Source organism: Pelobates fuscus, chromosome 13 (assembly GCF_036172605.1).
Source record: "Pelobates fuscus isolate aPelFus1 chromosome 13, aPelFus1.pri, whole genome shotgun sequence".
NCBI lineage: Eukaryota > Metazoa > Chordata > Amphibia > Anura > Pelobatidae > Pelobates > Pelobates fuscus.
The window spans coordinates 105,529,437-105,601,525 of NC_086329.1; the positions used below are offsets into that span (position 1 = coordinate 105,529,437).

Sequence of the window (72,089 nt, forward strand, 5' to 3'; positions counted from 1 at the left end):
CCTGGCATTTGCGCTATATGTCTGTTCAACCGCAATTCACCTCTTTCATATTAAATGCACCCCCCTTTATTATATATCATTTTATTCAGGGGAAACAGGGCTTTCATTTAAAGGACCACTCTAGGCACCCAGACCACTTCAGCTTAATGAAGTGGTCTGGGTGCCAGGTCCAGCTAGGGTTAACCCGTTTTTTTTTTATAAACATAGCAGTTTCAGAGAAACTACTATGTTTATAAATTGGTTAAGCCTTCCCCCTAATCCTCTAGTGGCTGTCTCATTGACAGCCGCTAGAGGCGCTTGCGTGATTCTCACTGTGAAAATCACAGTGAGAGCACGCAAGCGTCCATAGGAAAGCATTGTAAACGCTTTCCTATGCGACAGGCTGAATGCGCGTGCAGCTCTTGCCGCGTGTGTGCATTCAGCCGACGGGGCGGAGAGGAGGAGAGCTCCCCGCCCAGCGCTGGAAAAAGGTAAGTTTTACCCCTTTTCCCCTTCCCTGAGCCGGGCGGGAGGGGGTCCCTGAAGGTGGGGGTACCCTCAGGGCACTCTAGTGCCAGGAAAAGGAGTATGTTTTCCTGGCACTAGAGTGGTCCTTTAATATCAAATATTTAGCTATGAAACATAATTTAATATGAAAAGAATGGGAGAAAATAATTATTTTTTTTTTTTTTTAGTTCTACATGACATTTTAACTGTCAATGTCATAATACTGTTTGCTTTTACTGCAATAAAATACACATATTTGTATTAAGCAAAGTCTCATATGTAAAACAGTACCCCCTATGTACAGGTTTTATGGTGTTTTGGGAAGTTACAGGGTCAAATATAGCACATTACATTTGAAATTGAAATTTGCCAGATTGGTTACGTTGCCTTTGAGACTTTATAGTAGCCCAGGAATTAAATTTACACCCATAATGGCATACCATTTGCAATAGTAGACAACCCAAGGTATTGCAAACGGGGTATGTCCAGTCTTTTTTAGTAGCCATTTGGTCACAAACACTGGCCAAAATTGGCGTTTTTTGCATTTTTCACAACCCAGCCCTCCATGCTGATCCTATTCACAGCCCAGCCCTCCATGCTGATCCCAGTCACAGCCCAGCCCTCCATGCTGATCCTAGTCACAGCCCAGCCCTCCATGCTGATCCTAGTCACAGCCCAGCCCTCCATGCTGATCCTATTCACAGCCCAGCCCTCCATGCTGATCCTATTCACAGCCCAGCCCTCCATGCTGATCCCAGTCACAGCCCAGCCCTCCATGCTGATCCTAGTCACAGCCCAGCCCTCCATGATGGTCCTATTCACAGCCCAGCCCTCCATGCTGATCCTATTCACAGCCCAGCCCTCCATGCTGATCCTATTCACAGCCCAGCCCTCCATGCAGATCCCAGTCACAGCCCAGCCCTCCATGCTGATCCTATTCACAGCCCAGCCCTCCATGCTGATCCTATTCACAGCCCAGCCCTCCATGATGGTCCTATTCACAGCCCAGCCCTCCATGCTGATCCCAGTCACAGCCCAGCCCTCCATGCTGATCCTAGTCACAGCCCAGCCCTCCATGCTGATCCTAGTCACAGCCCAGCCCTCCATGCTGATCCTAGTCACAGCCCAGCCCTCCATGCTGATCCTAGTCACAGCCCAGCCCTCCATGCTGATCCTAGTCACAGCCCAGCCCTCCATGCTGATCCCAGTCACAGCCCAGCCCTCCATGCTGATCCCAGTCACAGCCCAGCCCTCCATGCTGATCCCATTCACAGCCCTGCCCTCCATGCTGATCCTAGTCACAGCCCAGCCCTCCATGCTGATCCCAGTCACAGCCCAGCCCTCCATGCTGATCCCAGTCACAGCCCAGCCCTCCATGCTGATCCTAGTCACAGCCCAGCCCTCCATGCTGATCCTATTCACAGCCCAGCCCTCCATGCTGATCCCAGTCACAGCCCAGCCCTCCATGCTGATAGCAGTCACAGCCCAGCCCTCCATGCTGATCCTATTCACAGCCCAGCCCTCCATGCTGATCCTATTCACAGCCCAGCCCTCCATGCTGATCCTATTCACAGCCCAGCCCTCCATGCTGATCCTATTCACAGCCCAGCCCTCCATGCTGATCCTATTCACAGCCCAGCCCTCCATACTGATCCCAGTCACAGCCCAGCCCTCCATGCTGATCCTAGTCCCAGCCCAGCCCTCCATGCTGATCCTAGTCACAGCCCAGCCCTCCATGCTGATCCCAGTCACAGCCCAGCCCTCCATGCTGATCCTATTCACAGCCCAGCCCTCCATGCTGATCCCAGTCACAGCCCAGCCCTCCATGCTGATCCTATTCACAGCCCAGCCCTCCATGCTGATCCCAGTCACAGCCCAGCCCTCCATGCTGATCCCAGTCACAGCCCAGCCCTCCATGCTGATCCTAGTCACAGCCCAGCCCTCCATGCTGATCCTAGTCACAGCCCAGCCCTCCATGCTGATCCCAGTCACAGCCCAGCCCTCCATGCTGATCCCAGTCACAGCCCAGCCCTCCATGCTGATCCTAGTCACAGCCCAGCCCTCCATGCTGATCCTAGTCACAGCCCAGCCCTCCATGCAGATCCCAGTCACAGCCCAGCCCTCCATGCTGATCCCAGTCACAGCCCAGCCCTCCATGCTGATCCTATTCACAGCCCAGCCCTCCATGCTGATCCCAGTCACAGCCCAGCCCTCCATGCTGATCCTATTCACAGCCCAGCCCTCCATGCTGATCCTATTCACAGCCCAGCCCTCCATGCTGATCCTATTCACAGCCCAGCCCTCCATGCTGATCCTATTCACAGCCCAGCCCTCCATGCTGATCCCAGTCACAGCCCAGCCCTCCATGCTGATCCTAGTCACAGCCCAGCCCTCCATGCTGATCCTAGTCACAGCCCAGCCCTCCATGCTGATCCCAGTCACAGCCCAGCCCTCCATGCTGATCCTATTCACAGCCCAGCCCTCCATGCTGATCCTATTCACAGCCCAGCCCTCCATGCTGATCCCAGTCACAGCCCAGCCCTCCATGCTGATCCTAGTCACAGCCCAGCCCTCCATGCTGATCCTAGTCACAGCCCAGCCCTCCATGCTGATCCCAGTCACAGCCCAGCCCTCCATGCTGATCCTAGTCACAGCCCAGCCCTCCATGCTGATCCTAGTCACAGCCCAGCCCTCCATGCTGATCCCAGTCACAGCCCAGCCCTCCATGCTGATCCTAGTCACAGCCCAGCCCTCCATGCTGATCCCAGTCACAGCCCAGCCCTCCATGCTGATCCTAGTCACAGCCCAGCCCTCCATGCTGATCCCAGTCACAGCCCAGCCCTCCATGCTGATCCTATTCACAGCCCAGCCCTCCATGCTGATCCTATTCACAGCCCAGCCCTCCATGCTGATCCCAGTCACAGCCCAGCCCTCCATGCTGATCCTAGTCACAGCCCAGCCCTCCATGCTGATCCTAGTCACAGCCCAGCCCTCCATGCTGATCCCAGTCACAGCCCAGCCCTCCATGCTGATCCTAGTCACAGCCCAGCCCTCCATGCTGATCCTAGTCACAGCCCAGCCCTCCATGCTGATCCCAGTCACAGCCCAGCCCTCCATGCTGATCCTAGTCACAGCCCAGCCCTCCATGCTGATCCTAGTCACAGCCCAGCCCTCCATGCAGATCCCAGTCACAGCCCAGCCCTCCATGCTGATCCCAGTCACAGCCCAGCCCTCCATGCTGATCCTATTCACAGCCCAGCCCTCCATGCTGATCCCAGTCACAGCCCAGCCCTCCATGCTGATCCCAGTCACAGCCCAGCCCTCCATGCTGATCCCAGTCACAGCCCAGCCCTCCATGCTGATCCTATTCACAGCCCAGCCCTCCATGCTGATCCTATTCACAGCCCAGCCCTCCATGCTGATCCTATTCACAGCCCAGCCCTCCATGCTGATCCCAGTCACAGCCCAGCCCTCCATGATGGTCCTATTCACAGCCCAGCCCTCCATGCTGATCCTATTCACAGCCCAGCCCTCCATGCTGATCCTAGTCACAGCCCAGCCCTCCATGCTGATCCTATTCACAGTCCAGCCCTCCATGCTGATCCCAGTCACAGCCCAGCCCTCCATGCTGATCCTATTCACAGCCCAGCCCTCCATGCTGATCCCAGTCACAGCCCAGCCCTCCATGCTGATCCCAGTCACAGCCCAGCCCTCCATGCTGATCCCAGTCACAGCCCAGCCCTCCATGCTGATCCTATTCACAGCCCAGCCCTCCATGCTGATCCCAGTCACAGCCCAGCCCTCCATGCTGATCCTATTCACAGCCCAGCCCTCCATGCTGATCCTATTCACAGCCCAGCCCTCCATGCTGATCCTATTCACAGCCCAGCCCTCCATGCTGATCCTATTCACAGCCCAGCCCTCCATGCTGATCCCAGTCACAGCCCAGCCCTCCATGCTGATCCTAGTCACAGCCCAGCCCTCCATGCTGATCCTAGTCACAGCCCAGCCCTCCATGCGGATCCCAGTCACAGCCCAGCCCTCCATGCTGATCCTATTCACAGCCCAGCCCTCCATGCTGATCCTATTCACAGCCCAGCCCTCCATGCTGATCCCAGTCACAGCCCAGCCCTCCATGCTGATCCTAGTCACAGCCCAGCCCTCCATGCTGATCCTAGTCACAGCCCAGCCCTCCATGCTGATCCCAGTCACAGCCCAGCCCTCCATGCTGATCCTAGTCACAGCCCAGCCCTCCATGCTGATCCTAGTCACAGCCCAGCCCTCCATGCTGATCCCAGTCACAGCCCAGCCCTCCATGCTGATCCTAGTCACAGCCCAGCCCTCCATGCTGATCCCAGTCACAGCCCAGCCCTCCATGCTGATCCTAGTCACAGCCCAGCCCTCCATGCTGATCCCAGTCACAGCCCAGCCCTCCATGCTGATCCTATTCACAGCCCAGCCCTCCATGCTGATCCTATTCACAGCCCAGCCCTCCATGCTGATCCCAGTCACAGCCCAGCCCTCCATGCTGATCCTAGTCACAGCCCAGCCCTCCATGCTGATCCTAGTCACAGCCCAGCCCTCCATGCTGATCCCAGTCACAGCCCAGCCCTCCATGCTGATCCTAGTCACAGCCCAGCCCTCCATGCTGATCCTAGTCACAGCCCAGCCCTCCATGCTGATCCCAGTCACAGCCCAGCCCTCCATGCTGATCCTAGTCACAGCCCAGCCCTCCATGCTGATCCTAGTCACAGCCCAGCCCTCCATGCAGATCCCAGTCACAGCCCAGCCCTCCATGCTGATCCCAGTCACAGCCCAGCCCTCCATGCTGATCCTATTCACAGCCCAGCCCTCCATGCTGATCCCAGTCACAGCCCAGCCCTCCATGCTGATCCCAGTCACAGCCCAGCCCTCCATGCTGATCCCAGTCACAGCCCAGCCCTCCATGCTGATCCTATTCACAGCCCAGCCCTCCATGCTGATCCTATTCACAGCCCAGCCCTCCATGCTGATCCTATTCACAGCCCAGCCCTCCATGCTGATCCCAGTCACAGCCCAGCCCTCCATGATGGTCCTATTCACAGCCCAGCCCTCCATGCTGATCCTATTCACAGCCCAGCCCTCCATGCTGATCCTAGTCACAGCCCAGCCCTCCATGCTGATCCTATTCACAGTCCAGCCCTCCATGCTGATCCCAGTCACAGCCCAGCCCTCCATGCTGATCCTATTCACAGCCCAGCCCTCCATGCTGATCCAAGTCACAGCCCAGCCCTCCATGCTGATCCCAGTCACAGCCCAGCCCTCCATGCTGATCCCAGTCACAGCCCAGCCCTCCATGCTGATCCTATTCACAGCCCAGCCCTCCATGCTGATCCCAGTCACAGCCCAGCCCTCCATGCTGATCCTAGTCACAGCCCAGCCCTCCATGATGGTCCTAGTCACAGCCCTGCCCTCCATGCTGATCCTATTCACAGCCCAGCCCTCCATGCTGATCCCAGTCACAGCCCAGCCCTCCATGCTGATCCTAGTCACAGCCCAGCCCTCCATGCTGATCCTATTCACAGCCCAGCCCTCCATGCTGATCCCAGTCACAGCCCAGCCCTCCATGCTGATCCCAGTCACAGCCCAGCCCTCCATGCTGATCCCAGTCACAGCCCAGCCCTCCATGCTGATCCTATTCACAGCCCAGCCCTCCATGCTGATCCCAGTCACAGCCCAGCCCTCCATGCTGATCCTAGTCACAGCCCAGCCCTCCATGATGGTCCTAGTCACAGCCCTGCCCTCCATGCTGATCCTATTCACAGCCCAGCCCTCCATGCTGATCCCAGTCACAGCCCAGCCCTCCATGCTGATCCCAGTCACAGCCCAGCCCTCCATGCTGATCCTATTCACAGCCCAGCCCTCCATGCTGATCCTAGTCACAGCCCAGCCCTCCATGCTGATCCTATTCACAGCCCAGCCCTCCATGCTGATCCCAGTCACAGCCCAGCCCTCCATGCTGATCCCAGTCACAGCCCAGCCCTCCATGCTGATCCTATTCACAGCCCAGCCCTCCATGCTGATCCCAGTCACAGCCCAGCCCTCCATGCTGATCCTAGTCACAGCCCAGCCCTCCATGCTGATCCCAGTCACAGCCCAGCCCTCCATGCTGATCCCAGTCACAGCCCAGCCCTCCATGCTGATCCTAGTCACAGCCCAGCCCTCCATGCTGATCCTATTCACAGCCCAGCCCTCCATGCTGATCCTATTCACAGCCCAGCCCTCCATGCTGATCCCAGTCACAGCCCAGCCCTCCATGCTGATCCTAGTCACAGCCCAGCCCTCCATGCTGATCCCAGTCACAGCCCAGCCCTCCATGCTGATCCTATTCACAGCCCAGCCCTCCATGCTGATCCTATTCACAGCCCAGCCCTCCATGCTGATCCCAGTCACAGCCCAGCCCTCCATGCTGATCCTAGTCACAGCCCAGCCCTCCATGCTGATCCTATTCACAGCCCAGCCCTCCATGCTGATCCTATTCACAGCCCAGCCCTCCATGCTGATCCCAGTCACAGCCCAGCCCTCCATGCTGATCCCATTCACAGCCCAGCCATCCATGCTGATCCCAGTCACAGCCCAGCCCTCCATGCTGATCCTATTCACAGCCCAGCCCTCCATGCTGATCCCAGTCACAGCCCAGCCCTCCATGCTGATCCCAGTCACAGCCCAGCCCTCCATGCTGATCCTATTCACAGCCCAGCCCTCCATGCTGATCCCAGTCACAGCCCAGCCCTCCATGCTGATCCCAGTCACAGCCCAGCCCTCCATGCTGATCCCAGTCACAGCCCAGCCCTCCATGCTGATCCCAGTCACAGCCCAGCCCTCCATGCTGATCCCAGTCACAGCCCAGCCCTCCATGCTGATCCTAGTCACAGCCCAGCCCTCCATGCTGATCCCAGTCACAGCCCAGCCCTCCATGCTGATCCTAGTCACAGCCCAGCCCTCCATGCTGATCCTAGTCACAGCCCAGCCCTCCATGCTGATCCCAGTCACAGCCCAGCCCTCCATGCTGATCCTAGTCACAGCCCAGCCCTCCATGCTGATCCTATTCACAGCCCAGCCCTCCATGCTGATCCTATTCACAGCCCAGCCCTCCATGCTGATCCCAGTCACAGCCCAGCCCTCCATGCTGATCCCATTCACAGCCCAGCCATCCATGCTGATCCCAGTCACAGCCCAGCCCTCCATGCTGATCCTATTCACAGCCCAGCCCTCCATGCTGATCCCAGTCACAGCCCAGCCCTCCATGCTGATCCTAGTCACAGCCCAGCCCTCCATGCTGATCCCAGTCACAGCCCAGCCCTCCATGCTGATCCTAGTCACAGCCCAGCCCTCCATGCTGATCCTAGTCACAGCCCAGCCCTCCATGCTGATCCCAGTCACAGCCCAGCCCTCCATGCTGATCCTAGTCACAGCCCAGCCCTCCATGCTGATCCTAGTCACAGCCCAGCCCTCCATGCAGATCCCAGTCACAGCCCAGCCCTCCATGCTGATCCCAGTCACAGCCCAGCCCTCCATGCTGATCCTATTCACAGCCCAGCCCTCCATGCTGATCCCAGTCACAGCCCAGCCCTCCATGCTGATCCCAGTCACAGCCCAGCCCTCCATGCTGATCCCAGTCACAGCCCAGCCCTCCATGCTGATCCTATTCACAGCCCAGCCCTCCATGCTGATCCTATTCACAGCCCAGCCCTCCATGCTGATCCTATTCACAGCCCAGCCCTCCATGCTGATCCTATTCACAGCCCAGCCCTCCATGCTGATCCCAGTCACAGCCCAGCCCTCCATGATGGTCCTATTCACAGCCCAGCCCTCCATGCTGATCCTATTCACAGCCCAGCCCTCCATGCTGATCCTAGTCACAGCCCAGCCCTCCATGCTGATCCTATTCACAGTCCAGCCCTCCATGCTGATCCCAGTCACAGCCCAGCCCTCCATGCTGATCCTATTCACAGCCCAGCCCTCCATGCTGATCCCAGTCACAGCCCAGCCCTCCATGCTGATCCCAGTCACAGCCCAGCCCTCCATGCTGATCCCAGTCACAGCCCAGCCCTCCATGCTGATCCTATTCACAGCCCAGCCCTCCATGCTGATCCCAGTCACAGCCCAGCCCTCCATGCTGATCCTAGTCACAGCCCAGCCCTCCATGATGGTCCTAGTCACAGCCCTGCCCTCCATGCTGATCCTATTCACAGCCCAGCCCTCCATGCTGATCCCAGTCACAGCCCAGCCCTCCATGCTGATCCTAGTCACAGCCCAGCCCTCCATGCTGATCCTATTCACAGCCCAGCCCTCCATGCTGATCCCAGTCACAGCCCAGCCCTCCATGCTGATCCCAGTCACAGCCCAGCCCTCCATGCTGATCCCAGTCACAGCCCAGCCCTCCATGCTGATCCTATTCACAGCCCAGCCCTCCATGCTGATCCCAGTCACAGCCCAGCCCTCCATGCTGATCCTAGTCACAGCCCAGCCCTCCATGATGGTCCTAGTCACAGCCCTGCCCTCCATGCTGATCCTATTCACAGCCCAGCCCTCCATGCTGATCCCAGTCACAGCCCAGCCCTCCATGCTGATCCCAGTCACAGCCCAGCCCTCCATGCTGATCCTATTCACAGCCCAGCCCTCCATGCTGATCCTAGTCACAGCCCAGCCCTCCATGCTGATCCTATTCACAGCCCAGCCCTCCATGCTGATCCCAGTCACAGCCCAGCCCTCCATGCTGATCCCAGTCACAGCCCAGCCCTCCATGCTGATCCTATTCACAGCCCAGCCCTCCATGCTGATCCCAGTCACAGCCCAGCCCTCCATGCTGATCCCAGTCACAGCCCAGCCCTCCATGCTGATCCTATTCACAGCCCAGCCCTCCATGCTGATCCCAGTCACAGCCCAGCCCTCCATGCTGATCCCAGTCACAGCCCAGCCCTCCATGCTGATCCCAGTCACAGCCCAGCCCTCCATGCTGATCCCAGTCACAGCCCAGCCCTCCATGCTGATCCTAGTCACAGCCCAGCCCTCCATGCTGATCCCAGTCACAGCCCAGCCCTCCATGCTGATCCCAGTCACAGCCCAGCCCTCCATGCTGATCCTATTCACAGCCCAGCCCTCCATGCTGATCCCAGTCACAGCCCTGCCCTCCATGCTGATCCTATTCACAGCCCAGCCCTCCATGCTGATCCCAGTCACAGCCCAGCCCTCCATGCTGATCCCAGTCACAGCCCAGCCCTCCATGCTGATCCTATTCACAGCCCAGCCCTCCATGCTGATCCTAGTCACAGCCCAGCCCTCCATGCTGATCCTATTCACAGCCCAGCCCTCCATGCTGATCCCAGTCACAGCCCAGCCCTCCATGCTGATCCCAGTCACAGCCCAGCCCTCCATGCTGATCCTATTCACAGCCCAGCCCTCCATGCTGATCCCAGTCACAGCCCAGCCCTCCATGCTGATCCTAGTCACAGCCCAGCCCTCCATGCTGATCCCAGTCACAGCCCAGCCCTCCATGCTGATCCCAGTCACAGCCCAGCCCTCCATGCTGATCCTAGTCACAGCCCAGCCCTCCATGCTGATCCTATTCACAGCCCAGCCCTCCATGCTGATCCTATTCACAGCCCAGCCCTCCATGCTGATCCCAGTCACAGCCCAGCCCTCCATGCTGATCCTAGTCACAGCCCAGCCCTCCATGCTGATCCCAGTCACAGCCCAGCCCTCCATGCTGATCCTATTCACAGCCCAGCCCTCCATGCTGATCCTATTCACAGCCCAGCCCTCCATGCTGATCCCAGTCACAGCCCAGCCCTCCATGCTGATCCTAGTCACAGCCCAGCCCTCCATGCTGATCCTATTCACAGCCCAGCCCTCCATGCTGATCCTATTCACAGCCCAGCCCTCCATGCTGATCCCAGTCACAGCCCAGCCCTCCATGCTGATCCCATTCACAGCCCAGCCATCCATGCTGATCCCAGTCACAGCCCAGCCCTCCATGCTGATCCTATTCACAGCCCAGCCCTCCATGCTGATCCCAGTCACAGCCCAGCCCTCCATGCTGATCCCAGTCACAGCCCAGCCCTCCATGCTGATCCTATTCACAGCCCAGCCCTCCATGCTGATCCCAGTCACAGCCCAGCCCTCCATGCTGATCCCAGTCACAGCCCAGCCCTCCATGCTGATCCCAGTCACAGCCCAGCCCTCCATGCTGATCCCAGTCACAGCCCAGCCCTCCATGCTGATCCCAGTCACAGCCCAGCCCTCCATGCTGATCCTAGTCACAGCCCAGCCCTCCATGCTGATCCCAGTCACAGCCCAGCCCTCCATGCTGATCCTAGTCACAGCCCAGCCCTCCATGCTGGTCCTATTCACAGCCCAGCCCTCCATGCTGATCCTAGTCACAGCCCAGCCCTCCATGCTGATCCCAGTCACAGCCCAGCCCTCCATGCTGATCCCAGTCACAGCCCAGCCCTCCATGCTGATCCCAGTCACAGCCCAGCCCTCCATGCTGATCCTAGTCACAGCCCAGCCCTCCATGCTGATCCCAGTCACAGCCCAGCCCTCCATGCTGATCCCAGTCACAGCCCAGCCCTCCATGCTGATCCCAGTCACAGCCCAGCCCTCCATGCTGATCCTAGTCACAGCCCAGCCCTCCATGCTGATCCCAGTCACAGCCCAGCCCTCCATGCTGATCCTAGTCACAGCCCAGCCCTCCATGCTGGTCCTATTCACAGCCCAGCCCTCCATGCTGATCCTAGTCACAGCCCAGCCCTCCATGCTGATCCCAGTCACAGCCCAGCCCTCCATGCTGATCCCAGTCACAGCCCAGCCCTCCATGCTGATCCCAGTCACAGCCCAGCCCTCCATGCTGATCCTAGTCACAGCCCAGCCCTCCATGCTGATCCCAGTCACAGCCCAGCCCTCCATGCTGATCCTAGTCACAGCCCAGCCCTCCATGCTGATCCTATTCACAGCCCAGCCCTCCATGCTGATCCTATTCACAGCCCAGCCCTCCATGCTGATCCCAGTCACAGCCCAGCCCTCCATGCTGATCCCATTCACAGCCCAGCCATCCATGCTGATCCCAGTCACAGCCCAGCCCTCCATGCTGATCCTATTCACAGCCCAGCCCTCCATGCTGATCCCAGTCACAGCCCAGCCCTCCATGCTGATCCCAGTCACAGCCCAGCCCTCCATGCTGATCCTATTCACAGCCCAGCCCTCCATGCTGATCCTAGTCACAGCCCAGCCCTCCATGCTGATCCCAGTCACAGCCCAGCCCTCCATGCTGATCCCAGTCACAGCCCAGCCCTCCATGCTGATCCTATTCACAGCCCAGCCCTCCATGCTGATCCTATTCACAGCCCAGCCCTCCATGCTGATCCCAGTCACAGCCCAGCCCTCCATGCTGATCCCAGTCACAGCCCAGCCCTCCATGCTGATCCTAGTCACAGCCCAGCCCTCCATGCTGATCCCAGTCACAGCCCAGCCCTCCATGCTGATCCTATTCACAGCCCAGCCCTCCATGCTGATCCTATTCACAGCCCAGCCCTCCATGCTGATCCCAGTCACAGCCCAGCCCTCCATGCTGATCCTATTCACAGCCCAGCCCTCCATGCTGATCCTATTCACAGCCCAGCCCTCCATGCTGATCCCAGTCACAGCCCAGCCCAGAAGTAGTAGACATGCTTTACCCTCCCATCCTTACCAGCTCTCTGTACCATGTGACCCTAACGGGAGCTGCTGATAGGCTGATAGCTCTCTCTAACCAGCCAATGGGAAGCTCCCTCCTTCACAGCCCAGAGACACAGTGAGAAGAGAGCCCAGCAACAGGTGGGAAAGCAACAGGGGGACATCTTAATATTATTATATAACATTAATCTAAATCACCTCAATAATAATAATAATAATATCCCCCCATCTCTGTCACATTATCCTGCCCAGTCTGCCACCATCCCTCCCAGTGTTACCTGAAGGCAGGAAATGGCTGTATTATTTGTAAAAGGCCTTTTTCATTGTTACCCGAATATCCTTAAAGGGACACTGTTGGCACCCAGACCACTTCTGCCTATTGGAGTGGTCTTGGTGCCAACTCCCACTACTCTTAACCCTGCAAGTGTAATTATTGCAGTTTTTTTAAAACTGCAATAATTACCTTGCAGGGTTAAGTCCTCCCCTAGTGGCTGTCTACTAGACAGCCCCTAGAGGGAACTTCCTGCTCTATAGCACATGTTTTCTGTGTGAGGACCTCCAGCGTCGCTCTATTCCCCATAGGGAAGCATTGAAATTCATTTTCAATGCTTTCCTATGGGGTGCGCTAATGCGCATGCACGGCATTGCCGCGCATGCGCATTAGTTCTCCTCGGCTGGCGGGCGAGATCAGTCTCGCCCACCGGCCAACGTAAGCAGAAGGCGGAGCGGCGGGGGAGGAGGAAGCAGCGGCGTGGGACCTGTCGCTGCCTCTGGTAAGTGACTGAAGGGGTTTTCACCCCTTCAGCAACTGGGGATTGGGGGGTGGGAGGGAGAGGGACCCTCCAGTGCCAGGAAAACGGATCGTTTTCCTGGCTCTGGAGTTTCCCTTTAATTGTAACATGCCTCCAGTCTATGTACAGGATTGTGCCAGTCTCTTCCCCTGTCACCTGAAGGTGGGAAAAGCCCTTATTATTGGTAAAAGCCTTTATTCTATGTCCCAGGTTACAGCCACCTGAAGGGGGGAAAAGCCCTTATTATTGGTAAAAGCCTTTATTCTATGTCCCAGGTTACAGCCACCTGAAGGTGGGAAAAGCCCTTATTATTGATAAAAGCCTTTATTCTATGTCCCAGGTTACAGCCACCTGAAGGTGGGAAAAGCCCTTATTATTGGTAAAAGCCTTTATTCTATGTCACAGGTTACAGCCACCTGAAGGTGGGAAAAGCCCTTATTAGTGGTAAAAGCCTTTATTCTATGTCCCAGGTTACAGCCACCTGAAGGTGGGAAAAGCCCTTATTATTGATAAAAGCCTTTATTCTATGTCCCAGGTTACAGTCACCTGAAGGTGGGGAAAGCCCTTATTATTGATAAAAGCCTTTATTCTATGCCCCAGGTTACAGCCACCTGAAGGTGGGAAAAGCCCTTATTATTGGTAAAAGCCTTTATTCTATGTCACAGGTTACAGTCACCCGAAGGGGGGAAAAGCCCTTATTATTGGTAAAAGCCTTTATTCTATGTCCCAGGTTACAGCCACCTGAAGGTGGGAAAAGCCCTTATTATTGGTAAAAGCCTTTATTCTATGTCCCAGGTTACAGTCACCTGAAGGGGGGAAAAGCCCTTATTATTGGTAAAAGCCTTTATTCTATGTCACGGGTTACAGTCACCCGAAGGGGGGAAAAGCCCTTATTATTGGTAAAAGCCTTTATTCTATGTCCCAGGTTACAGTCACCTGAAGGGGGGAAAAGCCCTTATTATTGGTAAAAGCCTTTATTCTATGTCACGGGTTACAGTCACCCGAAGGGGGGAAAAGCCCTTATTATTGGTAAAAGCCTTTATTCTATGTCCCAGGTTACAGTCACCTGAAGGGGGGAAAAGCCCTTATTATTGGTAAAAGCCTTTATTCTATGTCACAGGTTACAGTCACCTGAAGGTGGGAAAAGCCCTTATTATTGGTAAAAGCCTTTATTCTATGTCACGGGTTACAGTCACCTGAAGGTGGGAAAAGCCCTTATTATTGGTAAAAGCCTTTATTCTATGTCACAGGTTACAGTCACCTGAAGGGGGGAAAAGCCCTTATTATTGATAAAAGCCTTTATTCTATGCCCCAGGTTACAGCCACCTGAAGGTGGGGAAAGCCCTTATTATTGGTAAAAGCCTTTATTCTATGTCCCAGGTTACAGCCACCTGAAGGTGGGAAAAGCCCTTATTATTGGTAAAAGCCTTTATTCTATGTCCCAGGTTACAGCCACCTGAAGGTGGGGAAAACCCTTATTATTGGTAAAAGCCTTTATTCTATGTCCCAGGTTACCGTCACCTGAAGGTGGGGAAAAGCCCTTATTATTGGTAAAAGCCTTTATTCTATGTCCCAGGTTACAGCCACCTGAAGGTGGGAAAAGCCCTTATTATTGGTAAAAACCTTTATTCTATGTCACGGTTACAGTCACCTGAAGGTGGGAAAAGCCCTTATTATTGGTAAAAGCCTTTATTCTATGTCCCAGGTTACAGCCACCTGAAGGTGGGAAAAGCCCTTATTATTGGTAAAAGCCTTTATTCTATGTCCCAGGTTACCGTCACCTGAAGGTGGGAAAAGCCCTTATTATTGGTAAAAGCCTTTATTCTATGTCCCAGGTTACCGTCACCTGAAGGTGGGGAAAAGCCCTTATTATTGGTAAAAGCCTTTATTCTATGTCCCAGGTTACAGCCACCTGAAGGTGGGAAAAGCCCTTATTATTGGTAAAAGCCTTTATTCTATGTCCCAGGTTACAGCCACCTGAAGGTGGGAAAAGCCCTTATTATTGGTAAAAGCCTTTATTCTATGTCCCAGGTTACAGCCACCTGAAGGTGGGAAAAGCCCTTATTATTGGTAAAAACCTTTATTCTATGTCACGGTTACAGCCACCTGAAGGTGGGAAAAGCCCTTATTATTGGTAAAAGCCTTTATTCTATGTCCCAGGTTACAGCCACCTGAAGGTGGGAAAAGCCCTTATTATTGGTAAAAACCTTTATTCTATGTCACGGTTACAGCCACCTGAAGGGGGGAAAAGCCCTTATTATTGGTAAAAGCCTTTATTCTATGTCCCAGGTTACAGCCACCTGAAGGGGGGAAAAGCCCTTATTATTGGTAAAAGCCTTTATTCTATGTCCCAGGTTACCGTCACCTGAAGGTGGGGAAAAGCCCTTATTATTGGTAAAAGCCTTTATTCTATGTCCCAGGTTACAGCCACCTGAAGGGGGGAAAAGCCCTTATTATTGGTAAAAGCCTTTATTCTATGTCACGGGTTACAGCCACCTGAAGGTGGGAAAAGCCCTTATTATTGGTAAAAGCCTTTATTCTATGTCCCAGGTTACCGTCACCTGAAGGTGGGAAAAGCCCTTATTATTGGTAAAAGCCTTTATTCTATGTCCCAGGTTACAGTCACCTGAAGGTGGGAAAAGCCCTTATTATTGGTAAAAGCTTTTATTCTATGTCCCAGGTTACAGCCACCTGAAGGGGGGAAAAGCCCTTATTATTGGTAAAAGCCTTTATTCTATGTCCCAGGTTACAGTCACCTGAAGGTGGGAAAAGCCCTTATTATTGGTAAAAGCCTTTATTCTATGTCCCAGGTTACCGTCACCTGAAGGTGGGAAAAGCCCTTATTATTGGTAAAAGCCTTTATTCTATGTCCCAGGTTACAGTCACCTGAAGGTGGGAAAAGCCCTTATTATTGGTAAAAGCCTTTATTCTATGTCCCAGGTTACAGCCACCTGAAGGTGGGAAAAGCCCTTATTATTGGTAAAAGCCTTTATTCTATGTCCCAGGTTACAGTCACCTGAAGGTGGGAAAAGCCCTTATTATTGGTAAAAGCCTTTATTCTATGTCCCAGGTTACAGCCACCTGAAGGGGGGAAAGCCCTTATTATTGGTAAAAGCCTTTATTCTATGTCCCAGGTTACAGCCACCTGAAGGTGGGAAAGCCCTTATTATTGGTAAAAGCCTTTATTCTATGTCCCAGGTTACAGCCACCTGAAGGTGGGAAAAGCCCTTATTATTGGTAAAAGCCTTTATTCTATGTCACAGGTTACAGTCACCTGAAGGTGGGGAAAGCCCTTATTATTGGTAAAAGCCTTTATTCTATGTCCCAGGTTACAGCCACCTGAAGGTGGGAAAAGCCCTTTTTATTGGTAAAAGCCTTTATTCTATGTCCCAGGTTACAGCCACCTGAAGGTGGGAAAAGCCCTTATTATTGGTAAAAGCCTTTATTCTATGTCCCAGGTTACAGCCACCTGAAGGGGGGAAAAGCCCTTATTATTGGTAAAAGCCTTTATTCTATGTCCCAGGTTACCGTCACCTGAAGGTGGGGAAAAGCCCTTATTATTGGTAAAAGCCTTTATTCTATGTCCCAGGTTACAGCCACCTGAAGGTGGGGAAAGCCCTTATTATTGGTAAAAGCCTTTATTCTATGTCCCAGGTTACAGCCACCTGAAGGTGGGAAAAGCCCTTATTATTGGTAAAAGCCTTTATTCTATGTCACGGGTTACAGCCACCTGAAGGGGGGAAAGCCCTTATTATTGGTAAAAGCCTTTATTCTATGTCCCAGGTTACAGTCACCTGAAGGTGGGGAAAGCCCTTATTATTGGTAAAAGCCTTTATTCTATGTCCCAGGTTACAGTCACCTGAAGGTGGGGAAAGCCCTTATTATTGGTAAAAGCCTTTATTCTATGTCCCAGGTTACCGTCACCTGAAGGTGGGAAAAGCCCTTATTATTGGTAAAAGCCTTTATTCTATGTCCCAGGTTACAGCCACCTGAAGGTGGGAAAAGCCCTTATTATTGGTAAAAGCCTTCATTCTATGTCCCAGGTTACAGCCACCTGAAGGTGGGGAAAGCCCTTATTATTGGTAAAAGCCTTTATTCTATGTCCCAGGTTACAGTCACCTGAAGGTGGGGAAAGCCCTTATTATTGGTAAAAGCCTTTATTCTATGTCCCAGGTTACAGCCACCTGAAGGTGGGGAAAGCCCTTATTATTGGTAAAAGCCTTTATTCTATGTCCCAGGTTACAGTCACCTGAAGGTGGGGAAAGCCCTTATTATTGATAAAAGCCTTTATTCTATGTCACGGGTTACCGTCACCTGAAGGTGGGAAAAGCCCTTATTATTGATAAAAGCCTTTATTCTATGTCCCAGGTTACAGCCACCTGAAGGTGGGAAAAGCCCTTATTATTGGTAAAAGCCTTTATTCTATGTCCCAGGTTACAGTCACCTGAAGGTGGGGAAAGCCCTTATTATTGGTAAAAGCCTTTATTCTATGTCCCAGGTTACAGCCACCTGAAGGTGGGAAAAGCCCTTATTATTGGTAAAAGCCTTTATTCTATGTCACGGGTTACCGTCACCTGAAGGTGGGAAAAGCCCTTATTATTGATAAAAGCCTTTATTCTATGTCCCAGGTTACAGTCACCTGAAGGTGGGGAAAGCCCTTATTATTGGTAAAAGCCTTTATTCTATGCCCCAGGTTACAGCCACCTGAAGGTGGGAAAAGCCCTTATTATTGGTAAAAGCCTTTATTCTATGTCACAGGTTACAGCCACCTGAAGGTGGGGAAAGCCCTTATTATTGGTAAAAGCCTTTATTCTATGTCCCAGGTTACAGTCACCTGAAGGTGGGGAAAGCCCTTATTATTGGTAAAAGCCTTTATTCTATGCCCCAGGTTACAGCCACCTGAAGGTGGGAAAAGCCCTTATTATTGGTAAAAGCCTTTATTCTATGTCCCAGGTTACAGTCACCTGAAGGTGGGGAAAGCCCTTATTATTGGTAAAAGCCTTTATTCTATGTCCCAGGTTACAGTCACCTGAAGGTGGGGAAAGCCCTTATTATTGGTAAAAGCCTTTATTCTATGCCCCAGGTTACAGCCACCTGAAGGTGGGAAAAACCCTTATTATTGGTAAAAGCCTTTATTCTATGTCCCAGGTTACAGCCACCTGAAGGTGGGAAAAGCCCTTATTATTGGTAAAAGCCTTTATTCTATGTCCCAGGTTACAGCCACCTGAAGGTGGGAAAAGCCCTTATTATTGGTAAAAGCCTTTATTCTATGTCCCAGGTTACAGTCACCTGAAGGTGGGGAAAGCCCTTATTATTGGTAAAAGCCTTTATTCTATGTCCCAGGTTACAGCCACCTGAAGGTGGGAAAGCCCTTATTATTGGTAAAAGCCTTTATTCTATGTCACGGGTTACAGCCACCTGAAGGTGGGGAAAACCCTTATTATTGGTAAAAGCCTTTATTCTATGCCCCAGGTTACAGCCACCTGAAGGTGGGAAAAGCCCTTATTATTGGTAAAAGCCTTTATTCTTTGTCCCAGGTTACAGTCACCTGAAGGTGGGGAAAGCCCTTATTATTGATAAAAGCCTTTATTCTATGTCACGGGTTACCGTCACCTGAAGGTGGGGAAAGCCCTTATTATTGGTAAAAGCCTTTATTCTATGTCCCAGGTTACAGTCACCTGAAGGTGGGGAAAGCCCTTATTATTGATAAAAGCCTTTATTCTATGTCACGGGTTACCGTCACCTGAAGGTGGGAAAAGCCCTTATTATTGGTAAAAGCCTTTATTCTATGCCCCAGGTTACCGTCACCTGAAGGGGGGAAAAGCCCTTATTATTGGTAAAAGCCTTTATTCTATGTCCCAGGTTACAGCCACCTGAAGGTGGGGAAAGCCCTTATTATTGATAAAAGCCTTTATTCTATGTCCCAGGTTACAGTCACCTGAAGGTGGGAAAAGCCCTTATTATTGGTAAAAGCCTTTATTCTATGTCACGGTTACAGTCACCTGAAGGTGGGGAAAGCCCTTATTATTGATAAAAGCCTTTATTCTATGTCACGGGTTACCGTCACCTGAAGGTGGGGAAAGCCCTTATTATTGGTAAAAGCCTTTTTTCTATGTCCCAGGTTACAGTCACCTGAAGGTGGGGAAAGCCCTTATTATTGATAAAAGCCTTTATTCTATGTCACGGGTTACCGTCACCTGAAGGTGGGAAAAGCCCTTATTATTGGTAAAAGCCTTTATTCTATGCCCCAGGTTACCGTCACCTGAAGGGGGGAAAAGCCCTTATTATTGGTAAAAGCCTTTATTCTATGTCCCAGGTTACAGCCACCTGAAGGTGGGGAAAGCCCTTATTATTGATAAAAGCCTTTATTCTATGTCCCAGGTTACAGTCACCTGAAGGTGGGAAAAGCCCTTATTATTGGTAAAAGCCTTTATTCTATGTCCCAGGTTACAGCCACCTGAAGGTGGGAAAAGCCCTTATTATTGGTAAAAGCCTTTATTCTATGTCACGGGTTACAGTCACCTGAAGGGGGGAAAAGCCCTTATTATTGGTAAAAGCCTTTATTCTATGTCCCAGGTTACCGTCACCTGAAGGGGGGAAAAGCCCTTATTATTGGTAAAAGCCTTTATTCTATGTCCCAGGTTACAGCCACCTGAAGGTGGGAAAAGCCCTTATTATTGGTAAAAGCCTTTATTCTATGTCCCAGGTTACAGTCACCTGAAGGTGGGGAAAGCCCTTATTATTGGTAAAAGCCTTTATTCTATGCCCCAGGTTACAGCCACCTGAAGGTGGGAAAAGCCCTTATTATTGGTAAAAGCCTTTATTCTATGTCACAGGTTACAGTCACCTGAAGGGGGGAAAAGCCCTTATTATTGATAAAAGCCTTTATTCTATGCCCCAGGTTACAGCCACCTGAAGGTGGGAAAAGCCCTTATTATTGGTAAAAGCCTTTATTCTATGTCACAGGTTACAGTCACCTGAAGGGGGGAAAAGCCCTTATTATTGGTAAAAGCCTTTATTCTATGTCCCAGGTTACAGCCACCTGAAGGTGGGGAAAGCCCTTATTATTGGTAAAAGCCTTTATTCTATGTCCCAGGTTACAGCCACCTGAAGGTGGGGAAAGCCCTTATTATTGGTAAAAGCCTTTATTCTATGTCCCAGGTTACAGCCACCTGAAGGTGGGAAAAGCCCTTATTATTGGTAAAAGCCTTTATTCTATGTCCCAGGTTACAGCCACCTGAAGGTGGGGAAAGCCCTTATTATTGGTAAAAGCCTTTATTCTATGTCCCAGGTTACCGTCACCTGAAGGTGGGAAAAGCCCTTATTATTGGTAAAAGCCTTTATTCTATGTCCCAGGTTACAGTCACCTGAAGGTGGGGAAAGCCCTTATTATTGGTAAAAGCCTTTATTCTATGTCCCAGGTTACCGTCACCTGAAGGTGGGAAAAGCCCTTATTATTGGTAAAAGCCTTTATTCTATGTCACAGGTTAGTCACCTGATGGGGGGAAAAGCCCTTATTATTGGTAAAAGCCTTTATTCTATGTCCCAGGTTACAGCCACCTGAAGGTGGGGAAAGCCCTTATTATTGGTAAAAGCCTTTATTCTATGTCCCGGGTTACAGTCACCTGAAGGTGGGAAAAGCCCTTATTATTGGTAAAAGCCTTTATTCTATGTCACAGGTTACAGTCACCTGAAGGTGGGAAAAGCCCTTATTATTGGTAAAAGCCTTTATTCTATGTCCCAGGTTACAGTCACCTGAAGGTGGGGAAAGCCCTTATTATTGGTAAAAGCCTTTATTCTATGTCACAGGTTACAGTCACCTGAAGGTGGGGAAAGCCCTTATTATTGATAAAAGCCTTTATTCTATGTCCCAGGTTACAGTCACCTGAAGGTGGGGAAAGCCCTTATTATTGGTAAAAGCCTTTATTCTATGTCCCAGGTTACAGTCACCTGAAGGTGGGAAAAGCCCTTATTATTGGTAAAAGCCTTTATTCTATGTCACAGGTTAGTCACCTGATGGGGGGAAAAGCCCTTATTATTGGTAAAAGCCTTTATTCTATGTCCCAGGTTACCGTCACCTGAAGGTGGGAAAGCCCTTATTATTGGTAAAAGCCTTTATTCTATGTCCCAGGTTACAGCCACCTGAAGGTGGGAAAAGCCCTTATTATTGGTAAAAGCCTTTATTCTATGTCCCAGGTTACAGCCACCTGAAGGTGGGAAAAGCCCTTATTATTGGTAAAAGCCTTTATTCTATGTCACAGGTTACAGCCACCTGAAGGTGGGAAAAGCCCTTATTATTGGTAAAAGCCTTTATTCTATGTCCCAGGTTACCGTCACCTGAAGGTGGGGAAAGCCCTTATTATTGGTAAAAGCCTTTATTCTATGTCCCAGGTTACAGCCACCTGAAGGTGGGAAAGCCCTTATTATTGGTAAAAGCCTTTATTCTATGTCACGGGTTACAGCCACCTGAAGGTGGGGAAAACCCTTATTATTGGTAAAAGCCTTTATTCTATGTCCCAGGTTACAGTCACCCGAAGGGGGGAAAAGCCCTTATTATTGGTAAAAGCCTTTATTCTATGTCCCAGGTTACAGCCACCTGAAGGTGGGAAAAGCCCTTATTATTGGTAAAAGCCTTTATTCTATGTCCCAGGTTACAGTCACCTGAAGGTGGGAAAAGCCCTTATTATTGGTAAAAGCCTTTATTCTATGTCCCAGGTTACAGCCACCTGAAGGTGGGAAAAGCCCTTATTATTGGTAAAAGCCTTTATTCTATGTCCCAGGTTACAGTCACCTGAAGGTGGGAAAAGCCCTTATTATTGGTAAAAGCCTTTATTCTATGTCCCAGGTTACAGCCACCTGAAGGTGGGGAAAGCCCTTATTATTGGTAAAAGCCTTTATTCTATGTCCCAGGTTACAGTCACCTGAAGGTGGGAAAAGCCCTTATTATTGGTAAAAGCCTTTATTCTATGTCCCAGGTTACAGCCACCTGAAGGTGGGGAAAGCCCTTATTATTGGTAAAAGCCTTTATTCTATGTCACGGGTTACAGCCACCTGAAGGTGGGAAAAGCCCTTATTATTGGTAAAAGCCTTTATTCTATGTCCCAGGTTACAGCCACCTGAAGGTGGGAAAAGCCCTTATTATTGGTAAAAGCCTTTATTCTATGTCCCAGGTTACAGCCACCTGAAGGTGGGAAAAGCCCTTATTATTGGTAAAAGCCTTTATTCTATGTCCCAGGTTACAGCCACCTGAAGGGGGGAAAAGCCCTTATTATTGGTAAAAGCCTTTATTCTATGTCCCAGGTTACCGTCACCTGAAGGTGGGGAAAAGCCCTTATTATTGGTAAAAGCCTTTATTCTATGTCCCAGGTTACAGCCACCTGAAGGTGGGAAAAGCCCTTATTATTGGTAAAAGCCTTTATTCTATGTCCCAGGTTACAGCCACCTGAAGGTGGGGAAAGCCCTTATTATTGGTAAAAGCCTTTATTCTATGTCACAGGTTACAGTCACCTGAAGGTGGGGAAAGCCCTTATTATTGGTAAAAGCCTTTATTCTATGTCCCAGGTTACCGTCACCTGAAGGGGGGAAAAGCCCTTATTATTGGTAAAAGCCTTTATTCTATGTCACGGGTTACAGCCACCTGAAGGTGGGGAAAGCCCTTATTATTGGTAAAAGCCTTTATTCTATGTCCCAGGTTACAGCCACCTGAAGGTGGGGAAAACCCTTATTATTGGTAAAAGCCTTTATTCTATGTCCCAGGTTACAGCCACCTGAAGGTGGGGAAAACCCTTATTATTGGTAAAAGCCTTTATTCTATGTCCCAGGTTACAGCCACCTGAAGGTGGGAAAAGCCCTTATTATTGGTAAAAGCCTTTATTCTATGTCCCAGGTTAGTCACCTGAAGGTGGGGAAAGCCCTTATTATTGGTAAAAGCCTTTATTCTATGTCCCAGGTTACAGTCACCTGATGGGGGGAAAAGCCCTTATTATTGGTAAAAGCCTTTATTCTATGTCCCAGGTTACAGTCACCTGAAGGTGGGGAAAGCCCTTATTATTGGTAAAAGCCTTTATTCTATGTCCCAGGTTACAGTCACCTGAAGGTGGGGAAAGCCCTTATTATTGGTAAAAGCCTTTATTCTATGTCCCGGGTTACAGCCACCTGAAGGTGGGAAAAGCCCTTATTATTGGTAAAAGCCTTTATTCTATGTCCCAGGTTACAGCCACCTGAAGGTGGGGAAAACCCTTATTATTGGTAAAAGCCTTTATTCTATGTCCCAGGTTACAGTCACCTGAAGGGGGGAAAAGCCCTTATTATTGGTAAAAGCCTTTATTCTATGTCCCAGGTTACAGTCACCTGAAGGTGGGAAAAGCCCTTATTATTGATAAAAGCCTTTATTCTATGTCCCAGGTTACAGCCACCTGAAGGTGGGGAAAGCCCTTATTATTGGTAAAAGCCTTTATTCTATGTCCCAGGTTACAGTCACCTGAAGGTGGGGAAAGCCCTTATTATTGGTAAAAGCCTTTATTCTATGTCCCAGGTTACAGTCACCTGAAGGTGGGGAAAGCCCTTATTATTGGTAAAAGCCTTTATTCTATGTCCCAGGTTACAGTCACCTGAAGGTGGGGAAAGCCCTTATTATTGGTAAAAGCCTTTATTCTATGTCCCAGGTTACAGCCACCTGAAGGTGGGAAAAGCCCTTATTATTGGTAAAAGCCTTTATTCTATGTCCCAGGTTACAGCCACCTGAAGGTGGGGAAAGCCCTTATTATTGGTAAAAGCCTTTATTCTATGTCCCAGGTTACAGTCACCTGAAGGGGGGAAAAGCCCTTATTATTGGTAAAAGCCTTTATTCTATGTCCCAGGTTACAGTCACCTGAAGGTGGGAAAAGCCCTTATTATTGGTAAAAGCCTTTATTCTATGTCCCAGGTTACAGCCACCTGAAGGTGGGAAAAGCCCTTATTATTGATAAAAGCCTTTATTCTATGTCCCAGGTTACAGCCACCTGAAGGTGGGGAAAGCCCTTATTATTGGTAAAAGCCTTTATTCTATGTCCCAGGTTACAGTCACCTGAAGGTGGGGAAAGCCCTTATTATTGGTAAAAGCCTTTATTCTATGTCCCAGGTTACAGTCACCTGAAGGTGGGGAAAGCCCTTATTATTGGTAAAAGCCTTTATTCTATGTCCCAGGTTACAGCCACCTGAAGGTGGGAAAAGCCCTTATTATTGGTAAAAGCCTTTATTCTATGTCCCAGGTTACAGCCACCTGAAGGGGGGAAAAGCCCTTATTATTGGTAAAAGCCTTTATTCTATGTCCCAGGTTACAGTCACCTGAAGGGGGGAAAAGCCCTTATTATTGGTAAAAGCCTTTATTCTATGTCCCAGGTTACAGTCACCTGAAGGTGGGAAAAGCCCTTATTATTGGTAAAAGCCTTTATTCTATGTCCCAGGTTACAGCCACCTGAAGGTGGGAAAAGCCCTTATTATTGGTAAAAGCCTTTATTCTATGTCCCAGGTTACAGCCACCTGAAGGTGGGGAAAGCCCTTATTATTGGTAAAAGCCTTTATTCTATGTCCCAGGTTACAGCCACCTGAAGGTGGGAAAAGCCCTTATTATTGGTAAAAGCCTTTATTCTATGTCCCAGGTTACAGCCACCTGAAGGTGGGAAAAGCCCTTATTATTGGTAAAAGCCTTTATTCTATGTCACAGGTTAGTCACCTGATGGGGGAAAAGCCCTTATTATTGGTAAAAGCCTTTATTCTATGTCCCAGGTTACAGCCACCTGAAGGTGGGGAAAGCCCTTATTATTGGTAAAAGCCTTTATTCTATGTCCCAGGTTACAGTCACCTGATGGGGGGAAAAGCCCTTATTATTGGTAAAAGCCTTTATTCTATGTCCCAGGTTACAGCCACCTGAAGGTGGGGAAATCCCTTATTATTGGTAAAAGCCTTTATTCTATGTCCCAGGTTACAGTCACCTGAAGGGGGGAAAAGCCCTTATTATTGGTAAAAGCCTTTATTCTATGTCCCAGGTTACAGTCACCTGAAGGTGGGAAAAGCCCTTATTATTGGTAAAAGCCTTTATTCTATGTCCCAGGTTACAGCCACCTGAAGGTGGGGAAAGCCCTTATTATTGGTAAAAGCCTTTATTCTATGTCCCAGGTTACAGTCACCTGAAGGGGGGAAAAGCCCTTATTATTGGTAAAAGCCTTTATTCTATGTCCCAGGTTACAGCCACCTGAAGGTGGGAAAGCCCTTATTATTGGTAAAAGCCTTTATTCTATGTCCCAGGTTACAGCCACCTGAAGGTGGGAAAGCCCTTATTATTGGTAAAAGCCTTTATTCTATGTCACGGGTTACAGCCACCTGAAGGTGGGGAAAACCCTTATTATTGGTAAAAGCCTTTATTCTATGTCCCAGGTTACAGCCACCTGAAGGTGGGAAAAGCCCTTATTATTGGTAAAAGCCTTTATTCTATGTCCCAGGTTAGTCACCTGAAGGTGGGAAAAGCCCTTATTATTGGTAAAAGCCTTTATTCTATGCCCCAGGTAACAGCCACCTGAAGGTGGGAAAGCCCTTATTATTGGTAAAAGCCTTTATTCTATGTCACGGGTTACAGCCACCTGAAGGTGGGAAAGCCCTTATTATTGATAAAAGCCTTTATTCTATGTCCCAGGTTACAGTCACCTGAAGGTGGGAAAAGCCCTTATTATTGGTAAAAGCCTTTATTCTATGTCCCAGGTTACAGTCACCTGAAGGTGGGGAAAGCCCGTATTATTGGTAAAAGCCTTTATTCTATGTCCCAGGTTACAGCCACCTGAAGGTGGGAAAAGCCCTTATTATTGATAAAAGCCTTTATTCTATGTCACGGGTTACAGTCACCTGAAGGGGGGAAAAGCCCTTATTTTTGGTAAAAGCCTTTATTCTATGTCACAGGTTACAGTCACCTGAAGGCGGACAATGTCCTTATTTTTGGTAAAAGCCTTTATTCTATGTCACGGCTTACAGTCACCTGAAGGCGGACAATGTCCTTATTTTTGGTAAAAGCCTTTATTCTATGTCACGGGTTGTGGCCATCCCTCTCATTGTTAACTGAAGTCACAAAACGTCCTTATTATTGGTAAGAGCTATTTATTATTTACCCCAGACTGCGTCAAACCCTCTAATTGTTACCTGAAGGCGGGAAATGCGTGTCTCTTCAAGATCCCTGCCACCATGCCAGATACGTTATATTTACATTCGTTTATCCCATATAGTGGGATCTAGTCATAGTTTTGGGTTGATTTGCTATCAATATTATCTCCAGTTAAACTATACAATTTACTACCAATATGGTAATGCTTAATATCAATAATGCTTTACATTTATATTCACTTTAAATCAAAATGAGGCTGATTTCCCACTCTCTCTCGTACAGGTAATCCAGGTATCTGAGTTGCCTCCCAGGAGCCTTGATATCATAAAGGAACTGGCTGAGCTCTCCTGCCTAATCTGTAGCTTCCCATACTCTTCCTTGCGAGGGTTAATAGGTAAGCTCTCACGTATGATGTCACATGCGTAAATGTTCACTCATTTCTAGTGCTAGCGTTTTGAGAATTAAAGAACGTGTGTAGCGGGGACACCACAGCTTTTCCACTCACCGTCAATAAAGATAAACTGCTGTCAGTTATTTTTATAATTGCTAGTGAATGATGAAGGTGAAGCGGTGCCATGGATAGATTTTAAAGCCTTGGCTTTTGGGGGACATTTTTTTAGTTTGTCTCATCCTCTTTTAAGAGTGGGACAAGAGTGGTGCAACCGAGTTATGCAGTGTCCACAAAAATCACTAAATTTTGCATCATGCTTTCAATAATGATATAATAAAAAATAGTTAGCTGGTCACTAATAGACGTTAACATGCTGCCACTAGAGCATTTAACTCCTTAAGGACACATGACATGTGTGACATGTCATGATTCCCTTTTATTCCAGAAGTTTGGTCCTTAAGGGGTTAAGGCCTAGTTCACTTTTCAAATAAATGGATGATTATTATTGGATTTTAGTTAGTTACGATGAGGGCCAGGGATCTAGTGAAAATGTCTGTATAAACCTATATGTACTGATTTAGAATACCGCTGCTCTAAAATCTTTAAATTGATATCTGTATTTAAAATAATATTACTTTGCCTTGAAATATATAGGTTGAGAAGATACTGAAAATGGCTACTGCCCAGGTGCAAAGGAACATAGTGGTATGATATCTCTATATATAACTCATCGATATCTAGTTTGCTGGGTAATATTGTCTACAGTATAGCTGTCAGTGTGGGTCATTTCAATGTATTTTTTCTAGATAGATAGAAATATAACTATAGATATAGATAGACATAAAGATATAGATTTATTATTATTTTATTATTTATGTAGCGCCAGCAAATTCCATGGCGCTGTACAATGGGATAGATATATATATAGATATATCTAATTAACTGCCATAACTACTCTACCAAGCCAGTGATCTTTCTAATTAACCCTTTCAGTGCCAGTGTGCACTGCTCCACCCTGCGACAGTGAATGGCACATTAAAATCCAATAAAATTGGACGAGTGCCCTGTGGACCCCTGGTTTTGGTCAAATCACTTGAAAGCCACACCCGCAGCCTGATTACGACAAAACCACCACAACAGCATGTAGTGGTTTTGGTGCCTAAACTGCCTCTCTAAGGCTTTATCTAACACATAATCATAATGAGGCATTTGAAATGTTTGGCGATAGTGTACCTTTGCATCTTTCCCATGCATAAAGTAATTGAGATTTATTTTGATCCAGAAGTACTTTTCCCATGTATAGAACAGTTTAAATGTAATCACAATTATTCTGTGGATTTACAGAGCTCAGTGCAGATTCCCACTCGTGTAACTACAGAACAGCAGTCCCTGGCTCTCATTAAAAGGCTCCTTGCTGTCTCAATCTCCTGCATCACTTACCTGAGAGGACTGTTTCCTGAGTATGCGTATGGGACCAGATATATAGAAGGTAACCGTGTTTGGATTGTGTTAAAGCAATGTGTTCTGAAGCACCCCCAATGCATATTTTAAAGTTTGGAATGTGAAAAATGTGAAATTACAGTGTTGCTGAAACACACCTAGTGGAATTATAAGAATTTTCCATTTCAGAGAATGTGTGTTAAAATGTCGCTGTCATTGAAATGTTCAGGGAGCTTCCTTATAACGTGTGTTCTGAACATTAACTCTTAAAACAGATATTGGTGACGACCAGATCTACACCATCTGTGAAAATACCAGTTACATTCAAACCACTTGTGCAAAAATTTGTTTTGCCTGGTTCATCCGAATCAAATTCCTTTTAATCCACACCGAACTAATCGATCTTTCCAGAATTTACCTGTGGAGTTTTACTCATTGAATAAGACTCCACAGGTAAATAAACTCATCCAGGTATGGATTGTTCAAAATACATTTTTGGACAAGTTTAGTTCAAACTACCCTTTAGGTAGTGTGTGTTTTTGTGGTCTGATTCAAGAATTAGTTATATAAAGGAGACTAATCTTTCTTGTAATTACCATTGCCTAAAGCATTGTAAATCACCTAGGACTCGTGTTAAGCTTTTTTTCTTTGTGTGATGCTTCATTTTCCTTTTAAATGTACACTTGTAATCAGTATTATTGATTACCACTTAGAGCATTCGTTGTGTTGAGTTATTTCAATTGCTTTTGTTTGATTTGTTCATTGCAAACAGTTGAAAGTCTGTAAGTTTTGACAATAAACCTGATTTCAATGGGGGTTGAATAATTTTGATTACAGCTGTATATTAAAGATATAATTACTGACGTCACAATCAAGTCTAGTTTAGGGGATGTCCAGGACACACTTTGCATCGAAAGAAGGAGGAACAGAAATATTGGAAGTTTTTGGAGCAATTATAAAATACACTGCTCAAAAATATAAAGGGAACACTTAAACAACACAATGTAACTCCAAGTCAATCACACTTCTGTGAAATCAAACTGCCCACTTAGGAAGCAACACTGAGTGACAATCAATTTCACATGCTGTTGTGCAAATGGGATAGTCAACAGGTGGAAATTATAGGCAATTAGCAAGACACCCCCAATAAAGGAGTGGTTCTGCAGGTGGAGACCACAGACCACTTCTCAGTTCCTATGCTTCCTGGCTGATGGTTTGGTCACTTTTGAATGCTGGTGGTGCTTTTTTTTTTTTTTTTTTTTTTATTCTTTATTTTTGTTGTGCATATTATGACAAAAGAGCTTGCACAGCCACGACAGCATGGGCAAGTACAATAATGACATTAAGGAGAGACATCATCATGGCATACGTAAAAACAGCACAATTTTTAAAGTTAAAGAAATCTAGATGTTAACAATGTATGTTCACGTTTAGTTGAAGTAAGTTACACTTAAGAGGAAAACAGGCTTATGGCTCAGGTATATGATAAGACAGGTTTAAAGATCACGCTTATAAAGCCGGCTCAAAGAGCAGGCGTAGAGAATGTGTCTCATAGCAGTTTAACAGTTTAAACAATAATGCCGAAATGGTTATACATGCTTATAGCAAGAAAAAGAGAAAAGAAACAATAAGAGTGAATAACGAGAATGTTTCGCCAGCTTGTTGGGTGCTTTATATCAGACATGCCAGGGGATTGTAAGTCACAGCATAGTGAATCAGGATGGGCTTTACTGCAGGTGACCCTTGGTGGTGAGGGCCGCAGGAATGCCTGGCAGAGTGGTTGCGACCAGGTAAGGGGCTGATAATGCTTTCCTGATAGAGGTAGTACCTGGGTCAGTCCGTGCCCTTCAAGCCTTTATCCCTTGTGGCTGGGTCGTTCCGCCGTGGGTGAAGGCTATTAGGGGCTGGAGCAGTATGCTCTGGTGTCGTACGTCCGCCGCTCCCTTCTGTGTGCCGGTGCTTGACATTTAGGGGAGTGAGTGAGGGTTCTTGATGTAGGGCATTCTCCCCTGATTGCTTTTGTGGTTTGGTTGCCACCAGCCTCTGCAGTTTCAGCTGCTCGGACGCTGCCCAGCTCATGGAAGCCGCTTGCTGCACTGATATTTGAGTCAGCTTTGTCTGTGTGGGATTTCACGGTGAGGGCTGCCGCCATCTTAGACGTGTGGCCTGCGGTTGTGTTTAGGCTTTCCACTCGCATAAATAAATTTTTCCGACCCCACACATACGCCACTAACCTCGCTTTGTGTAGCGCAGTGTAGTGAGCTGATCTATCCCTGCAGCAGGTTACTGTGGTGCTCCGATGGCGCTGGATGGTTCCTTCTGTATGCAAGCTCCAGTCCGTGGGTACTTCGCTCATGTGGCTGGCGTGCGGCGGCCATCTTGGGAGGGTGCTGCCGTTGAGTTTTCCCCCGCAGGGTTATTGTGTGCCGCCAGGCTTGGCATGATAGGAGTTGCTGGAGGAGATGTAGACCGGGATGACCCCCCCGGTCCAGAGGGGGGGGGGAGGAGGCCGGCCCCCAGCTGGAGACCCGGGAGAGCGGCCGTCTCTTCCCGGCTCAAGCTCCAACACGCTTCGGGCCTACTTCGGGTTACTGTAGGTCCCAGGTAGGGTCTTGAGGGGTATCTCCTCGTACCCCAGGGTCTGGGGCTCCGCTTGATCCCCGTTGCCGGTTGATAGGGAGAGTTTGTCTCCAGTTTGCGCCGGTTTTCGGTCTCCCAAAGCGGGAGCTCAGACAGAGCACGTCTGATCCCGCTGGCGGTGCTTTCACTCTAGTGGTAGCATGAGACGGAGTCTACAACCCACACAAGTGGCTCAGGTAGTACAGCTCATCCAGGATGGCACATCAATGCGAGCTGTGTCTGTCAGCGTAGTGTCCAGAGCATGGAGGCACTACCAGGAGACAGGCCAGTACATCAGGAGACGTGGAGGAGGCCGTAGGAGAGCAACAACCCAGCAGCAGGACCGCTACCTCCGCCTTTGTGCAAGGATCAACAGGAGGAGCACTGCCAGAGCCCTGTAAAATGACCTCCAGCAGGCCACAAATGTGCATGTGTCTGCTCAAACTGTCAGAAACAGACTCCATGAGGGTGGTATGAGGGCCCAACGTCCACAGGTGGGGGTTGTGCTTACAGCCCAACACCGTGCAGGACGTTTGGCATTTCCCAGAGAACACCAATATTGGCAAATTCGCCACTGGCGCCCTGTGCTCTTCACAGATGAAAGCAGGTTCACACTGAGCACATGTGACAGATGTAACAGAGTCTGGAGACGCCGTGGAGAATGTTCTGCTGACTGCAAATCCTCCAGCTTGACCGGTTTGGCAGTGGGTCAGTAATGGTGTGGGGTGGCATTTCTTTGGGGGGCCGCACAGCCCTCCATATGCTCGCCAGAGGTAGCCTGACTGCCATTAGGTACCGAGATGAGATCCTCAGACCCCTTGTGAGACCAAATGCTGGTGCGGTTGGCCCTGGGTTCCTCCTAATGCAAGACAATGCTAGACCTCATGTGGCTGGAGTGTGTCAGGAGTTCCTGCAAGACGAAGGCATTGATGCTATGGACTGGCCCGCCCGTTCCCCAGACCTGAATCCAATTGAGTACATCTGGGACATCATGTCTCGCTCCATCCACCAACGTCACGTTGCACCACAGTCTATCCAGGAGTTGGCAGATGCGTTAGTCCAGGTCTGGGAGGAGATCCCTCAGGAGACCATCCGCCACCTCATCAGGAGCATGCACAGGCGTTGTAGGGAGGTCATACAGGCACGTGAAGGCCACACACACACTACGGAGCCTCATTTTGACTTGTTTTAAGGACATTACATCAAAGTTGGATCAGCCTGTAGTGTGTTTTTCCACTTTAATTTTGAGTGTGACTCCAAATCCAGACCTCCATGGGTTGAAAAATTTGATTTCCATTTTTAAATTTGTGTGTGATTTTGTTGTCAGCACATTCAACTATGTAAAGAACAAAGTATTTCAGAAGAATATTTAATTCATTCAGATCTAGGATGTGTTATTTTTGTGTTCCCTTTATTTTTTTTAAACTGGAATATCCCACTTCTTTCTTATCTTCTGCACACAAAAACTATCAGAACTTATGGGAATTTAACCCCTTCCTGACCTCGGATGTATCAGGTACGTCCGAGAAAAAACTGTCCTTAAGGACCCTGGACGTACCTGATACTTCCACGGCGAATTAGAGCGCTGGAATTGATCATGATCACATCCAGACGCCTCGATGTCGAGGCTTCGTGCAATACCGCCCTCACTGCCGGGCCGCCGGGTGATCGCTCCCCTGGAGCGATCACTTCTGGGTTGCCGCATGTAGCACCCGGCAGTGAGCATAGCATCGTAAGCCATCAGGCAGGTTTCCGATGCTCTGCCTGTGCTGAGTGCCTCGAGGGGTCGAGGCACTCAGTGAAGATAAAATAAATAAATAATAATTAATTAAGAAAAATTAACCCCTTTCCTCCCTCTCCCTTCATTCCCATGTACTTACCCAATCGCCGATGTTTCCCCGCGATCGGTGTTTTTCTTCACTGGAGTGTTCTTCTTCACAGCCCAGACAGCCCCCCCTTGACAATTTAGGACCCCCAGGGGCCATGTGATCACTCTGAAAGAGCTTTCACATGTCCGCAATTGGCGCCTATAGTGCTGCCAGCAGGGGGACAACCTGAACTGACAGGCAGCCCCCCTGCTGGTAAAAAAAAAAAAAAATATATATATATATATATATATATATATATATATATATATCTATCTCTCTTGTATACAACGTCATACTGAGTGTATTTTTTTATTTAATACATACATTGATATAAAAATACACAGAGTAAAATTACACACGTGTGTGTATATGTATATATATATAACTATATATTGTTTATATATTATTAATAATAAATAATTAATAAAAAAAATAAAATTTGTGTAATATATATGTAATTTTATTCTAACTGTATTTTGATATTAATATATATATATATAATATCAAAATACACTTAGAATGACATTATATATATATATATATATATATATATATATATATATGTATATGTATGTGTGTGTGTATATATATATAAATAAATAAAAATAATACGAAATATACATTTGTCCATATACATAATTACATAATTTCATAAATATACACGCAGACTTCAAATATATAAATATGTATATATTTAAATTCTACGTGCATATTTATGTAATAATTTTACATAATTAAGTAATTTTATTGATTGCAATTTGGGGGACCTGCCTGACAACCCAGGCCAAAAGTCCAGAGAATTTAATTTGCTAGCACTATACTTAACTATATTAATAAACGATATTTATTTGGTAAATACAGACAATCCTGCATTGCCACGACAGCAGATGCAAGCATTTCAAGATGCATAGTAGAACTGCATGGCAAACAATTTTCCGGCTCATTTTTGTATTATTAATAGTAAATGAGAATAGTTAACCCCTTAAGGGCCAAACTTCTGGAATAAAAGGGAATCATGACATGTCACACATGTCATGTGTCCTTAAGCTGCACTCTGTTTAAGAGAACATTAAAACACAATATCTCAGACAGATCTAAAAGTAGCTCACAGACCAGATCATATAAACTGTAGGGTATGTACCATCAAGAATGTAAAACTAGTTTAGACTTATGTGACAGGAAGCTTAAAGGACCACTATAGGCACCCAAACCACTTCAGCTCAATAAAGGGGTCTGGGTGCCAGGTCCCTCTAGTTTTAACCCTGCAGCTGAAAACAGTGTCAAAGAAACTGCTAAGTTTCACTGAGGGTTAATCCAGCATCTAGTGGCTGTCTCACTGACATCTGCTGTAGGCGCTTCCGTGATTCTCACTGTGAAAATCACAGTGAGAAGACGCTGGATGTCCATAGGAAAGCATTGAGTAATGTTTTCCTATGGGCGGTTTGTAAGTGCGCAGTCGCGCGGAGGAGAGTTCCCCGGCGCTGGAGAAAGGTAAGTGGCTGAAAGGGTTTTAACCCATTCAGCCCAGCAGGAGGGGGGCCCTGAGGGTGAGGGGGACCTACTGACCCCATAGTGCCAGGAAATCTATAGTGGTCCTTTAACCCTGTATAGAAAAGGTGTAGATAGTGGAGCGCTGATTGAGAATAAAGGTAGATGAGAATAGGGTGCAAAAATAGGAAACCTAACAACCTATACAATACTAGACAAAATAATTGATAAACCCTTCTCTTCTAATAGGTATTACGTTACTGGCTTAAATTAAAAACCTTACACACACAAAATACACCAAACGCCAATAAATTAAATATGTAGAATTAATGAATAAAAGTCCAGTTTAGTTTCCCCAAATAAATTCCTTAAGTTGTCCACTCCATGACATAGGTTTCACATATATGGAAAAAGACAGGGAAAAAAAGGGGCGGGTATCAATATACCTTGAAATCCTTATTTAACACACTGAAATGTAATATTAAAAATCCATTTTATTCCATCAATATAAAAGATAGATATATATATATAAATATAAAATTATAAAAATAAACTTTCCATATACATTATAGAATTTGTCTGTATAGAAATCACAGCTTAAGCCATAAAAAGTCCAGACCTTGTTTGAAATGCTCGGCGTCCCGAGTCAGCAGAATGGTGGTGCTGCAAGTTATCAAACAATGATCTTCTCTGAAGTGTGGCTGATGGCTAATGGTGATGAGAGTCAGACCCCTCCAGACAAGTTTCTCCGCTTCAGCGGCTTTATCAGTGGATGCGGTCTGTTTCCTGGTGCTCATTTATATAGTGTCTGCCGGCTGAGTTAGCGTATAGATTTTAAACAGTCCTAATAGGGTAACATATTCAAAACTAGAGTGCAAGATTTAGTATATCATGAACAAAATTTTTTTGTTCATGATCTACTACACAGCAAGTAACCCTTAGTGATAAGAACAAAAGGGGTATGTGGCAGGGAGGCTGCAACAGAATAATAAGCAATTAGTACTCTTCAGGGTAAGTTTAGTCCAGTATCTGTTCATGCTTTTCACCCCATGTCATCTCTTGTGGCTTGATTATCCAGTCCCGGGTTGAGGCCAGGAAAAGGCCTAAGCAGGGTTTCGCCAAGCTGTGCCGCAGCATTCTGTTTGCCGGCACTTTGAACTTGAGTGATGCCTATCTCCGCTGGTCATGGGGTGCTCCACACTCTCCTGTCGCCGTTGGGGAGTTTGCAGCTGTGGTATTATTGCCACCCTAGCGCTTTCCACTGACCTCTCTGGCTCCCGCCACTCAGATGCTGCCCAGAGCTTATCCAGGCGTATTAGCAGCCTGCTACCGTAGTGTGTGGGGTCAGGTCAGCTTCTTTTGTCGGAGCGGTCGTGGTGCTTGCAGTCGCCATCTAAGGTAAGCAGAGTTTCACTGCTTTCTCCCACCTGTGCCCATCCAGCAGGGTTTGTGTGTAGGTCTAGGCTTGTAGAAATGCTGTGGTGGACCGGAACGACCCCCACTGGTCCAAAGGGGATAGCGGAAAGGATCAGCTATGCCCAACAGGACTTCGGGGCTGGGAGACCGGCCGTGTCTCACGTTCTGCATCAACTGCTAGGCCTCAAGACGGACCTGCCTCGGCGAGTGCATCTGGAGAGTCCCTGATGCCCCAACCTCGTTCCTGCTGAGAGCTTCGAGGGGTGGGTAAGTGAGGTACCCGTTTAGCTCGGCTGTATTGCATCAAAGGCTTAAAGTTGGCCACTCGTTCAGAGCTCCGGGTGGATGCGACTTCTCCACATGGCAGTCAAGCTCCACCCCTGTTTTTTGCATTTTTTAACACACAAACAAATATAAATGCTAACTTTGGCCAATGTTTGTGACTAAGTGGCTACTAAAAAGGACTGGACATACCCTATATTGAATACCCTGGGTTGTCTATTTTTCAAAAACATATGATTTGATAAGGGTAAATTACACTGTCCGGCTTCAAAAATGTCCCAAATAGGACATGGGTGCATGATGACCAGCTGTGGAAATTCCAAGTTGGAAAACAGGAATACGCACCCTCCAAATAAGGTCTTTTATCCCCCAGAGAACCCGACACACCTATACATGGGGGGTATCACTGTACTCAGGAGATGTTGCTGAACACATATTGGGGTGTTCTATGGCAGTAACCCTTAAAGTTCTCAGTACATGTATTCTTAAATTGCTAACTGTGTTAAAAATGGCTGCATGAAAAGAGTCAAAATACCCCAAGTTTAATACCTTAGGTTGTCCTCTTTTAAAAAATCTATACATGTGAAGGGTTATTCAGGGGTTCCTGACAGATATCAGTGTTACAATGTAACTTGCGTTTGGAAATAGCAAAGTGCTACTTGTACTTATAGCCCTATAACTTTCCAAAAAAGCTAAGAACATGTTAACATTGGGCATTTCTAAACTCAGGACAAAATTTAGAAACTATTTAGCACGGGTGTTTTTTGGTGGTTGTAGATGTGGAACAGAAAAGGTGTGCTTTTTAAATTTTGTTTCATCATATTTTATAATTCTTTTATAGTACTTTATGAGATGATGAAAATAATGGTATATTTAGAAAGACCATTTAATGGCGAGAAAATCGGTATATAATATGTGTGGGTACAGTAAATGAGTAAGAGGAAAATTACAGCTAAACACAAACACCGCAGAAATGTAAACACAGCCCTGGTCCTTAACGGTAAGAAAATTGAACAGCGGTCTGGTCACTAAGGGGTTAATGAAGAAAAATGTCACTCTTTAGGTCCCCTTAATAAACATGTAAACAAATAATGGCAGGAGCAAAGGGTGGAGTTTATTACAATAACTGACAACAAAGAGAGTAGTTTTCACGAGCAATAACTGTAAATACATGAGTATTGCAGGAGCTCTACATGTAATTACATTTGTTAGACCCCCACTAAGATATTTGATAAAGGGATAAGTAAACATGGAAAAGCATGGCAAATTAACCTAAACTTGAATAAAGATTGTCAGATAAAAAGAAAGTAAATCATGGCAAATTAGAATTCTCTTTTAACTAGTCCTCTCTGATTTACCTTCCTCCTTTCTAGCTATTGTTGAATACTATATTGCCTCTTTTAAAAAATAATCTAAAAATCAATTCCATTTAAGTGCTTCATGTGGCTGCATACTGGGGTGCCACTTTGTACATTATGTAAGTGCACGGGACCCCTGGCATCTACCACATAGCACATATCTCTTAGTTACCCGAGATGTATGCCAGATATGAGCTGTATGGAGTAACATTTTATCTCTACAATACATTTTTTTAAATTAATAAATATGTTAACAATTTTATGGACCTAAACAATGACTACCCTGAGTCCTGGCTGACAGTTCGTCATGCTGCAAATGCCACAACAAACAGGCCCATGTCTAGTTGGTGTCTATTGGAGACACGAACAGCTCAGGAATGATACGTCTGGTTTTACTAGTGTTCTTTGCCGTATCTCATAATTGGTCCAGAAATCTTGGCATTCCCTGTCAGACAGATATTCCTGTCTGAGCACTCCTGATTCCAAATTGCGGGTAAAACGTGCGTTGAGTACGCAAGTCTGTTTGTGTTCCTCTATTTGACACTTATTATCACTTTCACATTTGGGCAAAGTCGGCTGGCAAATAAATAGGGATCTACTAGTGACTATACATATTTGTGCAAGGGGAAGTATAGGGAACAGACTTGACTTTTGCCACATTGGCTCTTGTTTGATTGTTATCCATCCTGTTACGCATTGTTCACATGCAATAAAATAGTATATGAGCGTTGGGAGGACACCTAGAGTTTACATAGGGGTATTACACCTCCTGTTGTGTATTGCCTCCTAATGGCATCACAGAAAGCTTCATCTCAGCTTTCACAACAATCAGCAGTGAGAGAGTGACCCCAGGTGGCAGCTTGTTTGAATTACGTCCATAGAAATATGAGCAGTTCGAAAAAGTTTTTGTAGTTGAAAATTAGATCTTGGGTGAATATTGGTTTTAAAAAGAGGAATTAAGTGAATCTTTTACCCACTAGAATTCTTACCTCTTGGAATTCATTGGCTTTAATATTTTTTTCTAATGTGTAATCATTAAAAGTTATATTTTATCTTGTCCGAAGTTATTGCCTTCATTGATTGTTATTTAGAGGCTTAAACCCCTTGATCGTGTGACTGACCCCCACATACTCTAGGGACCTGATTTTTTTTCTGCATAGGCAGTATGCTTTCTTTCTACATCACATAATCAACTTTTCCAAATGCTTTGAAATGTAACACTTTTCTTTGGTAGTAGTTTGTGATGAAATAGAAGCCATATCCGGAATTCGGATACTGGATAATCCAAAGGACATGGAGCAGTAAATATCCTAGTATTTGTTGTTTATATTCTGTTAATGGTCTTTATCCATAGAACCATGAAAGTATTCAGCACACTAGTTGAACTAGCTTCAGAAAATTAAAAAAACAGACAATTTTTAGAATTCTCCACAAACAATACGTTTATCAACAACAATTTACTCCTGATGCACTAACAGAGTAATTAAAAAAAAATCAATCTTTTAAAGTATAAGTATAAACTATCATGTACACATTGTGCTAGCCAAGGTGTCATCAGGTCATTAATTGCACTTCAGTACATGGTTTGAATTCTCTGTTCAATATCTGTGAACCTGACACGATGATCCTATTAACCAACGCACTGAACATTTCTGTATCTATAGACATCTGTGTGAAGATCCTCCGAGAAGACAAAAGCTGTCCTGGTTCAACCCAGTTAGTGAAATGGTAAGACAGTTACCACCCTACAAGGACTTGCTTATAAGGACAGAACTGTGACACATTCCAGAACTCATAGAAATAGTTACTTTATCCAAGTAAACAGACATCACTTTAAAACATTTTGTTTTCAGCAGATCCATTCTAAGAATGGGATTGCAGCTTCACATACCACAGTTACGGCAATCAGCTCTCGTTATAGGGCTGCATTATCCAAACAAAGCATGGCAGAGAATTCTGGGAAATGTAGTCAAGCAACTGCCAGTTTGCCGCAGGGGAACGCTCACTGCTCTAAATACTATAATATAATATAGATAGATCTAAAATTCGGGAGTGTCAGTGAGGGAGCATGTCGCATCTGTTGATATGCTTGCATTACTAGAATTTTGCACAGTTCCCTGGTGTCCCCAGATGTGGGACACAGGGAACTGACCTGATGTGGCAAAAGAGACCCCAGACTCGAGACAGTCCAGCTTAAATTGTGAGGATTAGGAGGTATAGTTCAGTGTGAGTGAGCGCTGTCTGTTTCACTTGCTGGAGCGGTGCTGTGTGCACTGTGTTCTGATCTAGGAAACAAACAGCGCTGAATGCATGTTTGTGGGGTCACTGGACAGCTTTTGGAGCCTGACATGCACAACATAAGCTTGGCAGGTATGAATTGTAATTGTGGTGTCTGATCTGTGTCTGACCTAATATTTAATCATAAACATTGCATTTTAAGACAAAGATGTCTCCATGCCTGCCTTATGTTAATTATGGTAATTGTGGCACATTTTGATGCAGAATACCATGTTTTTCAGGATGTTAGGATGTTACGATGCATTGAAGAAAAAATATGTAAGTATTAAAATAGTAATGTATTTCTCAAACCAGAATAAATATGTAGAAAAATACAAGGTATGTTGTAAGGTTAAAAATGCAAAAAGAGTCACTATCGATAGGTAGCTGAGAAGTAAAAGTTTGTTATAAATTGTGCCATTATTCATTTTTAACAAAAAAGTTAAATATATTTTTCCTGATTTTTACATGTGTCCACTAAGCACAGAGAATGTACGTATACAACGCTACAGAGTGTGTGTATGCACAAATGTGGTATTTCACAAATATGTTTTTCACGAATCTGGCTTATATACACATATGGTATTAGGCGACCGACTAGTGGCCAAAAAAATAACTGAAAAAATCTCACACATTAGGCAACTCAGTGGAGGCTGGGAATCAGCACCACAAACAAACTCTTCATATCAGGTGACTGATGCAGATCAACAAACACACACACACACACACACACAGTAAAAACGAGAAGACCTTGCTGTACCAGTGGCTACCTTTGCAATAACACTGTTTGTGCAAACCATAGATATACAGTTCTGTGTCATGATTTGGAGACTGCAGCCATAGCTTTCCCAAACATCAAAATTGCACAAAAAACATCTTTGGCTAAGAAAATAATCCGTATTTATTCATTCATTAACCAATGGGCTCATGTATTAAATCAATACTACTGACATAACTAAAATGATACAGAAATCATTGCAGGCTTTGGACATCCGGCTCCAGTCTGATGATGGCTCACTGATGGTGAATTTAAGTTTTTAATGTAAAACATTAGAGTTTTAATTACTCAAATAAGTGGGCCAGTTTGTGTTTTTTTTATTTTTTTTATCCAGTGTCGTTAGATGCACTAATAATTATTGAGACAGTGGACTGCCCTATGAATAAATATTTGGATGGTTGCCATACATTTCTTGGGTCTAGAATCTTTTGGAAAAAAAAACTGCAGTGTATCAAGAATGATTATTTTAAAATTCATAAGTAATCACCGCTTTTCTCATCTGTTGTATCATTTAAATGTCTTACTTCAGACATTTTGTTTTGTCGGTTAACTTGCACCCCAGAAGTGCTGTTACAATTTGAAACCTGGATATAAAATCCACTTGTTGTATGTATTTTTCCAAAGAATTTATTTGGCAGCTTCTTCACGTTTACATGCATGTATTTATGCACACTTACAAAAACATTACATTATTTAAAGATAATTATTATTTTGTTTGATGCAGCTCAGAATGGCCGTAATAGCGGTAAGTATAGAATTTTCAAGTTGTATATTTTTATTTATTTTTTTGACTGAAAGTGATCTTGTTTAACAATACATCCTTTTTAAAAAAAATTTAATACAGATCTATACAAACCCAGAAGATCCACAGGTATGTGACATGTGAGACTTTTGTTCTACAACAGTGACTTCTACAGTACAACATGTGTAATGGCATTAATGCCAATGCTACCTTAGTATGACATACCTAAAGGAACACTATCGTTTTTGGAATACATATCTATATTCTTAACGCTACCGCCCTGATGCCCCTTGTCACTTAGGCCACCCATGTGTAAAAATACACGAGTAAGTCACTGTAGCGGATCCCTGGGTAACTCGACTGGTTACCTCTGCTAATTCCCTTCCTTCAGCTGAACAGGAACCATTTAAACTATAAAGAGACCCATTTCCCCCCCCCAGTAACTGGACGACACACAGTCCGGGAGGTACAACAACAACTTTATTGGCCACACTCGACTTTTAAGCAAAACCCCATGCAAGGTGTGTACACCACACAACGATAGTGTCCCCTCCCAGGGTCCTTCCCCTCCCACGAGTCTTAGAGTGATACAGGAACTCCAGTCCCTTTGTCCCTTGTTTCCCACTTCCGGTGAAACAAGGGACAAAGTCAAAGCGAGGGAGAGGGGGGTCGTTGTCCCTTAGTCTCCCAGGCATAGAAAGCCCGCCAAACCAGCCATTTTCCCCAAAGGATTATTATTATTATTTTATTTATATAGCGCCATCAAATTCCGCAGTGCTTTACAATGGGTGGATGAACAGACATGTAATTGTAATCAGACAAGTTGGACACACAGGAACAGAGGGATTGAGGGCCCTGCTCAATGAGCTTACATTTTAGAGGGAGTGGGGTAAAAATTACACAAAAAGAGAGTTGGTGAGAGTTGGAGGATAGTATTAGACTAGTGACAGTTGCAGAAGCGGAATCAGTCGGGAGCTATTAACAGTTTAATTGATACGCTTTTATGAAGAAGTGGGTTTTTAACGATGTTTTGAAGGAGTGGAGACTGGGTGAGCATCTAACAGAGGAGGGAAGAGAGTTCCATAGGAACGGTGCAGCCCTCGAGAAATCTTGAAGGCGAGCATCAGAGGTGGGAGTACGGACAGAAGATAGACGTAAGTCTTCAGCAGATCGTAAGGGCCTAGACGGGACATACTTGTGTATAAGGCAGGATAGATAGGTGGGAGCAGCATTATGAAGCGATTTGAAAGCAAGAACCAGAATTTTAAATTGAGCTCTATATTTTATAGGAAGCCAATGTAGGGACTGACAGAAGGGTGCCCACACCAACCCCAGGGACTCCCATTACGGTACTTGTTGCAAATAGCCTCAGTTTGTGTGGTCCCTTTGTGAAACTAGGCTTCCCTTTTGTGAAAGGGAAGCGTCTCCTTTTGGGATAAGAATGCTCCACCTGGTTGGCGTTCGTCTATACGAACTGGCGGCCACCCAGGGGACGACACGCGTCAAGGCTTCCCTTGCGGTTTTGGCATCAAGGTTAGAACATTCTGATTTCTAAATGGATTATTGAGGAGGTCCCCGTTCGGGAGGCGAATGGATTCCCTTCGTGGAGGCACTTCCGAACTGGGAGCAAGCATTTTGCCGGAACACACAGGGTAGTATACATAATAAAGACGGGGGATACACAAACAACCAGGGTTCTTTCACACACACACACAATATCAGGCAGGCAATTCAAGGACTGGACTCGGTCCCCCCACAGTCTCCTTTTCTCCAGACCAGAGTCTCCCTCAGTGCTGCCACGACTTCCTTCTTTGAATTACGTCATCCAGGCAGCCAGTTCAGTGGTCCTTATACAGGAGCATTGGGGGAACGTATGTGCATGAGATGTGCTCGTAGCAATGTGCCTACGTTTCCTCCATAGAGAATCACCTATTCAAAGATTCTTTATCACCAACTGTATTGGCACTGTGCATGCTCATATGACGCCACACAGTATGTTGTGGTATGAGAGTTGGGAAGTAACATTTCCCGCGCTCATACCCAGAGGCCTTGGAGGCGTGACTTGAAGCCGCGCTTCCAAACCTTCTAATTATTGAAATAGAGTGAGTGTTGGGAGGGTAGGACAGGGTGGCCAGCACCGAAGGCACTATAACAATTTCAATAATGAACAATGTTCCTTTAAGCATTCACAATGCCAGTTTAAACTGTACCTTACAAGCTCACATGTTGTGGATTATTGAGAATTGTAAAATAAAAACAGGAATGAAAGTACAGGACCATATTTCACTTTTTATTTTTTAGACGATTACAGAGTGCTATCAGTTTACATTTAAGTACACTGCTAGCGGTCCCGTCATGGATTTCACCAGGTAAGCTGCAGCTTTTTGGAGATACTTTGTTAGAAAAATGTCTTTATTTGTTGCAGCACAGAACAATCATATTTCTCTATATACGCTGACAAAAGTTCTTCTTTCCTTTGGTACCTTGTCCTGGGATTAGGGGGTTACACACAGTCTTTTCAGGCTTCAGACACACTTCACACGCTGGAGGAAGTAAATTGACTTGCTCTTATATTATGGTTCCAAAATGTAACAATGTGCAGCAAAAGTATAACAAAATAAAGATAACAGAATCCTTGCTCTTCTGAGCACTAACTTAACAAAATAATAAACTAACTGGGTTGGATAACTTGTCCATTTCCCAACATAAATAAGCATACATTTTCCACCTTACTGTTTTAAGTTCTTTTCGGTTCTCTCTTTCCACTCACAGGAATAACAATACAATGTATACTCCTCCCGGGAGGGGAATACTTAATAGCACCTGGAATTAACAATCTTTTTTTCAGGTGAGGTAAATCTGAGGGTTGAAACTCTGGAACTGAACTCCTCACCTGGTTTCCAAGAAACCTCCAAAATGTGGAGTGGAGCACCGTCCCACCCTACTCTCCAAGTGCTCCACCCCAGGGCCCAAACATACACTTATATAAAGTGTAAAATAAATTGTAATACAACACATTTCCCTGGGGCTAATTACACAAAGTAAGAACCTTGCAGAATTTGGGGAGATATATAGACTCCATCTAGCACAATTCCTTGCTTACAGTCACAATATGTGTGTGTGTGTGTGTGTGTGTGTGTTGTGTGTGTGTGTGCGAAATGACTTTTGGGGAGAATTATTAAACATGTAAATAGTCCTTTTCCTTTTTTCTCCAATACTGTTGTTTTTATTTATTTTTGTAAGAATCAGGCAAATAATGACATTATAAAAGAAAAGAAAATGGGGAAAATCTGAGGAGAGATCCCCATTGGGGTACAAAATGGTAAATAGGCTGTGACATTAAATACAACATATAACAATTAATGAGGTACAGATACTATAGTAGATACCATATAGTGACGGTAGGATGACTATATATCTTATAGGTAAACCAACAGGCTATATTTATTTGCCTAAAATGTATTACCCAGAAACACTCATATCCGTCAATAAATGGCAGAATGGTACTAATGGTATTAGTCTGTTATGGCATAAAGTCTCTCAGTTACAAACCGATATTATATATTAGTCCATTTTCAAATAAGCCATCAGGATATCTGGTCTGGAACGACCTTAGATTAATGGGCCTCTATTGAACCAAAAAATGGAAAAGAATGATAAAAGGGGAGAGATTTGCTAAGGTGTTGACTTGTCCAAGTGTAAGGTAAGAGGTTGATGTTATAGAGGAATAAAAGTTCAATCAGAGTGGACATTGATAAATGGGGAAAATTAGGGAAGTAATTTAAGAGTATGACTATGAAATAGACTTTTTCACCATTGAGTAGATAAGACCCATAAACTGAATGAGAAATGATTGATTTCCCTTTCTTTCCCCCCCTTCTCTCTTGAGATATACTTCAAATATGATTTGGAGACACATCATCTAAATCAGGATTTCCCACATCACCATATTTAGATGATGTGTCTTTAAATCTAAAGCAACATAGATTTTTTTTCATGGAACACTAAGCTTAATAGCATATCTGTTCATGATATTTATGACACCCCACGGTATAAATGGCAATAAAGACTTAATCCTGTTATAATTGATAGATTTATCACGGGATATAAGCAGTACCCTTCTGATTACCTAAGTATCAAAAATACCACACCACACAATAAAAATATCTCTTTATTGGTGATACATAATACAAACTGCATCCCACTTGAATAAGTAGGTGCCCATATTATTCACATACAAATCAGGGGAAATCCATGAAGGAATACTGTTCCTCTCTTTGGATCTTAAAGCGGCACTGTCATGCTGAACTTACCTTGCCCCAATCGATTCTCTCTCTCTCTCTCTCTCTCTCTCTCTCTCTCTCTCTCTCTCTCTCTCTCTCTCTCTCTCTCTCTCTCTCTCTCTCTCTCTCTCTCTCTCTCTCTCTCTCTCTCTCTCTCTCTCTCTCTCTCTCTCTCTCTCTCTCTCTCTCTCTCTCTCTCTTTTTCTTTAAAAATTAAGAAACAGTAGGGACTTTTCTGGAGGTTTCCTACGCAGTGACCAGCGGAGGAGCAAAGTTTCCGGTAGTCACAACAATTTTCCCATGATCCTCAGTTTTCCTCCCTGTTCCCACGATGCCTCCTGTCAGTATTGCCAAATGTCCTGTCACTTAGACAGGACGCCGGCAAAACTGCCGAATTGCGTTCTAACAGTTTCTCCATTTGTGTTAGAACGCAATTCGGGACTTTGTTCGTATTGGAATTTCATTCAAATGAATGAAACTCCGATCCTATTCATTGCTGTGGCTGCATCTTGCAGCCGCTTAGTAGATAACTCCCTAATTCCCACTGTATTAGGGAGCTATCTACTAAAAGCTGAAAGACCTAAATTGGTCTTTCAGCCACATTTACTAATACTAAGTAAAGATTAAGTAAATTATGCCCCTACTCGCCATACCACGGGTAGGGGCATGTCTAATAAACATGTCTATTAAAAAAAACAAAAAACAAACCTGAACTGTGGGGCCCTACCGTAAAATAAGGGGGGGGGACCTAATGTCCTCCTCCCTGCCCCCACCCCTAAGAGGTTAACCGTAATAGGGATTTGTACCATGCGTTCGTTTAAACCGTACAAATAGATCGGTACTGAATGAGAAAATAGTGAGGGGTGAATAGGATTATCGTCTAACGTTAAGGATGCACGAACGGGTAAGTAGGTAAGTACGAGGTTCGTGCGTATGACCGAACAGAAACATAGAAATACAATGATTAATATGAGCGTTATACTTATACATAGTTCAGTAGTTTTCCGTACGAATACATGAACGATGCGTAAGTGTGACGGGCGTTCGTCTGTTTTGGCGCGAACGCTGAATACGTTAAACGAGCATGGATACGTGTAAAGAAGATAGAGGGAGCCTACCCCTATGTTTTTAGGCCCGAACGGAGGGAAATAGCCGAACGCTATTTCCCTCACTTAGCTTACGTGAGCGTGCCGGTCTCGTGACCGGAAGCCAGGTACCGCGACCGGGAGGAAAAACCGCGCGGCGGGGCCTCAAAACAGACGGAGGAAAGCTCTGGACCTCTTGCTGCAGGAGACTGAAGCTGTTCTGGTGGGAAGCTCGGACCGGAAGTGCTGGTTGCTATGGGGGTAGACAATCAGCGGAACGGCAGAGGTGAGTAGGGGCTGGGAGTTTAAATAGGGGACTTACTCCTCCCACAAATTCAGGCCTAATGGCCTTTCTACATATACACATACATACAAACACATACACTGTATAAGTGTATTTTAATATATATATATATATAATTATAAATATATATTGATATCAAAATACACGTACAATTATATTGATTAAATATATATACAATTTTCATTATATATATATATTTATATATAATATAAAATAAATATGTAAATACGTAAAAAAAATATATATACCGGTATGTGTAAATTCGTTCTAACTGTATTTTTAAATTAATATATATATATTAATATCAAAATACAAAACAAACAAAATAATATAATAATATATATCTATATACATAAGTAAATATAAGTAGAAAGGTAGCACTCACGATCTTCAGGTTAAAAATCTTCTTTTATTATGCAAGTTTAAAACATGATGCCAGGATCAACGTTTCAGTCCTCTCTCAGGACTTTCATCAGGATCAAACTGATGAAAGTCCTGAGAGAGGACTGAAACGTTGATCCTGGCATCATGTTTTAAACTTGCATAATAAAAGAAGATTTTTAACCTGAAGACCGTGAGTGCTACCTTTCTACTTATATTTGGATATCTAAAGTCCCAGGGTGTGCACCCGGCACCTACTATTTTTCTATACAGCCTGTGTGCAAGGATTTTGCATTTATATACATAAGTATATACGTACATATCACATATATATATATATATAAATAATTCTATGTATATATTTATGTAATCATTTTACATAATTAGGTCATTTTATTAATTACCATTAGCGGGACCTGCCTGACAACCCAGGCCAAAAGTATAGGGAATTTAATTTGCTAGCACTATATTTAACCCTATAACTTTCCAAGACACCATAAAACCTGTACATGGGGGGGGTACTGTTTTACTCGGAAGACTTCGCTGAACACAAATATTAGTCATTATAAACAATAACATGTATTACAACGACGATATTGTCAGTGAAAGTGACATTTATTGACGGATATGAGTGTTTCTGGGTAATACATTTTAGGCAAATAAATATAGGCTGTTGGTTTACCTATTAGATATATAGTCATCCTACGGTCACTATATGGTATCTACTATAGTGTCTGTACCTCATTAATTGTTATATGTTGTATTTTGTGTCACAGCCTATTTACCATTTTGTACCCCAATGGGGATCTCTCCCCATTTTCTTTTCTCTTGTAATGTTTTTAGAGTTCATGCCCAAAGTTGGTGGGTACCACTCACACTGACCACCCCTGACTGGGATATTTCCCATACAGGGGTTATTAGATATGTTTCCGTTGAAATAATGACGTTACAAAGAAACCTAAAACATTGAAGTCAGCTATTTTCAATGCAAATGCATTTATGTAATGTAAACATTGAGAAGTACGAGAAAGGCAGATAATACATATATATATATTACAGAAAGGGAAAGGGGTTAGAAGTGCTCACTGGAGCCACAGCCTGGATACTTTTGGTAATTAGATTTTCAATTCACTATAACTCAGTATTTCATAGTCCCTATTGAGTCCCTCAGTGTATACAGTATGTTGGACCTGTGACCATTATAATACTTTCTTCCTAGTCTAATTATCTGGGGGATGGGGTATCTGGGGGACAGGGGGGTATCTGGGGGACAGGGGCCCTCTGTCTCGAACATTTATGTGTGGGGGTAGAAAGATTAGAAGAGATGCATGGCTGCAGGACAGGCTTGAGACAGGTGAGAAATCTATATGGGGTAAATACTTCTCATTATAAACCTTAATACAGCACATTATCTGCCAATTAAACTAATGTGTGTATAAGCTGCAACAATTAATAATTATTTTGTGCCATGCTTGTGCTCCTTCCGTGAGATTGTTCCTGTGATATATTGATATCTAGTAATCCCTCTTTTGCAGCTGTAAAGGTGACAACTCCGTTTCGGCCAGTTCAGATATAAAACAGGCCAGCATTCTGCTTATCCGCAAGCTGTACGTCCTCATGCAGAATCTGGAACCTCTGCCTAATGATGTCTGCCTAACGATGAAGCTTTTCTACTATGATGAAGGTGACGTCACTAATCTGTAAAAACTCAAAACAGATTTATAACACTCTATAAACGTTTTAAATATGTCAGCTGTGTCAGAGAAACTGTGCTTTCTACACCTGTGCTCGTACTTCATGGATTGAGGAACTTCCAGTGACTGCTTAAGGGAAACTGATTCCATCGACTCTTCAAACAAGTCTTCTGAGTTGTTATACTTGTGTAGAACTGTGCATATAGTTTGGGTGTAGTTTACAAAGTTCCAGAGATTTCCTAGTTTAACTTCTTGAAACCAACAAATAACGAGGCTCCATCCACCCATCCTATTACAATGTGGATGTCTGTGATTTAGTGCAGTGGATCATAACCAAGTCCTCATGGAAGATGAGGTTCAGTACCATCATTGGAACAGAATTGTCTACAGTCCTGTATTGTCCATGTGCCTGGACGACCTAGTGCATAGATAGCCACCTGTCACGGTCACAGTTGTTGCAGAACTGCAGCTCCCATGACACTTGGACATGCTTTAGCACAGGGTGTATTATGTTTTTATAGAATCTAGGAGCCAGAGGATGCCAGGAGTCACTTTTTTCATTTTTTTTCTGTGCAGTCGAAGCACATGCATATTAGGTATGAAATGAAATTGTGTGTAATTGAGATGTCTATGTAGGTATTAAATATAATATAATAGTATATAGGTGCATCAGTCTAAATAAATAAACTGCACACCTCTAATGCTTTTACAACTTACACCTATGTTTAAACATGCTTTCACACACACACACACACACACATCTTTATATCTCTATACAAATGCTTTTACATACACACATTCATCTTAAAGGGACACTATAGTCACCAAAACAACTTTAGCTTAATGAAGCAGTTTTGGTGTATAGATCATGTCCCTGCAGTCTCACTGCTCAATCCTCTGCCATTTAGGAGTAAGATCACTTTGCTATGCAGCCCTAGCTACACCTCCCTGCATGTGACCAACACAGTCTACCTGCAAATTTTCTGTCAAGATAAATGCAATGTTTAAACTTCCTTTATTGCACAGTGTGTTTAATTTATAATTCATTATCTTTTACTTTTTTTTTTTAATAGCCTGCTTGTGCCTGCAGTAGCCTGTGTGATTTTGGTAACAGAGCAGGAGATAAAAACTTCTAAAGTAAACACACTGTATTAATTGAAAATTAAACAATTTTTTGAAAGGAGGCTGTGTGAGCAAGGGCTGCATGAACAGAAACAAAAGTGAGAACTCTTTAATGACAAAGCATTGAGCAGCCAGACTGCTTCATTAAGACGAGTGTGTGTGTCCATTTGTATAGCGGTATGAATAGGAGTGTGTATGTGTCCATTTGTATAGCGGTATAAAGAGGAGTGTGTATGTGTCCATTTGTATAGCGGTATGAAGAGGAGTGTGTGTATGTGTCCATTTGTATAGCGGTATGAAGAGGAGTGTGTGTATGTGTCCATTTGTATAGAGATATGAAAATGAGTGTGTGTATGTGTTTGTATAGCAGTATGAAGAGGAGTGTGTATGTGTCCATTTGTATAGCGGTATGAAGAGGAGTGTGTATGTGTCCATTTGTATAGCGGTATGAAGAGGAGTGTGTGTATGTGTCCATTTGTATAGCGGTATGAAGAGAAGTGTGTGTATGTGTCCATTTGTATAGCGGTATGAAGAGGAGTGTGTGTATGTGTCCATTTGTATAGAGATATGAAAATGAGTGTGTATATGTGTTTGTATAGCAGTATGAAGAGGAGTGTGTATGTGTCCATTTGTATAGCGGTATGAAGATGAGTGTGTGTATGTGTCCTATTGTATAGAGATATGAAAATGAGTGTGTGTATTTGTTTGTATAGCGGTATGAAGAGGAGTGTGTGTATGTGTCCATTTGTATAGCGTTATGAAGAGGAGTGTGTGTATGTGTCCATTTGTATAGCGGTATGAAGAGGAGTGTGTGTATGTGTCCATTTGTATAGAGATATGAAAATGAGTGTGTGTATGTGTTTGTATAGCGGTATGAAGAGGAGTGTGTATGTGTCCATTTGTATAGCGGTATGAAGATGAGTGTGTGTATGTGTCCTATTGTATAGAGATATGAAAATGAGTGTGTGTATGTGTTTGTATAGCGGTATGAAGAGGAGTGTGTGTATGTGTCCATTTGTATAGCGGTATGAAGAGGAGTGTGTGTATGTGTCCATTTGTATAGCGGTATGAAGATGAGTGTGTGTGAAAGCATGTTTATACAGAATTAGAGGGCTCTGCAGAGTAATGTCTGTATGGTGTGCAGTTTATTTTTAAACTGATCCAGCTATTTAACCCAGTAAACATCTGGCAGGCTCCTGTGATTTACCATGCAGGTAGTGTGCACCTGGGAATTTGGGGATAACTTTACCCCCACAAGTGCCGAACTAATGTGAGCTGGGGGTTTCAAACCCTGACTTCTGGTAACAGAATATGCAGGTGATCTCTTGCTGGTCCTGCTTCCCATGCACTGTATGGATAAGGTCACAAAGTGGGGCTGCTAATCAGTATTATGCAGATCATTGCTGATTGGGCCTGTTTAATAGTACAGGGCGGTCTCAGCTGCTCCTATGTTTAAATGGCCCTGCAGTGGAGACAATCTGGGGATCAGGTGACATTTCTAGGTCGCCATGTCAGTCTGTCAGATTTAGCAGAACACTAGCTTGTGAGGTTAAAGGAAAATGTAGTTATACAACTGATATAAAACAAATACCATACTGTAAGCATTTTTTGTTTGTTTGCTACTTTGCAGGTTAAACATCTTTTTCATTTAGTTGAGGTCTTTTATTGCTTTTAGGGCAAAACACTCATGTGTTAAATCTCTCACTATTACTTTAACTAGGTAAATAACTAAAACCTGCTCATTAAGTTCTCTCCCTTTAAATTGTCTTTCTTTCTTCTTGCTTTATTTGCTACAGTTACCCCGGCAGACTACCAGCCTCCTGGTTTCAAAGAGGGGTGCTGTGATGGGATGATGTTTGAGGGGGAGCCAATGCACCTCAGTGTGGGCAAAATGTCTACCCCTTTTCACGTCTTTAAAGTAAAAGTCACCACAGAGAAAGATAGGATGGAGAATGTGGAGAAGGCCGTACTCAAGAGTGTGGAGAGCAAAACACCTTCACAGCCCACTGGGACAGTCATGGAGGATGGAAAACAGCCTGATCATCGGATGGCAGTAAGATTGAAACACCTTCTGTCTGTAGTTTAATCCAAGCAATGAAAAAACCATAACCACTACAAACTGTTTAAGCATGGTTTGACAACTTAGGTACTGCTGGGCACTGACTCCGTATCCACCACATCCAGTCTACTCCTGCAGGAGAAGCCAGATGTTACTACTTTCTGCAAAGCAGGTTGGCAGTCATTGGATGAGAGCAATGCTGCTCTATATCTTCTGGAGAGAAAAAACGGGCGCAAGAGAATACTGAGAACGGGCAGCAGCTGAAATAGCCTGCCCTTCGGTGGGTCCCCGCTCAGATCTCAAGCTGGTTTTAGCTCATCTTGTGCCATTACAGAGAGATCCAGATGCAAAATGCCAGCAAGTTCCCTCTGCACGAGAGACACAGCAACCCCAGACGATAGTTTCAGCCTTGTTAGGATTCATCAGTGAGGCATAGCTGATATCTCTCTAGGCACCGTGAGCAAGGGGTCCACGTCTGGATTACCCTTTAAACTAATGGAGAGCAAAAAACGGGGCGCAAACCAGCTAGAGATTTGAGCGGGGACCCACCGAAGGGCAGGCTATTTCAGCTGCTGCCCATTCTCAGTATTCTCTTCTGCTCTGTTTTTTTACCTTCTGGAGAAATCCCGATGGCTACCTGGCAGAATCCAGGTAAGTTATCAAACTGTACTAAAATGGTGTGACATATGGGCACAGCTAATTGTAGTGGTTATTGTGTTTGCAGTGTTTCTTTAAACAGAAGCAGCCATTTCCTGAGGTTTTTTTTTTGCACAACCCAGAAGCTAACTGAATGATAACTGGATTATTCTTTTATTTGTAAAAAAATTTTTTGTGAAAGCAAACTTTAAAAAAAACGAATTCTTCAATGTATTTATATACCAGTCTATCAAGGCATAGATGTCATAAAACGAACATTGCATTGACCTCATTATGGCTGATAAATCTTCAGTTAAAAGACAAGACTACCAGAGTGATAGATGGTTTCTGTTTGCATGGAAATGTGATTGAATATTACATAGTTACATAGTTACATAGGCTGAAAAGAGACTTGTGTCCATAAACTTCAGCCTTCCTCACATCTGTTTATTGCTGTTAATCCAAGAGAAGGCGAAAAGCCCAGCAAAGAGAACTAGGGAAAAAAGCCTTCTTGACCCCAAATGGCAGTCAGATGTCTCCTTGGATCAAGCAGCTATTACCCCACTAATTAGAAATTATATCCCTGTATGTTATGTTTTTGCAAGTATTTATCCAATTGCAGTTTAAACATCTGTATAGACTCTGACAAAACCACCTCTTCAGGCAGAGAATTCCACATCCTTATTGTAACTTTCCTTTGCCTTAGATGAAATCTCCTTTCTTTCAGTCTCAATGTGTGACCTTGTATCCTATGTATAGTACTGTTTATGAATAGACAATGGTTTGTATTGGTCCCGGATGTATTTGTATAAAGTTATCATATCCCCTCTGAGGTGCCGTTTTTCTAAACTAAAGAGATTTAAATGTGTTAACCTTTCTTCGTAGCCGATATGTTCCATTCCTTTTATTAATTTTGTAGCTCGTCTCAGCACTTTTTCTAGTGCCATAATATCCTTCTGTAGAACAGGTGCCTAAAATTGCACAGCATATTGAAGGTGTGGTCTTACCAGCGATTTATAAAGAGGCACAATTATATTTTTATTATGAGAATTAATGCCCCTATTTATATATGACCATTAGCATGGACTTTAATAACTACAAATATATGGGAGTAAAGGAGTTCAAATCGTGCACTAGAATTCAGTGTTAGAAATTAAACCAGAGATGATTGTCTTTAAAGTATTTTCCTGATGACCTCAGGGATTCTTTTTAATCTGAACGGTTCTGCATCCTGTGTTTAGTAATTGACTGCATTTAACTGTTATATTCTAACCAGGCTACACAATTGTTAATTACAAATTTTTTTACAATTTAAATGCCGAACCCTAGTTATTACCTTCACTCTGCTGCCTAGAAATTAGATATCTCTTCCTCTTCTCCGTAACCAAAAGTGCAGTCAGTAAATGAAAATAAAATCCAATGTGTGATATATTAACAGTTCTCTATCCATAATATCTTGTACAAGGATGAATTGGTTAATAAAGAGGATTGGGAGAAACATAACGTGGACTCTATGAACATTGAAGGTAAGATGGTTAGGATTAAAAGGTATACAGACACTTAATACAAAACTTTTTTCATACTAGATTTTTTCAGAGTCCTTTTGAATTTGTTACTTGGGGAGGTGCTCTAACAACCTGACCATTAATATCTATTATAATACTGTTATAATACTGTTTTGTAAATTTTAAGGGACCAGGCTGTAGTATATCAGTTAAGGGTGTCTTATGTCACTAAAAAAGTAAAAATTTGTGTCAAGTATCAATGTGTAAATGCAATATTCTAATACAATGTTTTGTTGCTTGTCATACACCATTGTGGATTAAAAATAGGATATGAGGTCTATAGACTTAAAGCAATATAACCCATACAGTTAGCTGTAGTAGTTATAGTACTTAGAATGTTCCTTTAAATCTGTTTGAGGATCTAGAGTGGGATGGATCCTGAAATGCTGGGTGTAGGGATTTAACCCAAATTGAAAAAGCAAGAGATGGAGACCCCCGTATTAGGTAAGAACCCTAGAGCTGCCAAGACCAGGAAACACTGGGCAAATAGTTACTAGCCAAACGTCAGTACAGGAAACAAAAAGTAGCATATTTACGGATTCTGGAGTGAAGACAGCAAGGTGAGTAAGTACGAGAAGTGAGCCAGAACTAGTCTGCGACCTGGGAATTACTTGGAGTGGCACAGCCAGCGTTAGGGCATGGAGTAACGTTAAGGAAGGGCCAATAAAAGCCAGAACCAAATGTACCACAGGGGCTTTCGTTAATGGAGACCATGTGATTGCACCACTAAACTAAAGGTATGGGTGAACTAGAAACCTTTTTCATCGTAGTGTTGTTATAGCTTATATCATTGTTATCGCTATAAAAACAGCTGGGGGAAAGCCCTCTTCATTGCCTCGCGTGCAAAGTCATCCAGGTTACTGCACACCTCACTGTCTGTCATTCTTTCAGATTTTGGTTTTTAAAGTTCCAAATACTGTAATTCAGGAGCTAGATTTGCAAATATTCTGGCTAACCTGGTATGAATAATTACTTTCATAGTAGATCCACTGCTTGATATTAAACAGCTGGGTATATATCGATGTCAAGGCAGCCATGACAGCTGCATCATACTTACTGGAAACCTGTAACTAGACTTCGTGTAATAGAATCTTCCAACTCATTTTGTTATTTATTTAGTTTCAGCTAGTTGATCTTTAGTTTTAACTGGTTAAAGGGAAACTCCAGTGCCAGGAAAACAATCCGTTTTCCTGGCACTGGAGGGTCCCTCTCCCTCCCACCCCCCAATCCCCAGTTACAGAAGGGGTAAAAACCCCTTCAGTCACTTACCTTCCTCCTCCGCGCCTCCCTGTGATTCCGACGGCCGGTAGGTGAGACTGATCCCGCCCACCGACGAGGAGACCTAATGCACATTAGGTCTCCCCATAGGAAAGCATTGAAAACAAATGTCAATGCTTTCCTATGGGGAAATGAGCGACGCTGGAGGTCCTCACACAGCGTGAGGACGTCCAGCGACGCTCTAGCACAGATAATCTGTGTTATGAGTCAGGAAGTGACCTCTAGTGGCTGTCTAGTAGACAGCCACTAGAGGTGGAGTTAACCCTGCAAGGTAATTATTGCAGTTTATAAAAAAGTTGCAGTAATTACACTTGCAGGGTTAGGAGTAGTGGGAGTTGGCACCCAGACCACTCCAATGACAGGAAGTGGTCTGGGTGCCTGGAGTGTCCCTTTAAGTAGACAGTCATCTTGGGTTTTGTTTCCTTGCTACCCATTTAAAAACCATATTGAGGATCTGTCCTTTATAAGATGACACAAAGGCAGGGGTTCACGTACCATTACATCACTTTTTTAAAACTACCCTCATTCAGAATAAAGTTGCCTTCTGCAAAGGACAAATCCCAAAAGCAGATTCCATGACACTGAGATTTAATTTGCTTTTACACAGACACAACTGCTTTAAGTTATGTAGTTTGCTTCATTGACTTATTGTCTGCCTTTTGGGAACTCTTCTAATAATATATGAGCTTTCTGTATGTAAAAAAAATGTTGGATCAAAATGTGGAATGATGTAAATATAGTTAGACAGATATTGTATAACACAAACAAATCCCTTATTTTAATGCACTGATATGAATAATAATTCACTTGAGTAATTAACTAGTCTTTAGATGATGACTGTCAGGTATACAGTCAATTTCCAGGGATCGGCAAAATCGGCAAACTATCCATGGTATAGTGTCCTTAGAAGAAGGGCACTATACCATGCGGGCATGTTCGATTATTCCTTTCTGTTCTTAGTAAAACATGAATGTAGTGTTGGAAATGTACAGCTTGTATTTGATATAAACTGGCAAACACGTGAAATAGAACCTTATAGGTAAATTCGTATTATGCTGTGTTTGTAACGCATCCCATTGTTCATTTTGTAGAAATAAGCCTGACTTGTCAAGAGACTGAAAACGAGAAGCCTGATCAAAACGAGGATTACCAGGTACATTTCTTTAATTTGTCCTAGGCATTTTATCACAGAAACTGAACTGGTGCTGGTTTTATTAAAATATAATATAAATATATTTCACATATAAAGACACTGGTACATTAGTACAAAGGGATTTAAGTAGTCATTAACTAAACAGCTATATGACAACCAAAATGTAATATTTGCATTAGAAAATGTCTTAAAGGGACACTATAGTCACCAGTGCAACTACATGTATTCCTGACCCTATAGTGTAACACGACCATCTAGCCCCCCTGGGCCCCTCATGCCTCCATAAATATAGCAAAATCGTACTGTATTCAAGCCTGAAGCTGTAGATCTGCATGCTGTTAGACTCAGAAAAACAAGCTGTCTGCTGACATAATCAGAAGTGGTAGCCTGATCCAATTACAGTGCTTCCCAATAGGATTGGCTGAGACTGACAAGGAGGCAGATCAGGGGCAGAGCCAGCATGATTCAAACACAGCCCTGGCCATCTCCTCATAGAGATGAATTGAATCAATGAATCTCTATGAGGAAAGTTCAGTGTCTGCATGCAGAGGGAGGAGATACTGAATTGCAGGATGTTGTGCACAGCAGATCTGAGTGGATGGAGGCATATTATGCCTCCATCAACTCAGAAGTCCCTCTGGTTCACTCTGAGTGACTGCAACTGGAGGTGTTCCTAGCTTTCAATGTAAACACTGTATTTTCTCACTGTATTTTCTCAGAAAATACAGTGTTTACATGAGAGGCTGCAGGGAGCTATAGTTCTCATCTGAACAACCTCATTAAGCTGAAGTTGTTCAGGTGACTATAGTGTCCCTTTAAATGGTCAGTTCACCTTGGCTTATTAGAGAATAGACTGAATATATGAGGAAGAAGACTACAAATATTAATAATATATAAAGACACTCACACAAGATATCCGTGCACTTTATGTGTATATTTTATCAGAAACATTCCCTAATGCAGATAACATTTGCTTCCTTAGTCAGTGTTGGTAACATTGTTTATAGGTACGTCTCGTCTATCTCTTCCAGGTAACTGCACATACGTTTGTGCTCTTTGTGGTTATTTTATTTCCACTATTTAAACTTGCTTTTATGTATCACATTTCACCTCCTGCATATCCGCTGCCGTTGTACTGATTTTACCTATGGGGTGTGATTATACTACAGGCATACTAAACTTCTACATCTTAACTATTCCTACTATAACAACCTTGCATTTTAACCCCTTAAGGACCAAACTTATGGAATAAAATGGAATCATGACATGTCACACATGTCACGTGTCCTTAAGGGGTTAAAGGCTGCATCGGAATCAAATCCTGCATCAAAATTCATATTTATGATGCCATATGGATGAACTCCACAATAAAACGCAAAAGTGAATCAAAAGAACAAAAATTTGCACAATAGCTCTAGCCTCTTGTCAATCAAGAAAGGAAATGTGCAGAGATTTATGGGAAATTTGCATTTTTCCCATAGATTTCTAAAAAAAAACGCATGCATCGTCAATACACAGTGCTTTTCAAGCACTCTTCAAACATGAATGGAAGCCAAGAGAGGGATGGGAATGTGATCCACAGTTATCGAACTATAAGCACTGGGGAGGACCTGCACTGGCTGAAGTCCTCACAGTAAGAGGAACAGATCCCGTACCTACATTCGGCTGCCACACAGCTGGGAGGTGGTTTTATTCATTATTTCTGTAATACTTTGTTGTGCTAAATCATCCATGGAGTGAGCTTTTCTGGAAGAGCTCTCTAGCTGTTATTCACTCCAAAAGAAAATATCTCAAAACAGTCAAGCCTTCAACATGGAGCCAGCCAACTAAACCTAAACCATCCAATCTTTAATCGAAAGTTATAATTATAACGCAGCAAATGCAGGATCTCACTACAAATAGATCTTGAGGATCACACCCAACTTCTTCTCAGGATTCGGTTACATTGCCTGGGACATAGTCCTCATTAGAACCACTGGATGATTTGTGGGAATCATCATCACTGCAGAGCTTTTTAGCAATCACTAGTTGTTGTTTGTTTCTCATGGGCCCTAGAGTATCGTTGGCTTCCTTACCATACTGTTCGTATCAGCTTAGCATGGTGACCCCATACTACAATACTATAAGCTTACTGTTCTGCCTTTGTACTGGTGGGTCACAGAAACCATCAGAGTTCTCTGTAACGCTAACTGCCAAAGAAGATCTTATTATTTTCCTCCATCATGCATCCCATTGGTTCCGTTACTGCCCTTTAACTCTCTGGCTCTTTTTTGCCACAGACCCAACGCATGTATGTTCAATTAGTTTGGTGACCTGTTATTCAACTGGAAAATTATCTCGGTGACATATTTTGCAAGTGTAATATAATTTGAAAGGGGTAATCTAGTCACCATAAATTCTGCACTGTGCTGCAGTGGTTATGATTCGCACAGTTCCCTGGCACCTTCCTTTGGTAAATAATGAAACAGCTATTGGAAGGTTTGACACGTACCTGGTACCACGGGTGCCCTCTGTCCAAGCCCTCTCTTCAGAAACAGCTAAAGCTGTAGTTACCGCTATCAATTTCAGCCATGTTTGGACACAATGCATTGCCTGAGAACATTAGCTACTGCAGAACATAAACAGCCACTTAGGATTTATCTAATACGATGATAGCCAGACTGCAGGTGCCCAGAGTCCCAGGTACATGTTTAGATTCCTGCCCAGACCCTGTAGTAGTTCTGGGGTGTACACAGACTTTAAAAAACATTTTGCAAGACATTTTAAACCTAACATGAAAATGGGTCTCCACTTTACTGAGAAAAACAACACACTTACAGACAGTTTCTTGGAGCCTGATGAGGAATCCACAGAAATGACAAAGCAGATTTATAGCCATTTTCCACTATTTGAAGAACCACTTCTTTAACTCCTAACGCTGTTTATTCTTCATGTTCTAGGATAAAGAGACACTGTCTGCCGACTCTAGTCCAGTAGCTAAAGGCCGCAGAACTAGAAGTGGGAAGATCTTTATAAAGCAGGTGAGTGCAACTCATTGACATTATCAATGTATCTGCCAGGTTCACATACCTGTCTAACTAATCACGATTTAGTAATAACCTACCAAACGCATCTTTTGATAACATTCCTTGATGTAAAATTAGTTGGCGGTTATCTAGTCCAATTCAGATCATTGATAAACGTACATTCATGCATTGTGCATGACCATATTGGCTGACCTGGCATAGATTGAAATGGAAAGTAATTGTTAAACGTGACTTTTACCTCCAGACTTTCCTTATGTGCTGTATCTGCATCCACATACCCTGAAAATAATGCTTGTTGTCGCATTCAGTATTGACTGTCTGCTGGGCATTGGTGTAAGAATAGAGAACGTAAGGACTGAACAAGATTCCAAAGTCAGAATAGGCACAGGATCTCTGCAATCCCTTTTAAGGTGGTCTAGTGGTGAAGCTGGATAGCTGTGTCTCCAATGACATTTCTTCCCTGCTCATACTGCCCAACATTTCAAATGGACAAAGACAGACACTTCAATTTTAGGGGTGTGAGTGGGGGTGTGGCCAGGGGCAGGCTGGAATGAGAATTTTTAGGTGACTTACTAATAACAATTTGTAATTTAGAACAAGAAAATGTATCTTATTTATACAGACTGATTTCTAAACACCTGTATATATTTAAATAAATAAAAATAATACAAAATATATATATCCATATGCATAATTACATAAATAATTTCATAAATATACACGTAGACTTCAAATATATAAATATGCATATATATTTAAATTCTACGTGCGTACTTATGTAATATTTTTACATAATTAAGTAATTTTATTGATTGCAATTTGGGGGACCTGCCTGACAACCCAGGCCAAAAGTCCAGAGAATTTAATTTGCTAGCACTATATTTAACCCTATAACTTTCCAAGACACCCTAAAACCTGTACATGGGGGGTGCTGTTTTACTCGGGAGACTTCCTTGAACACAAATATTAGTGATTCAAAACAGTAAAACATATCACAGCGATGATACTTCAGTGTAAGTGACATTTTTTGCATTTTTCACATACAAACTGCACTTTCACTGATGAAATTGTTGTGATACGTTTCTAATATTTGTGTTCAGCGAAGTCTCCCGAGTAAACACAGTACCCCCCATGTACAGGTTTTATAGTGTTTTTGAAAGTTACAGGGTCAAATATAAGATGATTTTCCGTTTTTTTACATTGAAATTTGCCAGATTGGTTATGTTGCCTTTGCGAGCGTATGGTAGCCCAGGAATGAGAATTACCCCCATGATGGCATACCATTTGCAAAAGAAGACAACCGAAGGTATTGCAAATGGGGTATGTCCAGTCTTTTTTAGTAGCCACTTAGTCACAAACACTGGCCAAAGTTAGCGTTCATAATTGTTTTTTGCATTTTTAACACACATACAAATATAAATGATAACTTTGGCCAGTGTTTGTGACTAAGTGGCTACTAAAAAAGACTGGACATACTCCCTATTGAATACCCTGGGTCTTCTACATGTGAGGTGTGATTCAGAGATTTATGACAGATAACAGTGTTACAATGTCATTTTTGATAAATTTTGAAAAATATATATTTTGAAATAGCCTACTTGTCCTACTTGTACTTATAGCCCTATAACTTGCAACAACAAAAAAGCTAAGAACATGCTAACATTGGATATTTTTAAACTCAGGATTTACGGGTGTTTTGTGGTGGTTGTAGATGCGTAACAGATTTTGGGGGTCAAAGTTAGAAAAAATTTATTTTAAAAAAAACATGTCATCATATTTTATAAAAAAAATGTATAGTAAATTTATATGATATGATGAAAATAGTATATTAAGAAAGACCATTTAATGGTGAGAAAAACGGTATATAATGTGTGGGTACAGTAAATAAAAGGAAAATTACTGCTAAACACAAACATAGCAGAAATGTAAAAACAGCCCTGGTCTTTAATGGTAGGAAAATTGAAAAACGGTCTGGTCACTAAGGGGTTAAATCTGGGTTTTCACCTGTCAATTATTTACAACTAATAGGTCAGTTTGGCTAAAAGTAAGAATATCTCTATAGCAAAGCTCCAAGGAAACGTGACATTTATAATCTGATGATGAAGGTTAAAAAAAAAAATATAAAATAAAATAAAAGTAGGTTTGAGTCGGACATTTTTACTCTTGTTGAGGTGTGCCTTGACCTGAAAAGAAAAGGTGCGGGACCACTGCTCTAAAGTGACATTGTATTTTTGCATGACAGGCGCCAATTCTGATTAAACTGAAACAGGCCTTTGATATTTAAAACAAAACATCCAGATGTTTAAACGTGAACTAAAATAGCCCACACACAGTGGCAGTAAGAGGAAGTGTACGACTGCTACACAATTTGCATGTTAATTTTCTGTCTGGGAATTTCCCAAAGGCCAGATTGGTTGATAATGAATTTGTCTCGCTGATAAAAGAACAGTTTTAGAGTTGGGTGGCTCAGTGATGTGATTATGTATGGAGATATCTATAGTTAGGGGGAGAGTTTTGTTTTGTTAACACTGAATTCAGTTGCTACTCTGTCACAGTATAGCAGTATAACATGTTTCAAGCTGATTCGCCGCAGTCTGTGATTACAGGTCTGCACTCTCGCGACACCCGGTTGCCATGGCAATGCTCCGCGGGTCTCGCAAGAGTTATTAGAAGAGAGAAGAGAAGCTGTGTGCTGCCTGGGCCCCCTCTGCGGTAACAGGGAGCCGGGGGTCCGCAGCTGCACACATAGATAGCGATATTCGTTATCTATGTGTGCAGAGAGGGAAAGTGGGGCCCAGGACTGCCAGAGCAGTCCAGGCCCTCCAGGGCCGCCGGGCCCGTGACAACCGTCATGGTTGTCACCCCCTGATGGCGGCCCTGTCTGTACGTGTTGTTTGAACTCGACAAGCGACAGCAGGTGGGATAATGCCAAACTTCTCAATTGCCTGTAAGGACTGTACTCTAGGTTTCTTTTAAGGATTAATTGTTATTGTCTTTCTGTATGCATTGTATGTACGAATAAAAATAGCCATCTAGATACAATTTCAAAGGACACTTTGGGCACCCAAACCCCTAAATGTAAATTAAGTAATCTGGGTGCAGTTCCCCTGTCTGTGTAACATTGCAATGCATAGCAGGGTTAGAGGGAAACTATAGTGCCAGGAAAACACAGTTGTCGCGTCTCCCAATCCCCTCCCCCCCGGGGCAGAAGGGATTAAATACCCCTTCTGTCACTTGCCTTATTCCAGCGCTGATATCCCATGGCGCTGGTTTTGGCCCTGCTGACTTCAGTGGGGGAGACATAATGCGCATGCGTGGCTATGGCCACGCTCGCATTAGTACTGTATATGTATAATGCTTTCCTATGGTGTTTTACATGACGCCTAATGACCTGGAAGTCCCTCTAGTGGCTGTCTGGTAGACAGCCACTAAAGGTGGAGTTGACCCTCAAAGGTAATAACTAGCTTTGCAGGGTTAAGGGACCTGGGACTATGCACCCAGGCTACTTCAATGAGCTGAAGTGGTCTGGATGCCTATAGTGTCCCTTTAAGTTCACGTCTACAGGTTGTCCTTCAGACAGCCACTAGAGGCACTCTCAAGTCCCTAACAGAGTTTTACACTGTGAAATGACGGCTAATGACTTCAAATAATGAAATGCTTTCCTAGTGGAAAGCTTGAATGTGCACCTGCTCATCAGTTTCCACCATCGCCTTAATGTCACAGGTGGAGGAGATCTGGCTAGTGCCGAGGGATCCTTAGCAAAGTAAAAAGGTGTTTTAACCCATTATTCACCGGACAGTAGGGAGGACCCAATAGGTTAGGGAAAGGGACACTACAGCGTCAGGAATACAGGTTTGTATTGCTAACGCTATAGTGTTCCTTTAATGAGCAGTCTGCAAATGCTAACTTCCTTTTGTGCATAATCTTCCAGTATCTGCATTAGTAGCCGAGCCAAATCCTATATGTTTTTTGTGTTTTTTGTGTCTGACATTCAGCTTATGCCATAAATGAAACGTTTGTCTGGTGCCTGCCATTATCTCTCAGGTGCCCGGGGACTTGTCTTGTCGGGATATGATTAGGAAAACTAATCTTTTTATGGTTTATTGAGTTTCATGTTTGTGTAGTAAATCTTTAATTTCTTCCTTTCATGGTATGCAACTGCACAAACACCTAGGCAGGTAAGAGGTGACCTTTTCCCACAGATAACAAACTATTTTAATTTTGTTTCTCTTAAAGGAACATCCCACACACCATAACCACTACAGTTTCTGTGGTGGTTATTGTGCAAGGAGTGTATGAATCCATAGGGCAGGGGTAGGCAACCTTTTAGCAGCACTGTGCCGATATAGGATTGTGATGTCCCGTAGCGTGCCGGTCCTATTTTTTTTTTTTAAATCGAAGTGTGTATGCTGCCGTATTCTGCTTGTGTTATTTTTGCTTTGTGTCGTTGTATTTGTGCATATATGCAGGGCCGTCTTTAATAGTGACTGGACCCTGGGCAAAGCATTTGCTTGGGGCCCCCTGGACCCTGCCCCCCCTCCCCAGGCATGCAATCACGTCCTCCACCTCAACGCAGTGGCGGACCTAAAGTAGAGAGGTGCAAGAGTTTTTGGGGGTCTCCCTGTTGCACGGGTGATTAAAAGGTAGATCCCCATATGTCGTGCAACTCCAGAATGCATTGACAGCTTGGGCTCTACCATTTACCCATGTTTGCAGGTCTGTATTTAGCACTAAGCAGTTTTTGTGTGTTTGAATGTAAACAGGTTTTTGTATGGAATATGTTTGTGTGTGGTGTTGGCATGATTGCAAGCATGTATTTGTGTAGTGTTGGTTTTTTAATGCAGGGGTGTATTTACATATAATTTTGGTGTGTAACACAGACATGTGTTTGTACGTAGTGTTGAAATTTAAATGCAGGGGTGTATTTGTGTGTAGTGTTAGTGTGTGAATGCTGAGATGTATGCACATATACACACACACACACAGATATATACACACTGAAATGCGCGCGCACACACACACACAGATACACACACAGATATACTGACCCACACACACAGACATACTGATACACATACTGACACACACAAAGACATACTGACACACAGACATGCTGACACACACACACAGATATACTGACACACAAACATGACACGCACACACACTGACAGATATACTGACACAGACATACACTTTAAAACCAACCCTCCAGTTTCCTACCTTTCCTGCTGGTGGCTGAAAGGTGTTGGGAGTTGGGGTCTAGCGCTCTCGGCCAGCCCCCCTCCAATCTGCCTACTCTTCTTTCCCGCGCGCTCCTCTCTTTGTGGGAGGAAGTGGTGCGCGGCCGTCACTTCCTCCCAGCCGCTGCCGAAAAGCAAGGGGCCCGCTCCCGCTGTTAAAGCGCCTCAGCGTGCGACCGGGCACCTGCTGACAGAAGCCCACCAGGTGGTCCTTTGTGCATGGGCCACCCGGTGTGCCTCCTTAGTGTGCGGATTACCGGCCAGAGGGTTAGAAATTGTTGAGGCCAGCAGGGCTCACGGTGCAGCTGGCCAGTTTGCCCTGCATTAAAGACGGCCCTGCGTATATGAGCCATTATATTGTTTATGTTCATGAGTAGTTTATGGTAATTGTGTATGATACATCTGAATGTGGGCTGTGTATGGGGGCTGCTTGTGGAATTGTGTGTGTGTGTGGATGGATATGTCACAGTGTGTGTTTGGTAGTGTGTGGGGGCTGTTTGAGGTATTGCATGTGGGGTTGTGTGTATGCATGTGGATTGTTAGTGGTGTTTCATTTGTGCGGATTGTGTGTATGTTTGTGTGTGGGCTGTCCATATTATTTGTATCAGGGGAGGGTTATTCTGCATTTCTGTGTATATCTAGCAGTGTGGGTGGCTTCCCTGGGTTCCAGTGGGGACTAGTCCGGCCAGGTAACGTCAAGGACAGGAGCTGCAACAGCAACTGCGGGCTGCTCTATTACAGTGTGGATTCCTATTCACAGGTGCTGGGAGGAAGTGATCTGAGATCACTACCTCTACGTGCTGCATTGCATAAATTGAGGATTGTCCTTCACCACCTTTTCGGATTAGCAGATATCTGAAGTTTTACTGGGACTCCTGATAGGCCAGAGCCTGTTTGGCTCTAGAAGCCTTGAGTGCCGTGCAAAAACACCTCGAGTGCCGTGCATGGCACTAGTGCCATAGGTTGCCTATCCCTGCCATAGGGCCTAATGTTGAGGATAAATCTTCCTCATATATCACATCACAAATAGTGTAGTGGGAAACAGTTTGACAAAAATCTGAAAGATTGCACCCTATAAGTATTGCACTATAAAAACCTCATCAATAATATGTAGTGCTTATGGTGTTTTCGGTGTATGGTTAACAGCTTCTAAGCACTATAACCACTACAGCCTGCTGTAGTGGCTATGCTGCCAGTAGGTTCTAGCACATTCCCTTGATGCTGTGTCAGATAGTTTTTACCCAGTTTGACATAAAATGGGGGTTCCCCAAGCAATTAAACAAAATTAGTTTTGTTTATATTTGGATATCAGTGACTTCTGGACCTGGTGCTGCATTACTCTCTTCAAACAACAAAACACATATATAACCGCATAGTATAGCCTTTGTCATTCATGTGCAAACGTATTATGCCCTAGAGGTAAACGCTGACTAAGCTTCACCATCAAAAATCACAATTTGTTTTTCTGCAAGATACAGGAATCAAGCAGCAGGGCGAACCAAGCCACTTCTATCAAGCAAAGGAAGACTCGTCAAACCGACAAGCGTGTAAGCATGGGGTGACCCACATATGAAACACTTAGCTAGTGTGCGCTGTGACAAAATGCCAGTGCTGTCATGATTTCTAGGGATTTGTCTTGTCACAAAGCGGTTACATCACACACTTAGCAGAGGAGAATTTAATGACTGTTCTTGGGTTTCGACATCCTGGCCACACTGTGAGAACCCTGGGCTTTTTTTTCTCTGGATCCCTAACTTTCTTTCTGAACAATTAACTGCAGCAAAGGCAGTCACAGATGCTGTCACTAGATATGTGTATTGGTATGTTTACAAGTGAGTTACCAGCAAAGTAAATCAATAAATACAGATTTATTGGATCTAATTTTAATGTCTGCATAAAATAAACCGAAGATATATCTGATAACATGTGTAAGAGTCTGTAGGGTAGGGGCATTGGCTTTGCACATCACCTAAATCACCTTGCACATCCCAGCATTGGGAGGTATGAATGGCGGAGTGTGCCGCTGTCACGCTGGTGGGCAGTTGGACCTGAAACATTTGACCAGCCTCACTCAGGCCCCATGCACAGAACACATATGCAGCTCTCTGAATATGCCAAGTGCAGCTTTCTCAATGCAAGCATGTCTAATAATGCAGTCATGCTGTGCTTAATGAGGACATGTCTTTGGTGTCCCCAGTATACATCCCAGCCTCCCAAATTCCTCTTCAGGAAGCACTCCCTGCTGAAGACTTTGTGCCCACTGCACAGTGTGCGCACTTCTAATTATGAGTTTGCCTTGTAGTGCCCAGGGAGCTGCACTCTCCAAAAGCGGGACACCAGGGAACTAAATCGTAGTGGCGTGATAAAACCCCAAAATCATGACTTTCCTGCCTAAAGCAGGACTGTTGGTAGGCCTGCCTCACAAGTGGAACTCCAAGAAACAAATGTGGGCTAATTGTCTCACCTGTGCTAAAGGCATTGAATGTGTTGGAATATTCTTATTAATCACACAGGGAATCCACGTTAACCAGAATTTAAAATGAGCTGCTTTCTATTATGTGTTAATGCTATCTGGACACTATTACATAGCCTCACATAGTAAGTTCTATAGGCTGTGAGCAGCCATCCTCAGCCTTTTATCAAAAATGTTTAATGCTTATTCACACTGTATCTCGTTTCTTCGACAGAGACAACCGTTTGAAATCCCCCTGAGTCAGGAAGAACTCAATGCACCAAAGAGAAGAAAGTATAGTGAACCAAAAGACCCATATTAGGCACATTTCATTATGTTGTTCTTTCCAGTGTTATATATGAGATAGTTTGGATTTGACAGTTCTGTGTGGATGATGACCCGTTTATCATGTCATTCCATTCTTTACACAATATGTCTGAAAGTTCAAAGTGTTTCCTTTCATTTACTGAAGTTTAATGCCAGTTTAATATTTATATACTGTATACATATCCGGAGTACCAGGGAGAGACAAAGAACAAAGCTACTTATCATTGTGTCTAATAAAATGCAGGCCCTTGTGTTCTCTTAAAGGGATTCTATAGTGTTAGGATTACAAATCTGTATTCCTAACACTATAGTTCCATCTGGTTCCTCCTCCCCCCTCCCTCACATAGGATTAAAAAAAAATTATTTACTCACCCGATTCCAGCGCTGATGTCCCTCGGCAGTGGGTCGGCGCTCTGTCTTCCCCTACATCATCTTAGGCCCTCCCATAGGAAATCATTGAATCAGTGTTTTCCTATAGGGATTTCACTGGCGCTGGATGCCCCAGAGTCCAGTAAACTCCCAAAAGCGCCTCTAGTGGTTGTCTGGTAGACTGCTACTAGAGGCTGTTTAAGCACTGCAATGTTAACATTGGCATTTCTCAAAAACTGCAATGTTTTACATTACAGGACTAAGTGGGACAGGGGCACTGCACCCAGACCACTTCAATGAGCTAATGTGGTCTGGATGCCAATAGTGTCCATTTAACAAATCAGAACTGGCATCCTGCACCTCTCCATGTCTTGATAACCTACAGCTTTCATGACCCTCTGCAAGTTATATTTCTGGCACATGGGGTGGTGCATGATTATAGCATGTATGGTTCATCAACAGCTATGAGTTCCCCACTTTATGTTTAAGGGCATAGCGTACCAGTGCCTGATCTTGGCATTGTTAGAAGTCCAGGTTGTAGGCATATGCCCTCACTAACACAGATGATTACATTAGATAGACTGAGGAACATACTGATGAAGTTGTGATACTGGGAGGAAATCCGGCAACCCTTTACTCCGTTATGACAGCGTTGTTTAGTTAGTTAGTGATTTTATTAATGGGACCAGTGAGACAGAAAGTGCACTCAGGTTAGCAAGGTCATATGACAGAGGAAATACCTGAAGGAATAAAGAGAAGGATGTATCCACTGCGTCACCTGATATATTTTAATGTATAACAGCATTTTACACAGTTACAAGTGGAAGACACAATTTTCCAGTCTGAAGCCGTATTTATCGCTCGTGTTTGGAATGGTATAAGACTATATATAGATATCGTTTAGTTTGCTGTGTCATTAATGTAACTCTTAGAAGTCAATGCATGAATTACTTCACGCTGTAAGCCACGTTCCATCAAATAGATTTACTATAAATTTATTCAAAACCTCGAATGTTCTGTGTGTCGTTTGTCTTAGGGTAAATGAACTCTGAATCCTGCATTACTGGCAATTCACTGTGTAGCTGCATTGACAGTTTCACATTTATTCACTGAAGTGAGAATTTAGGGTGAGTTTAAAATGTAAGGCCAGAGTAGCCGAATGGAAAGCATAACTGACTTAGATCATTTTTCCAGTGTGATTACTTTGCCCTTACATTTATTTAGAATTTACCTGTTTCAAGAACTAAAATCTGTATAATGTTGCAGTTATAAAACACTGTTATGGACAAATGCAAATAGGAGGTCCTAAAACGAAAAAAAGTAAAAGTGTTACTTTTTCATATATGAACTACGGTAACCCTAAAATGAAGACACCTAAGGTATAAATAGGTGTACTTTTAAATGTTAAGACACAGAGGAGAGACGTGGAGACAGACGCTGCTCCATCTTAAAATGACAGAGAGGCTGACATGATGACATGTTCAGGAGGGTATGTTAACCTATTAATTATATTTGCAAGCATTTAGTTTAATCTTATAAACTCTGCTATAATGGATTTTATGTCTATATTTATATTTTTATATAATAAATATCTAAAAGACAAAACTGTAAACTAAGATATCTGTATGGTTAGCCCTACTAAGTTCTATGCTTTAAGACGTTATAGTGGTAAATAAGGGAACCAGCCACGGTTACAATTGTTGACCACGAAGGGACTCCGAGAACTTTTACTACAGAGAACAATCAGAGCCAACAGAGAACATTAAGTTTTGATATTTTACAACCTACTAACAGGAAGTTTACAGAACCACTGACTGATACAATGGATGCTGTTAAAGATGGCAAGATAAAACAAACAGAGGACGACAGAAATGCCACCAGAATCATAGCCACGTAACAGACTGAATCATGATCTGACATCTGAACCTGCAAATGTGAAGGAGAAGGATGAACAGACAGACGTGATACATTCACAGTTAACATGGAATGTATGAAAAATGAATCATCAACATCATTATAAGAAAGACTCTGGAGAAAACAGACTGAACCTGAATTATCTTATACAGTAAGAAAGAAATGCAAAGATGGAAGAAAAAGGATGCTAGAAAATTGTTTATGGTGTCTCCTTCTTACAATCTGCAGCATTATCATAACATCAACCCTAGCTGTCGTTTTAAAACTGCCTTGGGATTATGTTAACAAGCAGGAAGCACCTGAACTTAATTGGACTGCACACTATACAAGTTCTGTGATCATGAGGGTAATCCAAGAACCTTCTCAAAAGGAGAGACATAGCTCACAGTGAAATGATTGCTAATGTGACCTACACTGGTATTTCACAAGGAGCCTATTGAGATCATTCTGAAAACCGATTATACATGAGAAAGATGTGATTGGACTATTACAAATCCTAATAATGGACTCAACGATGATGGCAAAGCATGCTGAAATCAGAAAAAGACGGGACAGGTGCTTGTGAAAGACTTTGGATGCACCTATGAAGGTGATGCAAGAAAAGACTTTGCCATATAGTTTATAATTGAATGACTACCGCAAACAGCCTTCTTATGCTGAAAAGAAGTGCTATGCTAATTCTGGACATTGCTATTATGTTTCCAGACAGAAGATGACCGGAAAAAGAAATAAAGGCTGATAACTGTCAACACCCAGCTATTTCTCAAGATGGAACATGGTACTGAGAAAACCTGATTGACTATCAAAGCACCTCGCAGTACAAGACACAGATTGTTGCCTACAACCCAGAAACAGTGGTTAATATGAAGGAGCAGAAGAAGAGGAATATAGATTTCTACTGGAGTGAAAACCATCCTGGAACAATATTCTGTAACAATAACCTTTACAATGACATTTGGTGGCATATGAATTTGAATTCGGCAGAAACACATCAATTAACGAAAGAAACCTCGATGCAATTAATAAATAATAACAAGACCGGCCTACTAAGAGCAGAAGCCCTGCCAAGAGAATGGGATAAAAAAAAACAAAAAAAACAGCAAAATCTTTCAGAAACCTGACATCACGGGACACTTGTACTAAAGCACGATTTGCAGTTTTCTTAAACTCTACATATTATGTACATACCTGCAAAGCAAGGAACTCCTGTAAACATAAACACAGAGACATTGATACAACAAGGGATCTGTACTGGTTCTGTTGCAGATGTGATCTATCGATGTATTCCTTGCTCTTTTGGTATAACTATACCAATCAAAATGTTAAATGGCTCCCTAGGACCATAGACCAAGGATTCTTGCTATATTCTGGACTTCCAGTAATGTGGTGCATGCACAGAAAAATTATAATTACTGAGTTTTTTGCATTTTTCACACACAAACAAATACTAATGCTAACTTTGGCCAGTGTTTGTGACCAAATGGCTACTAAAAAAGACTGGGCATACCCCATTTGCAATACCTTGGGTTGCCTACTATTGCAAATGGTATGCCATTATGGGTGTAAATTTTATTCCTGGGCTACTCTACAGTCCCAAAGGCAATGTAACCAATCTGGCGAATTTCAATTTCAAATGTAACATGCTATATTTGACCCTGTAACTTCCCAAAACACCATAAAACCTGTACATAGGGGGTACTGTTTTACACGTGAGACTTTGCTGAATACAAATGTGTATTTTATTGCAGTAAAAGCAAACAGTATTATGACATTGACAGTTAAAATGTCACGTAGAACTAAAAAAATAACATTTCTTATTTTCTCCCATTTTTTTCATATTAAATTATGTTTCATAGCTAAATATTTCATATTAAATGAAAGCCATGTTTCCCCTGAATAAAATGATATATAATAAGGGTGGGTGCATTTAATTTGAAAAAGGTGAATTACGGTTGGACAGACATATAGCGCAAATGCCAGGTTTTGTTTACGTTTTGTTTTGTTCACAACGTGTACATTTGGCTCAGTCCTTAAGGGGTTAAAAGAAAATGTGAACTGTTTTTATTAAATCAGAAACTACTTGATATTCGTTTGTTTGCAGAGTGGTATAATTAATATATAATCTAATTAATATAAGTTAAGTTCTTCAACAGTTAAAATGTAACTGAAAGACAGGCAGAAACTTTACTTCACTTATCACAAACCTATATTTACAATGATAAACCTATTCAGTCTGCCAGAGCTAAGGTCAGCCAATGGAAATCAAAGAGTATTATGGATTAACCCGTCCAGGTGATATACATGATGATTTTGGAAATTGATCATTTAGGTCACCTATTGCAAACTGGTGAAAAGATGTCAAAGATATAAATTCAACATCCATACCACTCTATGTATATATATTAAAATACACGTAATCAAATA

General features: G+C 44.0%; 1 protein-coding gene across 1 annotated transcript; it reads left to right on the forward strand.

Moving 5' to 3' along the window:
• The first annotated feature begins 26,434 nt into the window (after positions 1-26,434).
• Positions 26,435-55,054, forward strand: HORMAD1 (HORMA domain containing 1). The gene is made up of 12 exons (XM_063439326.1): positions 26,435-26,512; positions 27,164-27,214; positions 27,854-27,998; positions 38,645-38,708; positions 39,500-39,536; positions 40,760-40,780; positions 40,880-40,906; positions 43,079-43,146; positions 48,366-48,514; positions 51,443-51,723; positions 53,807-53,867; positions 54,364-55,054. The coding sequence occupies exons 2-12, from the start codon at positions 27,182-27,184 to the stop codon at positions 54,468-54,470; spliced, it is 993 nt and encodes a 330-aa protein (XP_063295396.1). The 5' UTR covers positions 26,435-26,512; positions 27,164-27,181; the 3' UTR covers positions 54,471-55,054.
• Positions 55,055-72,089: the final 17,035 nt, after the last annotated feature.

Coding starts and splice junctions, on each gene's coding strand:
- HORMAD1 (XM_063439326.1), top strand. CDS start 27,182: ATGGCTACTGCCCAGGTGCAAAGGAACATAGTG. Junction 38,709..39,499: donor TCAACCCAGTTAGTGAAATG/GTAAGACAGTTA, acceptor CATGTTTTTCAG/GATGTTAGGATGTTACGATG. Junction 40,907..43,078: donor CAAACCCAGAAGATCCACAG/GTATGTGACATG, acceptor TTTATTTTTTAG/ACGATTACAGAGTGCTATCA.